The sequence below is a fragment of the Doryrhamphus excisus genome, linkage group LG13, assembly GCF_037039965.1.
Source record: "Doryrhamphus excisus strain RoL-2023G ecotype Guam linkage group LG13, RoL_Dexc_Guam_v1.1, whole genome shotgun sequence".
In the NCBI taxonomy this organism is placed as follows: Eukaryota; Metazoa; Chordata; class Actinopteri; order Syngnathiformes; family Syngnathidae; genus Doryrhamphus; species Doryrhamphus excisus.
The window spans coordinates 17,734,940-17,807,028 of NC_136369.1; the positions used below are offsets into that span (position 1 = coordinate 17,734,940).

At 38.3% G+C, this 72,089-nt stretch overlaps 1 protein-coding gene across 3 annotated transcripts; it reads right to left on the minus strand.

The window, feature by feature from the left end:
• Positions 1-36,686: 36,686 nt before the first annotated feature.
• irx6a (iroquois homeobox 6a) lies at positions 36,687-44,316 on the minus strand. 3 transcript variants are annotated; one of them, XM_058089466.2, is made up of 7 exons: positions 44,025-44,316; positions 43,078-43,336; positions 42,569-42,678; positions 42,011-42,306; positions 39,154-39,810; positions 38,964-39,072; positions 36,687-37,124 (listed from the first exon to the last, which is right to left on the minus strand). In XM_058089466.2, the coding sequence occupies exons 1-7, from the start codon at positions 44,036-44,038 to the stop codon at positions 37,121-37,123; spliced, it is 1,449 nt and encodes a 482-aa protein (XP_057945449.2). In that variant the 5' UTR covers positions 44,039-44,316; the 3' UTR covers positions 36,687-37,120. The 3 variants fall into 3 exon arrangements, with proteins under 3 accessions (XP_057945449.2, XP_057945448.2, XP_057945447.2); XM_058089465.2 differs by having other exon boundaries at positions 43,078-43,386; XM_058089464.2 differs by lacking the exon at positions 36,687-37,124 and having other exon boundaries at positions 38,960-39,072; positions 43,078-43,386.
• Positions 44,317-72,089: the final 27,773 nt, after the last annotated feature.

The window sequence follows — 72,089 nt, forward strand, 5'->3', positions numbered from 1 at the left end:
TTAATTGTACTAATTTTACCCAAAATAAAGTCTGAGTATTATTATTATTAATAATAATTAAATAATATATAATATTTATTTAATAATTAGATATAATGTTAATAATTATTAATAATACATTAATTAGTTAATAATTAAAATATATAATATATTAATAATTAATAAGAATAATTAATAATATTATTAATAATATAAGAATAAAGGCATCACTTTATGAGGGAAAAAAATTGCAATTTTATGTTGTGTATATATCAGAAGAATAAAGATGGAATCTTATGAGTAAAAACATAATAATAATATTCATAATTGTAAGGCCAAAGTCATATTATTCCAAAAATTTGCTATTCTGATACTGATGTAAATTAATCAGACTATTTAAAAATAAAAAAAATTATTCATATAGGTATAAATTATTTATTTAAATAAAATAAAATTAAAATAAAAAAATTATAAATACAGGCATAAATTATTTATTTTTAAATAGTCTCAGTATCAGAATAATCAGACTATTTAAAAATAATAAATGTATAAATTTTTTATTTTTAAATAGTCTGATTAATTTACATTAGCATCAGAATAAAGTCTAAATAATTGTGAAAAAAGAAAACAAGAATCAGTCAAAATATTTCATAACAGTAATCCAATTAAATATCTGAATTCTCTCATAATTCTATGATTCTATTTAATACCCCCCCCTACAGCAGTCCAAATATAGGGCATGGAATAAATGGCGTCCTCATGTTGCCAGGTAGTGCAATCCATCATATCTCCATAAAGTGACGGCAAGATTATGCTGAGAGAGATTGTCTTCAATTCAAATGTCATCAATCTATTTAAATATGACTTTTTTTAAGCTACGCAACAGTACAGTAGACTTCAAATGGGCAATCTTTGCACAATGTCGCCGCTAAACTTCCCTAAAAGGGAGCATGACAGCCGTGTCGTTCCCTATTTGAGGCCTCCGAGTGACGGCGATGCACAAACAACCTGCAGAGGAAGTCACACATCCACACTGCGTCACTCGGGGGGGGGAACAAAGGCAGTGGAAAAAAAAGGGATTTGTGATCGCGGCTCTGTGGCATCGTGGAACAAAAGCTCAATGATTTATCTCCATCTATTTTTCAGTTTTGATTCTTTGAAGCGGAGAACAGCTGCCACCTCGCTACCTGGGGAGGGCGGCATCACTGCGAGGAGAGCCTGTCCTCGTATTTAGATGAATGCTCGGGTGGGCGGGGAGGGGGATCGTGTCCTGAGGCGATGTGGTGCAGGGTCCCCGTCCCCCCCCAGCTTGAAGAAGTGCGTGATGAGACGTTTTGGGGAACATGGATGCATTTTGTCGGAGAAGAAAAGGGTAGAGGCTTCACGGTAACTCATTAAAATGAACAATAACACTAACTCTGCATGCTGGGTCATTATGTGGGGGAGTGTTTTATAGTTCATACAGAGCAGGGATTCATAACCCTTCATATGTCCTCCAATATGGCCTCAAATAGTGCTCAACTGCAGAGAGTAACAGGCAAATATTTGAGAGGAGGCCTTGATACCAGAATCTCCAAAGTCAAACACGAATGTTGACTTCATATTTAATACAGAGCCAGCATTCCATTTCCTCAAATTTCTATTTACTCAACTGCAGAGAGCAAGAGGCATTTCGGCATCATCGTTATTATTATTTAGACATTTATTCCTAATAAGTACAAGATTTATGATAAATGTATATGCATATATCAATAAGTAAAATTTTCCTGTTCTATGGTTATCATCACATTGTATTTTTTTTTTGCTAAAAAATTACACAAATATATCAACTAAATAAGTTACATTTTCCCGTTCTATGGTTATCATCACATTTTATTTTTTGCTAAAAAAAATTACACAAATATACATATATCAACTCAATATCTCAATCACATTTTCCTGTTCTATGGTTATCATCACATTTCATTTTTTTGCTAAAAAAATTACATAAATATACATATATCAACTCAATAAGTAAAATTTTCCTGTTCTATGGTTATCACATTTTTTTTGCTAAAAAATATTACACAAATATACATATATCAACTCTGTCAGTTACATTTTTCCTATTCTATGGTTATCGTCACAATTTATTTTTGCAAAAAAAAATTACATAAATATACATATATCACACAATAAGTTATATTTTCCTGTTCTATAGTTATCATCACATTTTATTTTTTGCTAAAAAAATTGCATAAATATACATATATCAACTCAATAAGTTACATTTTCCTGTTCTATGGTTATCATCACATTTTATTTTTTGCAAAAAAAACACATAAATATACATATATCAATTCAATAAGTTAAATTTTCCTGTTCTATGGTTATCATCACATTAAATTTTTTGCTAAAGAAAAATTACACAAATATACATATATCAACTCAATAAGTAAAATTTTCCTGTTCTATGGTTATCATCACATTTTATTGTTTGCTAAAAAAATTACATAAATATACATATATCAACTTTATAAGTTACATTTTTCCTGTTCTGTGGTTATCATCACATTTTATTTTTTGCTAAAAAAATTACACAAATATACATAAACTTAATAAGTTACACTTTCCTGTTCTATGGTTATCATCACATTTAATTTTTTGCTTAAAAATATATACACAAATTCTAAACGGTAGCAAGACGGGTCAGCTATTTGAGGAAATATGGCAATTCCCTCTATTTTTCTTTCCATCTTTTTGCCATTTGATTGTGTCATTTCCAGCTGTAAGTAAACACAACATTTACTTTAACGCAACAGTTTTGGCTTGACTGTAAATTATAATTCACGTCCAAAAACCACTTGGAGATGTCACTGTTGAATACTTGTAATAAACATCCTTTTGTTCATCGCATAACGACGTGCGAGCTTTAAGCTACAGCGAGGAGCTTCCTCCTGAGGTTTAGCCTACTTTACTTCCTCCCTCTGACAGAAATGGGTTGTCTCCAATCTGCCAGGCATGGCTTCATTAAAGAAAATAAACAATGAATAAAGTCAACAAACAAAAAAAAAAAACAAGCAAGACGCCCGCCCATTCGCACACCCACCCTTCCGTAAAATGTGTCACATGCCAGGCAATCTGTAAGGACGCAACCTGGGGGAGGTTCATCGTCTGCCAGGAAGTCTGATGGAGGAAGATGGACTTTGGAAGGGTCTTCAGCGTTTCTTTTTAATGCTCACTCGCCTCTCTACATCTTCCTGTGCAATGGTGAAGGCTTTTTGAAGCAGGTTCCTAAAAGCAGCAGGGGGGTCCTGTTATATATAAAGGATCTTCAACTAGTGTTTTTGCACTAAGTGCTTAAAAACAGCGGCACACTCTTGTCAAGTAGAGGATCTTTGAGTGTGTCTGAAGCAGGTTCCTAAAAGCAGCAGGGGGGTCCTGTTAAATATAAAGGATCTTTGACTAGCATTTTTGCAGTAAGTGTTTAAAAACAGCGGCACGCTCCTGTCAAGTAGAGGATCTTTGAGTGGTGTTTTTGAAGCAGGTTCCTAAAAGCAGCAGGGGGGTCCTGTTATATATAAAGGATCTTCGACTAGTGTGCAGTAAGTGCTTAAAAACAGTGATGTCAAATAGAGGATCTTTGGGTGCTGTTTTTGAAGCAGGTTTGTAACAGCACCAGAGTGGGGGTCCTGTTATATATAAAGGATCTTCGACTAGTGTTTTTGCAGTAAGTGCTTAAAAACAGCGGCACGCTCCTGTCAAGTAGAGGATCTTTGAGTGGTGTTTTTTAGGTGTTTCTGAAGCAGGTTCCTAAAAGCAGCGGGGGGGGGGGGGTCCTGTTATATATGAAGGCTCTTCGACTAATGTGCAGTAAGTGCTTAAAAACAGTGATGCACTCCTGTCAAATAGAGGATCTTTGGGTGCTGTTTTTGAAGCAGGTTCCTAAAAGCAGCAGGGGGGTCCTGTTATATATAAAGGATCTTCGACTAGTGTTTTTGCAGTAAGTGCTTAAAAACAGCGGCACGCTCCTGTCAAGTAGAGGATCTTTGAGTGGTGTTTTTTTGTGTTGTTTCTGAAGCAGGTTCCTAAAAGCAGCGGGGGGGTCCTGTTATATATGAAGGCTCTTCGACTAATGTGCAGTAAGTGCTTAAAAACAGTGATGCACTCCTGTCAAATAGAGGATCTTTGGGTGCTGTTTTTGAAGCAGGTTCCTAAAAGCAGCAGGGGGGATCCTGTTATATATAAAGGATCTTCGACTAGTGTTTTTGCAGTAAGTGCTTAAAAACAGCGGCACGCTCCTGTCAAGTAGAGGATCTTTGAGTGGTGTTTTTTTGTGTTGTTTCTGAAGCAGGTTCCTATAAGCAGCAGGGGGGGTCCTGTTATATAAAATAGAGGATCTTTGGGTGCTGTTTTTGAAGCAGGATCCTAAAAATAGCAGTGCACTCCTGTAAGTGGAGTATAGTTGAGCATAGTTTTTGAACCAGGTTCCAAAAAGCAGCAGGGGGGTCCTGTTATTTATACAGGATCTTCGACTAGTGTTTTTGCAGTTAGTGCTTAAAAACAGTGGCACGCTCCTGTCAAGTAGAGGATCTTTGAGTGGTGTTTTTTTTTGTGGTGTTTCTGAAGCAGGTTCCTAAAAGCAGCAAGGGGGGGTTCTGTTATATATAAAGGATCTTCGACTAGTGTGCAGTAAGTGCTTAAAAACAGCAATGCACTCCTGTCAACTAGAGGATCTTTGAGTGGTGTTTTTTTTGTGGTGTTTTTGAAGCAGGTTCCTAAAAGCAGCAGCGGGGGGGAGGGGGTCCTGTTATATATAAAGGATCTTCGACTAGTGTTTTTGAAGTAAGTGCTTAAAATCAGCGATGCACCCCTGTCAAATAGAGGATCTTAGGGTGCTGTTTTTGAAGCAGGTTCCTAAAAGCAGCAGGGGGGTCCTGTTATATATAAAGGATCTTCGACTAGCATTTTTGCAGTAAGTGCTTAAAATCAGCGATGCACTCCTGTCAAATAGAGGATCTTTGGGTGCTGTTTTTGAAGCAGGTTCCTAAAAGCAGCAGGGGGGGTCCTGTTATATATAAAGGATCTTCAACGAGTGTTTTTGCATTATGTCCTTAAAAACAGCAGTGCACTCCTGTCATAGAAAACAATCTCTGACAAGTAGGTCCTTAAATAGGCCCCTCTTAAGTAGGCCCCTAAATATGAGGTTTTTGGCTTTAAAAGGCCAAGTTGAACCAACAAAAGAGCAAGACTCGCACGCCTAAAAAGACGATACGACACACGAGTGTACAAGTAAACAACAGATTTTGCTTGATTTGTCCCATGTCGGACAAATGATTGACATATTTCAGACACTTTTGGGGTCCCTGTCAACAGAGCAGCATTAACCTCCAATGTGCTGAAGCTGCTTATCCTGTTGTCATCTGACCTGCTTGGAAGGTCAAAGTAAAAAAGGGGGGTGCGGGGCGGCACAGGCCTCCTAATCCTTGCTGAGCATCACTCTACCGTCACTCTCGTCATACCTCCTCAAGACAGACGGTGGAGAGGAGTTTAGGGCCTCTAATCCCCCAAAGCTTGTCTTGTTGTCCTCTCATCCTCATCAAGGCACAAGAAGATGTTGTTTTTGGAGGGAAAGGAGGAGGAGGAGAGTGGGGGGGGGTATGACTGCTATTTTTGTTGCTGGAAAGTGAAAACAGCCCAGAGGGGCCGTGTGTAAACATGGCGGCTTATAGCGTCAACAAGAGAGGCTGGAGGAAGTCAAACAAATCCACGTGTTGTTGCGAGGAGTCTGCGTCTAAACAGGTATCACAGGTGGAAGCTGTCGCATCACTGAGCATCATCAGCTATCTTCTCAACTTCCTGTCATTCTCCCCCGTAGCGAGGAAGCATTTTTTTTTTTTTTTTTTAAGTGAGAAGCAGTCTCAGTGACACGGGAATAACATCTGCTGCGTTTGTTCAAACAAACGTTCGTTTAGACGTGCGGCACCGCGCCCCCCTCAAGAGCGTCGACGCCACCTTTAAAATCCTCACGCTTTGGCTTCAATGAGAGGAAGTTGTCAGGTGAGGGATCAACTTCCTGTCACTGTCAGTCTAGCACGGCGCGGGTGGGAACTCGGCGTTCATTTGATGGCCGTTTGCGACCTCTGCCAAGGAGGAACGGTCTCAGGTTTTGTTTGCTTGACAGATTTTCACAAAAATTTGAAAATTTTGAGTTTCAAAAAGTGTAAAAAAAACATATTAAGAATCTAATGACAAATGCAAAGGTGATTGAAATTAAAGGGATTGCTTTTAACCTGCACAAATTGATAGTCCGACGTTGACACAAACAATCGGAGCTGAAATGTCATCCTCCATTCAGAACAAAGCAAAGCAACGCAGGCTCGGTTAAGAGAGAATCAAAAAGGAGGTCAGAGGGAGAAAGAGGGAGTACGTTTTTTTTTTCAAAATTCAAGGGGATCAAATGTTCTCCTCAAGAGGACGCCAACCCGCCTGGTCGGGTGGAATGAAAGCGAGCTCTGTGCCGCTTCTTAAGTCGAGCAGTGAGCGCAAGCGTGAGCGCTCAGGCCTGGAGGAGCCTTCACGTCGTCAAGGGTCAGACCCAAACAAGCAGGTACGGCGTGGAGGTAACCCCACACGGACGGGATGGAGGGCGCAAGACGTTTTTATTGTTTTTTTTTTTGGTCATGGTGGCGTTAGCATGATGGCTAAAGAGATGGCTTTGAAAGTAAATCGAGCAAAGCAGGCGATGACATTCGGGTCAAAGATTATCCCGTAGGGGTGTGTGGAACAAATTCCATTTTTTTTTTACATTTATTATATAAAATATATTTTTGTAATTTTTTTGTAACTATGTATTTATTCAGTTCAAATAAATTAGTTTGTATTTATTTATCAACTTATTCTAAAATGTGTTCATTTTAATTTGTTTGTTTTTCATTTATTTAATTTAAAATTACTATTTTTAAATGGAAATGTCCAACATTTTGTTGTACTTTTTCAATATATATATATATTTTTTTTTTAATTTTTTAATTTTTTTATTTATTTATTTTTTTAATTTTATTAACATGTGTTTGGGTGTTTTTATTTTTCAGTCTGTAACATTACACATTTACTTTTAAGATTAAAATTTTATTTTTATTATATATTAATTATATCTATTTATTTAATTAAATATTTTGTTTTTAAATTAATTGTATTTTTGTTTCACAAAATGTACTTTAAATAAAAGTATGTATCCATGTAATCTAATTAAAATTGTGTTCATGTATGTGTTTGTGTTTTTATGTATTGTATTATTTATTGATATATATATATATATATTTTCTATTTTGTAGTTCTCACATTTTAATTTAATACCATTTCATATTATTTCACTTTATTGTAGTTCATAAAATAATGTAAAAAAAAAAATCAATTGAAGCAAGGGTTTTCTGTCAGTTGATGGAACTGCAATAAAGCAATTCCCCACTCAGTAGACCAACCACAGGAGACTACACTTGCAAATAATGGTTGATAATTACAGCAGTAACAAAGCGTAATTACGTTATATTGCTTTCAACCTTTCCTCAAAGTGAAAACATGGATGAGAAATTTGGCATTGCTGGTTTGCCAAGACAAATCATATTAACACAGAACCAAAGAGCACTTTTTGGCCTCAACGCGACCGAACGGTGCCAATAAAGTTCATTAATAAGGGCTTCTAAAGGACCTCTGCTTAATGAGTGGTAATTATAAATAAGCTCCTTCTTCAGGAAAAAGCCCCCTCCGTAGCCCCGTCATGGGTGGGCTTGCAGACAACTGATCGGCAGCCTGAATGGGGAGCAGCTCGGATGACGACTTAGCTTGCAAAGTGGTGGACAAAGGGTCGTTTGTCAACATGGTTAAGCAATAAAAGACGAGAAGTATGCCGCTGATGGATGGATGGATGGAGCTCAGAAAACCTGAGAGGGATTGGATCACGTTGGAAAAAATAATAGCACTCCCAACTCGTGTGAACAAGTAAGACGAGATGATTGGAAGGCCGCGCTGCTCGTTATCGACACGTATATTCCCACCAAACCGTCCAAGTACGGTGGACCCTCTAAAGTGGGCGTAATGGAACCACAACGGTCGGAGGGACTCATGCTTCACTTTTATTTATAATTTGCTTCTCCATATCTTCACATTTTATATACATATACACACTATACTGCAAAAACAAGAGCCACTAATCAAAGATCCTCTATATGACATCAGTACTGTGCTTTTTTAAGGACTTATACTGCAAAACCACTAATCAAAGATCCTCTATATGGCAAGAAAACACTGCTGCAAATGACACCATGCAGTCAAAGATCCTCTATATGGCAGGAGTGCTGTGCTGTCTTTAATAACCCAGTCCCAAAACATCCAAGATCCTCTAGTGTTTTTTTTTTCAGACCTGTTGCAAAAAGAGATCCTCTATGAAGACAGAAGACTGATGTTATTTTGAAGGACCCACTACAGAAAAGCTATAGTCAAAGATCCTCAACATGACAGGAGCGCTCTGGTGTTTTTAAGTCGCCACTGCAAATATATTAGACAAAGATCCTCTATATTACAGGAAAACTGCTATTTTTAAACGGGCTATTGCAAAAACCACTAATCAAAGATCCACTATATGGCAAGAAAACACTGCTGCAAATGACACCATGCAGTCAAAGATCCTCTATATGGCAGAAGTGCTGTGCTGTTTTTAATAACCAAGTGCCAAAACACCCAAGATCCTCTAGTGTTTTTTTTTCAGACCTGTTGCAAAAAGAGATCCTCTATTAAGACAGAAGGGCTGTGCTATTTTGAAGGACCCACTACAGAAAAGCTATAGTCAAAGATCCTCTACATGACAGGAGCACTCTGGTGTTTTTAAGTCGCCACTGCAAATATATTAGACTAAGATCCTCTATATTACAGGAAAACTGCTATTTTGCAAAAAATGCTGGCCAAAGATGCTCTATAAAAACAGGAGAGCTGTGCCGTTTGCTGTTTGTAATAACCTCCAAAGATCCTCTCTGAAGATTTGTATTTTAAAGACCAAGCTACAAAAAAAGTGAAAAACCACCAATCAGAGATTCTGCACTTTTTAAGTACCTACTGCTAAAAACAGTCAAAGATCCTCTATGATGAGAACGCTTAGCTTTTTTACAGGATCTACTACAAAAACACCAAAGATCCTCTCTCAAAAATTGTTCTGACTGGTGTACAACTTCGGCGTCACCGTCCAAGCGTCGCGAGAGCATGAAGTCGCTGAGATCACACAGAAAGTATTTCCTGACATGTGTTGATGCCCGTTGCTCTGTGCTAGTTTGTGTTTGGGGAAATGAAAAGCGCTCTTATGCTGGTGCCAGTCACACATGCCCGGCACCGACAACCCACCCTGGACGCCCCTCAGCCTCCCAGCGCCCCCGATGACACGAGAGGCAACATGAACAGGCAAAAGTGTGTCAGCGGAGCCACGTAGTAATGAGAATGAGGCTGTTACGAGGTACGAGGTACATTATTTAAAAAAAACAAAAAAAAACAAAAAAAAAACTTCAACTGTATTATGGAAAGCAGGAAGTGAACAAATGTAACAGTTACTGATTGTAAAAGTACCAGATGGAGGGGTAGGTGTCATGCATTCAATTGTAATCTGATGCATGTTCAAATGAAATACAACCTAATCTAATTCATTCAATTCAGTTGAACATAGGGTAAGTTTCAGGAAAATATCAGTTCCTAACTAAAACCGTCGTTTTATATGGTTAACAAAGTGTGTGATATTTCCTGCTGTTGTCTAGCACATTGTGTCCATTTATTTCCCTTTTCAATAAAAAGGGCCTCCAGAGGCGAGGCCACTGCACACAGACAGACCGACACCAGAGACCTCGGGCCGTCTGTGAGGGTCCGCTCATTAATTAGGCCGGGGAATTCCACCGGCCCACGTTCTTTCATTTTGAGGGGGAGCGAAAGTAGCAGATGGACACTGGTTGGGGTGTCGAGGTACAAGAGGGAAACCCAAAAAAAAAAAAAATGGACAGAGCAGGGACAGATAGACAAACAATTACACTGCTGTCAAAGTTGTCACGAAAGAGCAGCCAATCCTGTACAACCTAATAAGATTCAGAGCTAAAGCCTGTAAAATGTTATCAAACCACTACAAAACTGCATTTGTGTGCTTCTCCGGAATACAAAAAAAAAGGGGGGCATAATCTGCTGTGAAGCTCGTCCAGGCTGCGTTTGACCCATAAATACGTCGTTTTGCAGCAAATCCTCTCTCGCAGTAAAAGTCAAAAAGTGAGCTTAAGAAAAAGAAAGCCAGGAATGAATACAGTTAATGTTGTTTTTTCACCTCTCATATGTTGCTTGATTTGATTTCCTGTTATTGTTATTTCACGTCGGCATGGGAACGGCCGTCACAAGAAGCTGACGACTGGATGTTTACCACAACTGACCGTTGATCAGTTGAAGAAAAATAGACCTTAGTGCTCCTCTCACTGCTCTAAATGATGCTTAGCCAGGTATTTTATAGTTAATGGAGAGTTGTATTAGACAGTAGCAGTAAAAGACAGGACTGATATACAGTAATCCCTCATTTATCACACTTAATGGGCTTCACACCCAACTGTGATGACTGAATTTCCACAATATAGGATTCCTTATTTAAAAATTAAAATATTTTCGAACATAGAAAACCTGTTTAGGACCTCCTAAATAGAGTTTTTAACATTATTAGAGCTCTGTACACATGAAGTAGTACCCCTATAGTCACCTTTTATAGTCGCATTACCCAATACAGCAGACATAATGACAGTAAATAAACTATTTAATACATAAATAAAGCATTATTAATAAACACACATGTCAGAACTGACATGGTTCATTGTTCCTTTTTTATGTCCAGTGTCTGTTGTCCCATCGATATAAAATAATTGACAACTAGTGACTCGTTTACAGTACTAAATATCACTTCTGTGTATCTTCTGAATGCCTAATAGTTGTATTTTAGTTAATTTAGCCATTTTTATGAAAGGAAATGCAGAGTTTAGGGAAAAATACTTAACATTTGCTTTAAAAATAGACATTATTCAACCCCGATTTGAGGATATTTTTTTTGAAACGCCAGAATAAAGCTGCAAAATTATAAGAGCAAAGAATTTAGCACCAAAATTGAATTGCCAATTCCTCAGCAAATCTGCCCCAGCTACACAAGGTCTCGTGTAAATCGGTCCTATGCAAGCCAAACAAATCAAGCAAGCAACCAATGGGGAGTCACAACCTCTTCAAAGTTCACTCCAGTCCTCTAGAGGGGGGTCATGCATATCAGGAAGTGGTTGACAGCTGGCCAAGAATTATTAATAATTAAGAATAATTAATATAATTTAGTTATGTAGAAAAGTGGTTAAATATTGATTTCAATAACTGGTCATTTCGGATCCAATTATGGAAATTTTTTGTAATAAAATTTTTTTAAAAATAATATAATTTAATTCTATTAAATAAACATTTAATAAAATATGATCCGTTGCCATCACATTAGACTTTAGAATTAAAAAATAGAATTGTCAAAATAGATTTTTTGAATTTGATGAATCTTTTTCTGCATTTTCATTCTAATCCTACTATGCAAAGTTGCTCGTTCCACATTTTCACAGAAGTGGCCAACAAGACAAAAAAAAAAGATGCTCCAGAGATACCAGTCAGAGGCGAGTGCAATGAAGCCTTGAAGTGCAAGAAATAATTCCAATTTCCATTCCGAACAGATAAACAAGAGGCGACCGATCAGCGGAAGCATCACAAAACAGGACTTATACTACAACCAGCAAGACTGAAAGATTTCCGGGTGAGAGAAATGGTGTATGAGCAAAGAGATTGAAGTAGACGGAGAGAAAGTGGATAAAAGTCATGATGGTTGGATAGCTGAAAAACCACCACGGTAGTGAGAGAGGAAAAAAGTGTCGGGTGATTGGCCCGACTCTGGAAGCCCTGACTACTGCCTGACAGCGTGATGATGCTGCGACCATACGGCTCGTCTCCTGCGCTAACAGGCCAGCTGCACTGGAAAGAGGGCTGAGGGGGTTTGAGTGGTGGTGGATGTCCCTGGGCCTGACATCTTGACACGGGCGCCACGTTGACAAATAGCTGGAGTTTACACCTCCTGCTACACTGTCTGCTTCCCTCGTCGAATGCAGAAAGTGAAGTGGGCGAAGGTGGGGGCTGACAGATCTGCTGTCAGGGTTGGGGGTTAGAAGGGTGGGCGGCCTGGGGGTGGGGCGGTTGGCATTGGCCTTTGTCGTTGTAACAATCAGTCTCAGTTTGTGGGGCACACAAGTGGAGTTATGAGGAGCCAATAGAAACTATTTGGGACAAGGCTGGTGCTTTCAAAAGTACAAAACTGGAAGGTGATTGGATGAAGTGTGTCAGATGATCCATCCATCCATAATTTGAACATGGCTGGGTACCACTGGGGCTTTATTGATTAATCCCTCTCGCCCGCATAACCTCCAGCTCACATTGAGGCATCCCCAGTGTGCCCAAGCTCTCGGCAGAACGCACGCTGTAATTAATGCCCATCCCGCCAAACGTAGCGTCATGACGGCTCACAACTTATAGATTAGTCGGGCTCAACTGTGGAGGCCCCCTGTACCTAAAAAAATGTTTTAAACATATTTGGCTTTCACTTTGGTGTTTGTTCACTCCGTTTTTTTGTGAATATATCAGTTTTGAGCTGTATTGTTCAACAAATCAAAAAAGTTCCTCCCATTTGGTGTGGAAGTGGTAAGTTTTTGCTCACTAGCAGGCCGTCTCTTGTGCCTCTGCGGTGACCCCGTAGCCTGTGCATTAGCAATGCGGTATAAGCCAACAATAATAGTAACGTAAAGGTGATTGTTTGTCTAAATGTGCCATGTGATTGGCTGGCGACCAGTCCAGGGTGTACCACCGCCTCTCGCCCGAAGACAGCTGGGATAGGCTCCAGCACTCCCCGCGACTCTTGTGAGGATAAGCGGTAGAAAATGAATGAAAGGTGATCTAGGGGTGTTATTTCATGTAACCAATAATAAATTTGCTTTAATTTAGTTTAATTTAATTTGCCATTGCTTTAATGTATTGTACATATTTACGTATTTATATTTGTAATTTTATATAACGTTGTTCTTATTTTCAGCACAAAGTGCTTTTGCTCTTTATTCAGGCTGTAAATAAAAATTTGTTCTTAAATAAAGGTAAAAAAAAATCGGTTTTCAATGCTCTCACTATGAAAATATTCAATTTGTTAATATTGAAATTCACTTATTGCGGCTGGGTCCGGAACCAATAAACCACGATCAATGAAAGCCGACTGAATAGCCAACCCATTTTGGTTTGGAATATTTTCATTATGTCATGGAAAATGTTACAAAAGTTGTCCAATCAAGTCCTTACTTTACACCTATGTTCGTTACAGTGCAGCCTGTGGTCACATGGCAAAAATACCACTTACCAAAGGTCCGAGACCCATCTCTCAAGTGAAGTCGACCCATTAGTTTGTATGGGGTTTGAATGAACCGAACAAAGAGAACCTTTTAACCGAACCAAATACGACAATTCTGAACATACTCTTAATCCGTTTCTCAAGCGGGCGCTGCCCCCCCACACCACACCACACCACACCACCACCCCCTCGGGTGACAGATAAGCGACAATATGTTTGACTTTCTCCCCATGAGTCCTTCCTTGATGCTCGGAATGAAAGAAGAGGAGGGGTTTTGTTGAAATATTTATAGGTCAGGGTTGACTGCTTAAATTGAATATCTATGCCGATCTCATCCGCCTGTTTAACTTGCACCCGGGCAAATATGTTTCCTAGGTGATAACCTTTTATGTACCAGTGCTGACTTCATTGAAATGCATAGAGATAAAAATGTGTCACACTCGGCTCACACTCGATTATTCAAAATGATAATTAACCCCCACCTGTAGCTGCCGTGCATTCAGTAGTCAATCACTTTCTGCTGTTAAGATAGAGAGAAGGGGGGGGAATAATGTCATTTACATTACAAACCGCTGGTGAATGTCAAGTACCCCGGGCCAGCCATTTGTGTGCAGAAGAATGAGCGGGAGAAAAAATAAAATATATAGGGCCAATTATGATTTCCAATCTTTTAAATAATTTAAACGCTGTTGATGTGTGAATTACTGCGAGGCAGCAACCCTTTCTAACAAATGACTCCATGTTAATCTTCATATATAATTTTTTATTTGTCCGCTATAATGGCTTCTAGTGGCATGCTGTCAAAGGTTGATAAATTGACAAGCGCTATCATCGACAACGCTGGGATGTTTTTGGATTTTTTTTTTTTTGTCCCTCTCGTGCTGATAAATGGATGCATATTCGTCAATAAACATGCACAAAATGCATTCAATCATTTTGTATTCTTGTATTATTGCGAGAAACGCCATGCGAATGCAGTGTATTTCCCATTAAACCGCAGACAACAAAGCAAATATGTTGATGGATGGATGCATACTCTCGCCTTTCACACAGATATTCGACAAAACTGAGAGCTGGAACAGTAAATCCAGCATTTACAGTGGTGTGAAATGTGTTTGCCCCCTCCCTGATTTTTTTGCATGCTTGTCACTCATTCAGATCATCAAACACATAAATAAATATTAGTCAATGACAACACAACTCAACAAAAATGTTATAAAGCCAGTTCTAAAGCTGTGGGACTCCAGCAAACCACAGCGAGAGCCATTATCCACAAATGGCAAAAACTTGGAACGGTGCTGAACCCTCCCAACAATGGCAGGTCAACTAAAATTAAGCCAAATGAGGTCACAAAAGACTCCACAACAACTCTACAAGAACTGTAGGCCTCCCTTGCCTCAGTTAAGGTCAATTTATAATGTTTTATGTAATATTTTACTAATTTATTCATTCATTCATTCATTTTCTACTGCTTATCCTCACAAGGGTCGTGGGGCTGCTGGAGCCTATCCCAGCTGTATTCGGGCGAGAGGCGGGGTACACCCTGTACTGGTCGCCAGCCAATCACAGGGCACATATAGTCAAACAACCATTCACACTCACATTCATACCTATGGACAATTTGGAGTCGCCGATTAACCTAGCATGTTTTTGGAATGTGGGAGGAAACACGGGGAGAACATGCAAACTCCACACAGAGATGGCAGAGGGTGGAATTGAACTCGGGTCTCCTAGCTGTGAGGCCTGTGCGCTAACCACTCAACCGCTGTGCAGCCCGTAATATTTTACTGCTTTAACTAATTTAATTACTTTATAGTAAAACTAAATAAAACTCTAAAAAAGTAAAACTACTCATTATTCAAAAACACAGTGGTCTTTTTATACTACTGCTGGATATGAACTGAGAAGACATTTTACACGGGTGGTGTGGTTTTGGAGGTCCCACCGTAGCACAGTCTTGGATAAACGCACACAGGCAAGGCGTCATCACGTACACTCAGGGTATTTCCCGCCACAGCGTCGCATCTCGAGGAACACATCCCGCAGTCGAGCCTCCATTTGCATAACTCTGCGAATTAAAGCAAGTGTTTGTTTAAAGTCAGGGAAAGGCTCTATAATTAGCAGTGTTTAATTATGGAAATGGCTTGCCGAGGAGAATTTCAAACACGCTCCCTTTCCCTGGATCATTAGTCATGGGGGCCAGGATGAAAAAAAAAAAATAAAATAATGAAATGCTCTGAGCAATGAAGGCTTCATATTTCAAGCTTATAGCTGCTAAAAGGCTGTACTCACAAAATCAATTTTATGAAAGTCGGCGCAGCACTAAAGGGAGTTCCATGCAACTAAGCAATTTTGAAATAACGTCAGCGTGATTCATGGACGCTAACAAGACTTTACTCTCCTTGCCTGGGACATTATCCTTCTAAGCTCTGATCAAAGGTCAAACTCTGGTTTAAAAAAAAAAACAGCTTCTGTTTAGCATAACTCGATTTTTAAAAAGGCGGCACTTTGAGTGGATAAGTAGTCCTCGGATTAACAGTTCCCGAATCCAGCCTTCACCTCATCGGAGCAGCATTACAATAATGTCCTGACCTTGACCTGTAACACGCGCTGTAAACACACACATATGCTAACCATCCTGGAAGCTATAAATTCTTTAAAAGAAGGATATAAACGACACATGCACGTGAGACTCGCTAATCACGTCTTTGCTGTCTTTTTTGCGGTGCGTCCTAGAAGCTGGGAGGTCACGTATAAAAAAGCAGCTGCACCGCCGGGACGGCTGGCCCCAGCCGCTCCTTCACAGGGGATTCCCATTAGGCAGATTGATTGTTTCCTCTCCTCTCTCGCGCTTTGATTCATGTCTTCCATCGCGCCTCTAATGAGCCATCAGCCGTATGGCAGCGCTCAGGGCATCTGTGCATCGACCCCCGCTACTGTACGCCGCTAATGGGGGAAGCGGCGTACCACGTAGTGTCAACACACAGCGGGAAATACCGCTTGGGGGTTTTGGGCAGTTTTTTGGCAGGTTCACCTTTATTGTCCCCAGAAATAAAGGTACATTTCAAGTCATTGCTTGTAAAATTATATAAAATAGTGATGGTCAATTGATTCAACAGAAAATGGTATGGATCCAACTTTGCTGTGATTGGAAACTTGGTGAATCCGAATTCGTAACGAACTTGTCTGACAGAAAAAGAGTCAGATGATTCAGTGCTGCATCAAACAACCATTCACACTCACATTCGTACCTATGAACAATTTCGAGTCACCAATTAACCTAGCATGCACGCTCTTGGAAGGCGGAGAGAACATGCAAACGCCACACAGAGATGCTCAAACTCCTTTATATCATGTTTCTAGGATTCGGAAAACCATAATCGAGATACAGTTCGTAATTCCCAATCCTGAGTAGACATAGCTAAGCTACCTAAACTCGTAAAGTATCACTTTATCAACTTTTAAGTGTAATGTAAAAAATTAAATCTATCAAATTTTCTCGTGAAATGTGAACTAATTGGGCTGCACGGCGGTTGAGTGGTTAGCGTGCAGACCTCACAGCAAGGAGACCAGAGTTCAATTGTCAGAACACTGTCAGATGTTCTCCCCGTGCATGCGTGGGTTTTCTCCGGGTACTCCGGTTTCCTCCCACATTCCAAAAACATGCTAGGTTAATTGGCGACTCCAAATTGTCCATAGGTATGAATGTGAGTGTGAATGGTTGTTTGTCTATATGTGCCCTGTGATTGGCTGGCCACCAGTCCAGGCTGTACCCCGTCTCTCGTCCCAAGACAGCTGGGATAGGCTCCAGCACTCCCCACACCCCCTGCAGTAGAAAATGAATGAATGAATGAGTTCTCCTCCTATTTTGTGTGGAAGTGGTAACTTTTTGGCTTCTTATTTTGTCTTTCCCCACCCTCGGCCATCTCTGTGTGGAGTTTGCATGTTCTCCCCGTGCATGCGTGGGTTTTTTTCCGGGTACTCCGGTTTCCTCCCACATTCCAAAAACATGCTAGGTTAATTGACAACTCCAAATTGTCCATAGGTATGAATGTGAGTGTGAATGGTTGTTTGTCTATATGTGCCCTGTGATTGGCTGGCCACCAGTCCAGGGTGTACTCCGCCTCTCGCTCGAAGACATCTGGGATAGGCTCCAGCAGTGAATGAATGTGAACTAATTCAACAAAAGTGGCATAGGTAAGGCTAATTTAAAAATGATTTTTTTGAATCACAAAAAAAAACATTTTTAACCCTGCGATGATTAATCCATTGCTAAAAAGTTATCATGCAAGCGAGTGAAACTCCGTCTGCATCAGATATTGATTCACATCGATGGTTTTGGAACAATTCCTTCAAGATCTTTTTCCGCCTTTGGAATATTTGTAAAAAGGCTCCATGGCAAATCATTCAGTGTGTTTGAAGATGCCGTATAATCATTTTTTGAAGCGTCTTTCAGTGCAAACGGAGGTAACACGGACTAAGAAATAGGAAAATGTTCCATCTGCGACGTTATCAAAGCATTTACTATTCACTGGACGGAGCGTAAAATGTTATTAGTCCGACTGAAAGAGTGGGAAGAGTTGAACTTGTCTAGACAGACGGTTTAGTTTTGAAAGTAGCTTTTACTTTTTAATCTGTGTATGAACATACCTTCTGAACTTTTTGAAATACTAAAATGATTGATAGACGGATGTTTTTGCATTAAGGGTCAAAGGGTAATGACTCAAAATTCCCCACAGATGCCGCTGTCGTGGGAAAACTTTTCAGTCATTACTTTTTTCCCAGTATAGTTTTCAGTTTTTCATATTCAATATAGTAGCAGTAGTTAAATTGTGTATAACAATATTCTAATAATAATAATAATTTGCTACAATTTCAAAACGATGACGTCACCGTCTCGTCACGTCACGTGACCAGAAGTGAGCTATGCCGACAAGCTAACATAATATCCGAATATTTTGAGTGTCATGACTCACCGCAGTCAACATTCTCCCGGTATTTTCTTGTCTTATACTTCCAAAAATACTCCCGAAATGCAATTCCACTCTGTCGTAAATTGAGACTAGCCTTGAAATGCTGAATACGACGAAATTAAGCGTACCCGGTCATTCTTCTTCTATTGTTCGGTGTGTCACGTGGTTCCGTCTACATATCAGTTCACAGCGCCACCTGTAGGTGTGCTGGGTGTATTACATCATTTTAATTCTGTTATCCGCTCCCGTCTGGATGCATATGGATCCGGCACAGTAGCCACGTATACATGGACCCAAATATTCCAATTCCATTCGAGTTATTTGCTTTCCGAAAAGAAAAGTGCCAATCCGAATGAATATATAATCATATATTCCTTTCCCCAATCCGATTGAGGTATATTTGTCAGACTGCGTTCTTTTTTGTGGTGTTTTTCTTCTTTCTTATTTTGTTTTATTAGCGGTTGGTAAGCAGTTTACGTGTGCATTAGCGCCATCTGTGGAACAGAATCTAAACCCTTCTATACACCATTTACAAGTCCAGTTTTATTAAAAAAAGAAAATATATATCTATATAAAACATGTGCCGAGTTTAATTATAAAATATTAGCAAGATTGATCTTTATCTTTTCCTGTTCCCGGGTGCGTTCTTTCAGCGAATGCTGAGATATGACGTACCACGCAGTTCGAAATGTTCTTTGATTTAAAAAAATGGAGGCGAGCAATCGGCACTGAAGTTTGTTTTTGATTGAAAATAAATTTCAAGACTGGACATACGAAAAACTGGCAATACGGAGTTATTCCAACAAGTGAAAGAAAAATTTGAGGAAGTCGGTATCGCGTGATGTTTACGTTTTACTGTGCATGCCCCATTGACTATTCTGGTTGATTATACGTATAGCGGCACATTGGAATGATTGGAATATTCCTTTCCATGTATACCATTGCTTTCGGAAAGGTCATTCGGAAGGAGAAAAACTCCTCATGTAAACATGGCTAATGTGGACGTGACTTTTTTTTCGAAATTCTTTTCAAAATCAATCTAAATACTGGAGACCCTTGTTGTGCGCCATTGTTTTTGTTGGTTAGCATGCATCCTACAGACTAATATAATCAATAGTAGTCAGTTAAATTGGAAGAAAGAGTGCGAACTTAACAGCACTTTCATATATAACAGATGCATTGCATGTAAAGCCTCAACTTGCCCCCTTCACCTCAAAAACAGACACTTTCTCTGCTTTGTGCCACTGCACCCTCAGCATGCCTTGCACACCTGACTGTATGTGAGGAGAACTGTCTGTAGAGGTCACTGCAGTTCCATGGGTGACACAGGAGGAGCAACACTTCCTGCCAAAGCATCACCTGATGGTAGGGACATCACAGCTACACTGAGACAAACCCAGCTCAGAGGCTGCAGATTAAAATCCCCATGAATCTGTGTTGGATGCTAATAGCAGTGATTTCACACTGCTCGTGAACATGCTGCAAATCTCTGCGGATGCACGAGGTGTTAAATGAAATGTGTCCAAGTCTATCATGTGGACGGTGTTGTTTTATTTACACCGCAGAGGTTAAACAAAAAGTCAAAGCACACAAAATATGAAAAAAAAGTGTTATTATGAAGGGAAACTTGCTTTTCTTACACTCAATTCCATTATGCACGGTTATTTAAGAAAACGTTAGTGTTTGTGTAGTGGTGGTGGGTTCTGTGTCCGCTTTGCCAAGTTTAAAATTAGTAACAAATTTAATATGTGCTGCGTTGGCAGCCGTTGCACAATGTGCCCACAGTTCACCATGGAGAGGTTTCCTGATATAGACAAGTATTTTTAAAAGATGGGTCACAGATGCCTATAATGTTGACAACCATGAGGCTAACACATGCGGCGGTGTCATTTTAGGTCATGTTAATAAATTAGTGTATGTTATGGGTAAAAATATGGAGTGTGGTCTTCTTCCTGCCTTGTAAAAGAAAGAAAGTATCTGTTTTCACTATAAGTCAATCTTCCTGTAATTCATTTAAAGGCGGTCAAATTGCAAAATAATATACAGGGAGCATTTTAAACAAAGCTACAGCACAAAACACAATGTGATTTTATCATTTTATTCATCTTATCATCTTCTATTGCCATTACAGCAATGCTGATATGATTAAATTTTAAAATATACTATTTATTATTAATAATATGCAATATAATCGCACATTTTTTAAGTAAATAAAAAATAAAACCTCTTTGCACATGAGTGTTCTATTGAGTTTAAACAACGATTTCTCATTTCATGAGTAAACTTTTGTCTTTACTAATATTAAAAAGATGTACAGTATATTCTCTGGATGTGACCACAGTATGAAGCACTGACTGTTTATATATAATATTCTTTAGGGTTATATGTATATTTCTTAAAAATAAAATTATTTTAATGGATTTATAGAGACGATCATGTGATTCATATTATTTTTTTAACACACCAGTTGCGTGCAAAAACTCCCCAAATTAATTTAAAAAATGGCTTTGTAATGTACTTTGGCCTCTGACCAGCAGAGGGAGGTCATTGATTTACACTCTACTATTTCTTTCCTTGTGTGTCTCCATTATGAGTGATACCCACAGTTATTATATTTGGATGCAAGCACTGTGGGCTTTTTGAAGGATCATTTATTACCGGGAGGAGCTATGAGGCCAGATTCCTGCAGGAACAGGTCACTGTGGAAAGAGGTGGGGGTTAGATCTGATTAAAAGTGACTTCACTCCAGGGTCGTAAATACAGGATGTGTCAGTGTCTTTCTTCTCCCGGTGGGCTTACAGTGGTACGTAGTGGGAATAAGATGGCCAATAAAAAAGGGGTGTAATGATAATACGCTATTATTTGACACAAGGACAAATAATAGAGGCTTGTGTTTTTATGAGCGTTTCAACTGTGTGGCCCTTAACCGTTTACTTTGCTGTTCTACAATATGGAGCATGCTGGGACTGCCCTCGCCACTATACTAACATTTTTAGCTTTTATGGAGTACCACCCTACTCTGATGCACATTTATTCTGTTTACAATATTTTTCACATTCGCATTTCAAAAACCCAACTTGATTTACAGGCTTTGCCGCACGTTGTAAAGTTTGTGTTTGGGTATTTTAGCCATTGTGAGGTCATCATTTGGTACGCTGAGTTGCTCCACCGCTACAATCCATTCCAGAGGGGGTAGTCAAAGCAGGATTTATGTAATCCACACTTTTATTGTTTGTTCTTAAACCTGACTGAACATTAGATTCCTTCAATGAGGCGAATTTTGTAGGAAATGTTATGATGTCATTATAATCATCACGTTTTATTCAGCGCAATCAAAGAAAATCTCAAGTGTTTTCAAGTTTTCAGACTAAAATCCGAGTCACCAAAGTCATTGATGTCAAGTCCAAGTCTTTGATGACATTGTCAAGTCGAGTCCAAAGTCATTAAAATTGAGACTCGACTCCACACATCCGGTTATGACTCAAATAATGTAAAAAAAAAATGACACAAATTCAATTTTCTCAAGCATCCTGTGATTCCCAACCACTGTAAACCAACTGTGGAGTGACTTGGTTCCGAAATTATTACTTATTTATTACATATAATGTATCTGCTTTCATCTACAGTAGAGGGGTCCAAAGTGTGGCCATTTTAGCCATTGTGAGGTCATCATTTGGTACGCTGAGATGCCTTCAATGAGGCCAATTTTGTAGGAAATGTTATGATGTCATGATAACCATCACGTTAGTTGATTACTAGGAATGGAGACACGTTTTACTCAGAACATTCACTGAAAATCAAAAGTGTTTTCAAGTCGTCAGACTAAAATCCGAGTCACCAAAGTCATTGATGACATTGTCAAGTCGAGTCCAAAGTCATTAAAATTGAGACTTGGCTCCACACATCCGGTTATGACTCAAATAATGCAAAAAAAAAAAAATGACACAAATTCAATTTCCTCAAGCATCCTGTGATTATGGTTATGATTATGACTCAAATAATTTTATTCATTGAAAATATTTTTCTCTTGCTAGCTGGGAATCTGCAACTCCAACCACTTCTGCTGAATTCTCCTTTAAACCGACTAAACTTGTCCTGGGAGCCATTGTCGTAAACAGTTTGTCGTAAACAGAGTTCAGAGCTGGGGGTAAAACAGGCTTGAAGCATATATGGGCATGCCCATATGAGGAACTCTTTAAGGGTCGCATTGAAAACTCTGAAACCGAGCATTCACACCCATCCCAAACTTATTTCAGGGCTCATTTCCAAATGTATTAATTAACATGAGAATACAATATTTATCGATCAGAAAAGTGGAAAAAGCATAACGGGTCCCCTTTAATTTTTTTCCACATGCGAGTATTTTTGTTCGCCGCTGATGTAGTGCATTCCAAAAATCCGGCTGTATTGTTCCCACATGCGTCCTCGACGAGTAACAGTAAGCAAAGATGGACCAAGTGTGGAGACTCCATTAAAGTCAGCCACCGTTTGACTCACAAGGCCCAAAACGATGCAGAAAAGCGTTGTTGACACCACACTGTTCCACCCTCAGCCTGCTGTGAGCGTTTTCTCCTGCCTGCGGTGATGACGCCAGCCAGTGAAACTAATGCAGCGGGAGTAGCGGGTGTCCAGGTGGCGGAGTGCATGCACTTCATTAGGAGTGCCACTGCGATTCATTTTGGAACAGGAGGAGTGGGGGGGGGGGAAAAAAAAATCTCTGCATCCATCAAATGTTGCACCCCTGTTGGCACATGCTTGGGAAATTGGAGACATAAATTGGAGACAATTGCGGCACTTTTGCTGTCTTTGGGCCAAATGGACTAGTCAGCAGGTTCTCACCTATCATGACTATGACGACAATAAAGGCATTGTAACTGTTTATTTTGCAGTTCATTTCAAAGTGTCAATCATAATACATTTTATTCAATGACAATTTTTGTAGCAAATAATATTAATAGTGGCCTCTATGGGTTGTGCTGATCATTAGAAACGCTCAGTGATTTTAGTCAGTTAGTTTCCCGTGCCCCATTTTGCTTGATGGTTGCCATGTTTTTCAACCAATATCTGTCAAATTTTACAAACATATTAATATTAATATTAATATTAATATTAATATTAATATTAATATTAATATTAATATTAATATTAATATTAATATTAATATTAATATTAATATTAATATTAATATTAATATTAATATTAATATTAATATTAATATTAATATTAATATTTTTAATATTAAAAAATATTAATATTTTTTGCCGTGTGGGGCAGCATAGGACATAGGTCATGTAATTTTATTTTATTTTTTTACAGACAGAAATATTTTTTTTTAATAATTATAGACCAGAACTACAAATTCTAGTGTCTTCTAAAAAATCTGTTTGTGACCTCAAGCTAAAAATCATACAATCACACAAAAAACACCCCTGAAAGTCCACCTCTGAATGGATTAAAAAAAAAAAACAAATGAAGACTTTGAAGTGGCCTAGTCAATGTCCTGATCTGAATCCTACTGATATGCTGTTGCGTGACCATTTGGCTGAATTACAACAATTCTGCAAAATGAGTAGGCCCAAATTCCTCCATAGCTCTGTAAGATTCTCATTGCAAGTCATCACAAATGCTTGATTGCAGTTGTTACTGCTAAGGTTGGCCCTACCACATTTTTTCAAACAGGGCAGAAAAATTTTGCATTAAAAAAAATTGCATTTAATACAGAGTAGCTATTCATTTGTTGTGGTAGAGGTCCTGAAAACTAATAGTATTAGTATAATTATATGGACTGAAAATTTATATTTCAGATGTACAAATGTTACCAGCATCCAAAAAGGTCAGTCGATGCCGTAGTAGAACGGGCAAGAAAAACAGAAGGAGCGAGTGAGATTAAAAATGAGATGTGTGTGGGGGGGGGGGGGGATTATCACGAGGCATTAAAATGACACAGAAGATTATGTTGATGCTGCTGACGCCATCCTCAGAGGTCAGCAAGCAGAAAAAAAGGACAAACAGAACAGAACAAACAAGATAACAACCGTAGGATTGCAGCCAGTTTAACACTACAGTGCTACAAGTGGCAGTATGGTTTGTTTTTATGTTTTTGGGTTCGGGTTCGACTGTGTGAGAAGAGGCCGCCTCTACCTGTTTGGTTACCTCCACCAAGGAGTTCAAATATGTACAACAACTATTGCATTATCACTTACAGGAGGGTTATTTGTTTCCTGGATATGAAGGATCTTTGACTTGCCTTTTTGCAGTAGGTCCCAAAAATGTGCGGAGGATCTTTGACTGGTGTTTTTCCTAGGAGTTTCTTAGAAAAAGCAAAGTATATTGGAAATTGTTGCATAGATCTTTAAAAAACAGCACAGCATTCCTCTCATGTAGAAGATCTTTGACATGTGTTTTTGAAGTAAGTGTCATATAGAGGCTCTTTGACTAGCATTTTTGCAGTGGCTCCTGAAAAACTGCTCAGCATTCTTGTCATATTGTTTTAAAAAAACGCATAAAACTTCTGTTATGGAGAGGATCTTTGACGAGTGTTTTTGCATTATGTCTTGACAAAAAGCAGAGCTCCTGTCATATAGGGGATCTTTGACTAGCATTTTTACAGTAGGTCCTTAAAACAGCAGAGCATTCCTGTGATAGAGAGGATCTTTGACTAATGTTTTAAAAACCGCCAAGAATGTCTGTCATGGAGAGGATCTTTAACTAGTTTTTTTGGGAGGGTGATGGGCAGTAGGACCTGAACAACAGCAAAGTACTTTGATAATATACAGGATCTTTGACCCGTGTGTCTTCTAGACCAAACAGCACTCATGTAGAAGATCTTTGACATGTGTTTTTGAAGTAAGTGTTTACAAACAGGAGATTTTTGCAGTTGGCTCCTGAAAAACAGCTCAGCATTCTTGTCATATAGATGATCTTTGACAAGCTTTTTTAAAAAAAAACGCATAAACTTCTGTTATGGAGAGGATCTTTGATGAGTGTTTTTGCATTAAGTCTTGACAAACAGCAGAGCTCCTGTCATATAGGGGATCTTTGACTAGCATTTTTACAGTAGGTCCTTAAAAACAGCAGAGCATTCCTGTGATAGAGAGGATCTTTGACTAATGTTTTAAAAACGGCCAAGAATGTCCGTCATAGAGAGGATCTTTGACTTGCCATTTTGGGGTAGGTGCTTAAAACAGCAGAGTGCCACTATCATAGAGGATCTTTAACTAGTTTTTTTTTTTGAGGGGGGGGGGGGGGTGATGGGCAGTAGGACCTGAGCAACAGCAAAGTACTTCGATAATATACAGGATCTTTGACTCGTGTGTCTTCTAGACAAAACAGCACAGCATTCCTCTCATGTAGAAGATCTTTGACATGTGTTTTTATAAGTAAAAACAGCAAGAGCATTCCTGTGATAGAGAGGATCTTTGACTAATGTTTTAAAAACCGCCAAGAATGTCTGTCATGGAGAGGATCTTTGACTTGCCATTTTGGGGTAGGTGCTTAAAACAGCAGAGTGCCACTATCATAGAGGATCTTTAACTAGTTTTTTTGGGAGGGTGATGGGCAGTAGGACCTGAACAATAACAAAGCACTTTTATGATATACAGGATCTTTGACTTGTGTCACCATAACAGTCCTGTCTTGTAGAGGATCTTTGGCTTGTGTTTTGCCTTTTTGCAGTAGGTCCTTAAAACAGCAGTGTGTTCCCATCATGCGGGGGATCTTTGACTTACTTTACGCAATAGTTTCTTAAAAACAGCCGAACACTCCTGTAATTGTAATGATCTTTCACAAGTGTTTTTGGAGTAGGTTCTTCAAAACACCAACCTTTCTGTTTTATAGAGGATCTTTGACTTGCCTTTTCAATAAGTGCTGTCAAATAGGGGCTCTTTGACCAGTTTTTCGGACAGTAAGTCGTCAAAAACAGCAAAAGACTCTTGGTAGCTAAAGGATCTTTGATAAGCGGCATAGAAAATCGATGGATAGATGGGGGGGATTCCTTTTAGCAGTAGGTGGTTGAAACAGCAGTGTTCTCCAATGGGGATCTTTGACTTGTAATTTTACTGTAATTTACTGTAATTTTAATGATCTCTGACTAGTGTTTTGGGAGTTGCCTCTTAAAAACAGCAAAGCACTCCTGTTTATAAAGGATCTTTGACTGTGCGGTGTTGGAATAATTATGTGGAATTGCTGTGTCGTACAGAGTAGGGTGATGGAAAAGCATATTTCGGGGCATTTCCACTGGTTTGTAAAGCATCTTTTGACCTCTTCATGAAGCCCTCAGGAAATGTTACATAAAGTTCTTTAAAAAACTAAATCAGGCATCTATATTTCTCAAAGTGAAGTCTTGACTATGAATCCTGTTAGAAGCTGCGGGGGGAAACAAACCATATTTTCATAAACTTAAAATGATCTGAGTTCTGTTGACTCCAGCAGAAGTCGCCGCGCGTCTCCGAGCCGCCGCCTGTGTGTGTTTTCTGAGAAAACACGGCAATCCAAACTCAGCAGCATCCCCCGGAGGACTATTTGCAGTCCTTCCAGCTAGTTACACAGTTCGAGATCGAGCACGGAAAATGACCTCTCACTGCATTTCGCCGGCAATTTGCAGAATAAGCTAGCTTTATAAACAATAACAGACAGAAACGGCTGGGAAAAGGTCAGGGCGGGAGATTGGTAGAGGACCGTGTCATCCGCAGGAACAATTAAATCAACGAAGGAGTAATTTAGCCACACACGGGAGCACTGGCTTTACATGTAGCCGGTGTTCCGATAAAGCTGACTAATTAGACTTAAATCTTTATTTGTAATTTTTTTATTGTAATTGTGTTATTATTATTATTATTAAAGTTGTTTTCTCTTTCGTTATTTGGAATCGCCCAAAAAATGTAACATCCCATTCAAGTTTTATTGTATTTTGGCTTGACAAGTAGCAAATGTTCTGGAAACTGCTGTTACAGATATCAACATAAGAGCCTTTAACATATATATATTTTATATATATATTATATATATATATATATATATATATACTATATATTTTACACCAGGGGTCTCAAACTCAATTTACTTGGGGGCCACTGGAGCTAGGGTCTGGGCAAGACTGTGCCGCATCAGCTTTCCCCCCCCCAAAAAAACCCAAAAAAGGCATTTATTAAAAACAGAAAAATGAATAAACTTGGCTTTGGTTTCGATTTTCTACAAGAAAAGCTCTGAGAACATTCCACTGTTCTCAAATATCTTACTTTTTATTTTTCTACACAAAATAAAATGAAAAATAAATAAACAAATCAAGAATAAAGAAAATCAATCAATCAGTAATAAATAAATAAATATAATAATAATAATAATAAAAGGGCAAATAATAAAAACTTAAGAAACCACATATAGTTGGTGGGTGGACAAATTATTTTTTTCAGATTAAAATGAACAAAGCATTATTAGAGCCCTGTAGACATGACAAAACACGACTATAGTCACATTTATACTCTTTTTATTTACAACATATTGCGCAACTGCAGGGTCTTGAGACACATGCTAACTCGCAAACTAGAGAGCTAGCGACCTAAACGGTAGCCTTCAAGTTATTTCCTTTAAACTTAAATAGCCAAAAACTTACCACTTCCACACGGATAGGGAGGATAACTATTAACAGTTATTTAACCTTTAACATGAACATTAATCAAACGTAATAATTTTTTTCTGGGTACATGATACCATACAGCATCCATATCAAACTTGCGCGGGCCGCACTAACATTAAACTTTCATATCAAGGCGGGGGCCTCAAACTAGTGTCCTGCGGGCCACATTTGGCCCGCGGGCCGCGTGTTTGAGACCCCTGTTTTGCACATGAAATACTTTGGAAAGAACAATCGGGCCGTATTTAAACACTTGGCGGGCCGGATGTAGCCCCCGAGCCGTAGTTTGCCCACCCTTGCTTTAACACTTGCGTCCCACCACTTTGTCACATAATCCGTACTGGTGATGGGGGTCAGACAGCAGGTCCAAAGGACAGCGGCACCCCACAGGGCATGCGAGGACCGAGCTCTAAACGCGAAACAAGGCCCTGGGAAAAACGGCGGCAACAAGCAGCGTTCATTTGCGCCACGCTCAATTAGCATCACGTTGGAGCGCGGATCAGAGCACGGCGTCGATTTGGCAGACGGAGGCCTGGATGTTTTGGGACACGAAGAGCAGGTCAAAGACGGGCTAGAGAAGGAGGCGCAGGGGTTGCGGACGCCCGCATAAAGCCATCTTTTCATTCCTTCCGGTGGACGTTCCAACGAGCTCTTAATTGTCTTTGACAAAACTCATTAGCGGGGACCTTGTAGCGACATCGCCGATCAGGAATTCCATGGAGGGAAACATGCACCCAAACAATATGGCGTGGTCAGTGCATTGATAAAATGTAATGAAGTGTGTTTATTGTCCCCCTGCTCTGAACCCCGAGCCGGCCAGCGTGGGACACATCAAATGGCACCTCCATGCTGCCTCCTTTGTCTGCCTCCAGGCCAAATGATTGTTTGTGTTCTTGTTCTTGTTGTTGTTGTTGTTACCATGCTTCCTATTTAGACCCGAGAGGCCGGCCCGCTGTCGTGTCACAATAACTCAGATTCTTTTTTACAAGGCAGCCACCAGCTCATTAAGCCTCAATCAGCGCTGATGGATGCTGGTGACAGCACTTTGTCAGAAGTTAAGCCGTCGTGGACATGAACGATGAAGGAGCGCACAGTGAAAAAACGCTCTTTGTCGGACTTCTCCGACCCTTTTGTGACCCTGATGCTCAGAGGAGCAACGCAAATGAGGAGCTTTGATCGTTTGCTTTGTGTTCCCACATTACGCTCAGACTCGGCGGATGGATTTCACATCGAGACCTCACGTTCAGTGCGTCCCTAAATAAAGCAAGTTAGAAAGAAATTTAGTTTATTCATATACATTAATTCAATATACATTAAAAAGTTTATGTATTTTTTCTATTAAATAAAATATATAATCACATTACAAATAAATTCAGGCATTATGATGTACAAAATAAAATCGAATAAATTAAAATAAATTATTAGGAGCATTATTATATTAATTCTAAATGGGATTTCTAAAATAAATATTATATACTTTAATTAAAATGTTCAAACTAAACATATTTTAATTAAATGTTTAAGTCATGTAAAAATATATATAAATAAAAGAAAATCATAAAGGACACGCACCATCAAATACAAATAGACAAATACATTTCTGGGGATCACAATAGATGAAAATATGAGCTGGAAACCTCATATTACAAATATACAACATAAGGTGGCCTGAAATATTTTTATATATTATTAAAAAAAAACAAAAAAAAACTTAAACTGTATTATGGAAAGCAGGAAGTGAAAATTAAAATTAAAATTAAAATTAAAATTAAAATTAAAATTAAAATTAAAATTAAAATTAAAATTAAAATTAAAATTAAAATTAAAATTAAAATTAAAATTAAAATTAAAATTAAAATTAAAATTAAAATGACTAAATAACTTAAATTATATTAGGAAAGCAGGAAGTGAACAAATGTAACAGTTACTGATTGTAAAAGTACCAGATGGAGGGGTAGGATTTAATAAGCTTTGCTTCTTCCTACTCCTTTCGGACATGTGGAACTGTGAGCTGATTATGTGATGCATTCAATTGTAATTTGATGCATGTTCAAATGAAATAAAACCATTACCATTACCATAAAACCTTTATTAAGGACTCATAAAATATGTTTTACCATGCAACAGCTGGTGATTAGATCCTCAATGCAGAGATCACAAAAAACAAGATGTATATAAACGTGTTTAATACACAAGCTGTATTTAATACATGGTATAAAAATAAAATTACCAGGTGAAGCCACGCTAAACTAGAGAACAAAAGGAAAATAATTTAACAAAAAAAAACAAACAAACAACTAAACAAGAATGCAAGAATACCAAAAGTAGCGACTGGAGTAAGGCAACAATCTGGCAACAGGTGAGACTTGAAAAGGTCAAGCAGTGAAATACTCGAGTAGTAAATGAGTAGAGTGTTTCAAACCTGACTCGAATAACAAGAATAATTGTGATTAGCGGCAGGCAGAGGGCCGCCTCACTGGAAAAGATCAACGAGGTGACCTCAGCATGATGGGAGGCCACCATCACAATTCATAACGGATTTTCATTTTGTTTGTTTAAATATTCATATTTATCCTCCATTGTGCTTTGTTTTGAGTTTTATTTTTGTTTGCATATTTGTGCCCCATTCTCAGATTATCACAAATCTGTTTTGGATTATGCTGGTGGGAGGGGCAAGAGGTGGGGCTGTCTTATTGACAGCATTCATTCTCCCCCCCCCCCTTCCCAGTGAAAAATGTAATTTAGTCAGATGAAGTGTATTAGGGAGATTTGGTGAAGACTACGTGAATGAACTACCATTATTATTATTATTATTATTATTGGCAAACATGGAAGTTTACCACAGATTTCATGTCTGACCTCAGATTAGACATGTCGCACAAACAAAGCCTCCCCGCCACTGCCCCCCCCCCCCATCTCTATATTCTGTTTAAGATATCTTAAAGTTTTGTCTTTATAAAGACATCATACGGAATCTGTGATAGAAGGGTGTTAAGAAGATAAAACATCTTCAAAGGCAGGAGGCCTTAAGGTTTATGGAACAAAAAAATCAAGTAGTAGACCCAAAAACTTGTCCCCGGTCTTGGGTCCTTCAAGACACAGGATGGTCCTGGGTCCAAATGAAGGCTATTACCGGTGTAGCGTGTAGTCCTAAAACCATCAGACGGCATCTGTGATAGAAGGGTGTTAAGAAGATAAAACATCTTCAAAGGCAGGAGGCCTTGAGGTTTATGGAACAAAAAATCAAGTGGTAGACCCAAAAAAACTCTCCCTGGTCGTGGGTCCTTCAAGACACAGGATGGTCCTGGGTCCAAATAAAGGCTATTACTGGGCCTTGAGGTTTATAAAACAAAAAGTCAAGTAGTAGACCCAAAAAATTGTCCCCAGTCGTGGGTCCTTCAAGACACAGGATGGTCCTGGGTCCAAATGAAGGCTATTACCGGTGTAGTGTGTAGTCCTAAAACCATCATACAGCATCTGTGATAGGAGGGTGTTAAGAAGATAAAACATCTTCAAAGGCAGGAGGCCTTGAGGTTTATGGAACAAAAAGTCAAGTGGTAGACCCAAAAAAACTCTCCCTGGTCGTGGGTCCTTCAAGACACAGGATGGTCCTGGGTCCAAATAAAGGCTATTACTGGGCCTTGAGGTTTATAAAACAAAAAGTCAAGTAGTAGACCCAAAAAATTGTCCCCAGTCGTGGGTCCTTCAAGACACAGGATGGTCCTGGGTCCAAATGAAGGCTATTACCGGTGTAGTGTGTAGTCCTAAAACCATCATACAGCATCTGTGATAGGAGGGTGTTAAGAAGATAAAACATCTTCAAAGGCAGGAGGCCTTGAGGTTTATGGAACAAAAAGTCAAGTGGTAGACCCAAAAAAACTGTCCCTGGTCGTGGGTCCTTCAAGACACAGGATGGTCCTGGGTCCAAATGAAGGCTATTACCAGTGTAGCATGTAGTCCTAAAACCATCATACGGCATCTGTGATAGAAAGGTGTTAAGAAGATAAAACATCTTCAAAGGCAGGAGGACTTGAGGTTTATGGAACAAAAAATCAAGTAATAGCCCCCCAAAAATTGTCCCTGGTCGTGGGTCCTTCAAGACACAGGATGGTCCTGGGTCCAACCAAATGAAGGCTTTTACCGGTGTAGCGTGCCGTCCTAAAACCATCAGACGGCATCTGTGATAGAAGGGTGTTAAGAAGATAAACCATCTTCAAAGGCAGGAGGCCTTAAGGTTTATGGAACAAAAAGTCAAGGAGTAGACCCAAAAAAACTGTCCCTGGTCGTGGGTCCTTCAAGACACAGGATGGTCCTGGGTCCAAATAAAGGCTATTACTGGGCCTTGAGGTTTATAAAACAAAAAGTCAAGTAGTAGACCCAAAAAATTGTCCCCAGTCGTGGGTCCTTCAAGACACAGGATGGTCCTGGGTCCAAATGAAGGCTATTACCGGTGTAGTGTGTAGTCCTAAAACCATCATACAGCATCTGTGATAGGAGGGTGTTAAGAAGATAAAACATCTTCAAAGGCAGGAGGCCTTGAGGTTTATGGAACAAAAAGTCAAGTGGTAGACCCAAAAAAACTGTCCCTGTTTCGTGGGTCCTTCAAGACACAGGATGGTCCTGGGTCCAAATGAAGGCTATTACCGGTGTAGCAATAAGTCCTAAAACCATCATACGGCATCTGTGATAGAAGGGTGTTAAGAAGATAAAACATCTTCAAAGGCAGGAGGCCTTAAGGTTTATGGAACAAAAAGTCAAGGAGTAGACCCAAAAAAACTGTCCCTGGTCGTGGGTCCTTCAAGACACAGGATGGCCCTGGGTCCAAATAAAGGCTATTACTGGGCCTTGAGGTTTATAAAACAAAAAGTCAAGTAGTAGACTCAAAAAATTGTCCCCGGTCGTAGGTCCTTCAAAACACAGGATGGTCCTGGGTCCAAATGAAGGCTATTACGGGTATAGCGTGCAGTCTTAAAACCATCATACGCAATCTGTGATAGAAGGGTGTTAAGAAGATAAAACATCTTCAAAAGCGGAGGCCTTGAGGTTTATGGAACAAAAAATCAAGTGGTAGACCCAAAAAAACTGTCCCTGGTCGTGGGTCCTTCAAGACACAGGATGGTCCTGGGTCCAAATAAAGGCTATTACTGGGCCTTGAGGTTTATAAAACAAAAAGTCAAGTAGTAGACCCAAAAAATTGTCCCCAGTCGTGGGTCCTTCAAGACACAGGATGGTCCTGGGTCCAAATGAAGGCTATTACCGGTGTAGTGTGTAGTCCTAAAACCATCATACAGCATCTGTGATAGGAGGGTGTTAAGAAGATAAAACATCTTCAAAGGCAGGAGGCCTTGAGGTTTATGGAACAAAAAGTCAAGTGGTAGACCCAAAAAAACTGTCCCTGGTCGTGGGTCCTTCAAGACACAGGATGGTCCTGGGTCCAAATGAAGGCTATTACCAGTGTAGCATGTAGTCCTAAAACCATCATACGGCATCTGTGATAGAAGGGTGTTAAGAAGATAAAACATCTTCAAAGGCAGGAGGCCTTGAGGTTTATGGAACAAAAAATCAAGTAGTAGACCCAAAAAATTGTCCCTGGTCGTGGGTCCTTCAAGACACAGGATGGCCCTGGGTCCAAATGAAGGCTATTACCGGTGTACCATGTAGTCCTAAAACCATCATACGGAATCTGTGATAGAAGGGTGTTAAGAAGATAAAACATCTTCAAAGACAGGAGGCCTTGACGTTTATGGAACCAAAAATCAAGTAGTAGACCCAAAAAATTGTCCCTGGTCTTGGGTCCTTCAAGACACAGGATGGCCCTGGGTCCAGATGAAGGCTATTACTGGGCCTTGAGGTTTATAAAACAAAAAGTCAAGTAGTAGACCCAAAAAATTGTCCTCGGTCTTGGGTCCTTCAAAACACAGGATGGTCCTGGGTCCAAATAAAGGCTATTACCGGTGTAGCGTGCAGTCCTAAAACCATCAGACTATCTGTGATAGAAGGGTACTAAGAAGAAAAAACATCTTCGAAGGCAATGCAAAAAAATTTGGAATCTGCACAAGAACACCAAACATGGAACCCTGCTAAGTGGGACAAAGTTTAATTTTCCGATGAGAACACAAATGGAACCTCGACGGTCCTGATCCCTTCCAATCTTACTACCATGACAAGGAAATCCCACCTGAGATGTTTTCCACACGGCACCATCATGATCCGGGGTGCGTTTTCCTTCAATGGAACAATGGAGCTTCAGGTTGTGCAGGGGCGTCAAACGGCAAATGGTTATGTGGTCTGAAGGCCCTCATCTTGCTTCTCGATTGACGTTAAAGCCACATTCCAAAGCGTTGTCCACATCAGAAGGTTCCACTCTCTTAACATTTCACTGAATTCTAATTTGAATCACATGTAAACAAGCATTTCTTTTGTTGGGTCTTGCCTTCATCAGCTGGTTATTAGGTCTCGGATGAACACAAGTGGGGGGGAATAGAGTAGAATCATTCCAAGTAAGCCCATAATATAAATATAAAAGCCCACAGCCTCATTCTCATCTGTTTTCCCCAGGATTTAACAGATTCCGCCAAGGACACCCAGGATGACCACAGCACCTTTAAATTGACTGGATTTAACGCAAGGCTAATCCTCGCAACTTGAACCTGGAATGACATTTAGGTGGGGATTTTCTTCCTGTCCGAATGTAGGAGAGTGAATATGTCCGTGTGGTATCTGTACATCATTTATCATCAAAATATAAACCTAAGTATACGTCAAGAACGTAAGAACTATTCCCATTGTTTCAAGTATGCTAACGATTTTTTTTCAATGTGCTCTAATCACAACATTTGGAAAGGAAATACAGTAGAACCTCGACAGTACATTTTCCCACCAAAGTGTGTTCCCTCTGGATTTGGGAATGAGGTCCTACCCCAAGTGGAAGAGTTTAAGTATCTCAGGGCCTTGTTCACGAGTAAGGAAAGTTGGGAGCGTGAGGTCAACAGACGGATCGGCGCAAATCGGTGAAAAGAGAACTGAGTCGGAAGGCAAAGCTCTCAATTTACGGTTCGATCTATGTTCCTACCCTCACCGATGGTCATGAACTTTGGGTCATGACCAAAAGAATGAGATCGCGTATCCAGGCGACTGAAATGAGTTTCCTCCATTGGGTAGCTGGACTCACTCTAAGAGTTAGCGTGAGGAGCTCAGTCATCCGGGTGGAACTCAGAGTAGAGCCGCTTCTCCTTCACGTTGAGAGGAGGTGGCTTGGGTATCTACGTAGTCCGGATGCCTCCTGGACGCCTCCCTGGTGAGGTGTTCCGCGCATGTTCCGGGCATGCCCAGCCAGGGAAAAGACCCCAGCTGGCTTGGGAACGCCTTGGTGTCCTCACGGTGGACCTGGATGAGGTGAGCTGGGACCGGGAAGTCTGGGCTTCCCTACTGAGACTGCTGACCCTGATAAGCGGAGGAAAATGGATGGATGGACTTACGCTGTTTACCTGTACATCGTACCCTCAAACGTCCTCATCTTGGATAAATATTCCAGTATTTTCACAAAGACAGTCCTCAATTTTGGACAGGACTACAGTGTCAAAATTTGCACCCGGACGCATTAAGTACTCACAGTATACTGACGGTTTTTGGATTTGATTCAAGACAGAGTTCTTGACCGATGACCAATAGTCATTCATTCAAATCAGTCTTAATTTTACGCTTGTAAGTAGGGATAGGTACCGGATTTGTTACTTTTATAGTTACCAACCAAATTCCGTCAAAGCCTTGCATTTTTTTTATATTTATATTCTTATTCCTTATTCCCTCTCTCTCCAGGTTATTGGGTAATCAGGTCAAAAACCGCCACCAGGGTGGGGGGTTCGGGGTGGGGGGTGGGGGGACCTTGGGAGCATAAAAACCCCAGCCTGATCACACATCGAGGAGAGAGACTGATGGACAGAGATTGGTCTTGGTTGAAGCCTATGTTATAGACTTAGGGTTCGGGTTATGGTTAGGGTTTAGGGTTTAGGGTTTAGGGTTTAGGGTTTAGGGTTTAGGGTTTAGGGTTTAGGGTTTAGGGTTTAGGGTTTAGGGTTTAGGGTTTAGGGTTTAGGGTTGGGGTCAATAAATGTGAGACCATAGTGGCTAACAACTTGACATTGGAACAGATTATTACTATTCCCATCAAAAATCCCAACAAACGGAGTTCAACCACCCTGCTGGATTTGAACTGTGATCAATCTTCCTCTGTACAAAGATGAAAAAGTTTTCAGATTGTCGTCATCCTTTTAGTAATCAACTTAGCCTGCATAGTTAGTCGCGACGAGACGAGCTGTACGCAAACGAGACAAATCAAAGCAACTTTGATGGACCGTGTGAATGGTTTGATGCAACAAATGACCTTTTAATGAACACAATGCCAAGTTAGTGCAGCACCCAGGGGACACGCCATCATTCAAGCATGTGTTCCGGCGTCCCGGCTACAAAGCGTTCCACGCCGCTAGCGATTAGACAGTGTCAGCCGCAGAGACCACGACGCCTTTCTTCTGCAACTTGTGGATTTGGCTCACGCGCGTCAAAGTCGAGACAATCAACTTTGATCAACTCTACATCCTCCAGTGTTTGAATGCACGCCCCCTCAGGTCTTTAAATAGCCATGACACAGAAAAAAGTCTTGGAAAAAAAACATGTATTTTTAGAAAAAGAAGGGAAAATAAATCACATCTGTTCACATTTTTTTAACACAATAACACTCTGCAAACATCATTGAACTTAATAAACAACCATTTTTTGTCTTTTTTTATAAGACAAATGACACAAATCCACAACAATTCACATTATTTAACAGAACACTGAAAGGAGACACAAACTAAAACACGCTTAAACATTTACACAATAAATAAATAAATAAACAACACGCGATTGCCACATACAAAATTGTCATGTTTGATTTTTGCATAAAGTCTTCAACACCGTATATTAAAAAAAAAAGGTTGTGCAAAATATTCCACAGTTTGACAGCCCCCCGCTGTAAGTGTCCCGCTGAGACCTGTGCGTCCATTAGTGCATAATTATCATCCCGCTTCGTTATTGGCGTACAGCATCCATTCACCTGAAAAGACATGAATGATATGTCGTTAAAAGTGTTTCATAATGTAATATTATTGGATGTTTTCACATGTGGAATATACGTATGACTGGCTAAAGAATAATCAACATCTTATTCTACAACACACAATTGTAAACAGTCCCCAATGTTATATTTGTAAATAGTTTAAAAAAAAGTTATTTTGTGTTGTTTAGAAAAGCTAACAATTCATGTCAAAGCAAAAGTTATGCCTGAAATGTATCTTTTATTTTAGTTGGGAACTGATATTTTCCTGAAACTGACCTATGTTCTGATTACTAAAAAAAAGAAAAAGGTAGAAGCTAACTTTTTATTTCATTTTTTCACCCAACTTCCCTTCTCATGCAAAAAAGGACGTATAAATACGTTATTTGGATCGGGTATTTGGGTTTATAAAAGCATATAAATACGTCTTTGGTATTGAGTGAGGTAAATGTATTTTTTATTTTAGTTGGGAACTGATATTTTCCTGAAACTGACCTACATATGTTCCTGATTACTAAAGAAAAGAAAAAGGTAGAAACTAACTATTTTTCATTTTTTTCACCTAATTTCACTTCTCAAGCAAAAGTTATGCTTGAAATGTATCTTTTATTTTAGTTGGGAACTGATATTTTCCTGAAACTGACCTATGTTCTGATTACTAAAGAACAGAAAAAGTAAAAACTAACTTTATTTTTTTCCACCTAATTTCACTTCTCAAGCAAATGTTATGCTTGAAATGTATCTTTTATTTTAGTTGGGAACTGATATTTTCCTGAAACAAAAGAAAAGACGTATAAATACGTTGTTTGGATCCTGTGTTTGGGTTTATAAAAGCATATAAATAAAAGCATATAAATACGTCTTTGGTATTGTGTAAGTGTGAAAGCAAAAGTTATGCTTGAAATGTATTTTTTATTATAGTTGGGAACTGATATTTTCCTGAAACTGACCTATGTTCTGATTACTAAAGAAAAGAAAAAGGTAGAAACTAACATTTTTTTTCTTTTATTCACCTAATTTGACTTCTCATGCAAAAAAAAAAGATGTATATATACATTGTTTGGATCGGGTGTTTGGGTTTATAAAAGCATATAAATACGTCTTTGGTATTGAGTGAGGTAAGTATGAAAGCAAAAGTTATGCTTGAAATGTATTTTTTATTTTAGTTGGGAACTGATATTTTCCTGAAACTGACCTATGTTCTGATTACTAAAGAACAGAAAAAGTAGAAACTAACTTTATTTTTTCTTTTTTTCACCTAATTTCCCTTCTCAAGCAAAAGTTATGCTTGAAATGTATCTTTTATTTTAGTTGGGAACTGATATTTTCCTGAAACTGACCTATGTTCTGATTACTAAAGAACAGAAAAAGTCAAAACAAACTTTATTTTTTCTTTTTTTTCCACCTAATTTCACTTCTCAAGCAAAAGTTATGCTTGAAATGTATCTTTTATTTTAGTTGGGAGCTGATATTTTCCTGAAACTGACCTATGTTCTGATTACTGAAGAAAAGAAAAAGGTAGAAACTAACATTTTTTTTCACCTAATTTCACTTCTCATGCAAAAGAAAAGACGTATAAATCCGTTGGTAAGGTAAGTACACTAAAGTGTGAAAGCAAAAGTTATGCTTAAAATGTGTCTTGTATTTTAGTTGGGAACTGATATTTTCCTGAAACTGACCCATGTTCTGATTACTAAAGAAAAATAAAGGTAGAAACTAACTTTATTTTCCTTTTTTCACCTAATTTCACTATATATAAAAACATATAAATACGTCTTTGGTATCGGGTGAGGTAAGTAAGCTAAAGTGTGAGTCTTCTGTCATTTGTGTGTGCTTCACCTCTTCATCACGGGCCTGAATGCAGTGACCTTGTCATCCTGCAGGGTCGCACAGGCATCACTGAGGTCTGATGTTTGTGATGTCTCTGCTGCTTTGCCGTTCGAAAATCCTACACAGCCCAAAAAAACAAACACAATCTGAGACCGTCCAAACATGTACTGTACATGTCCTGTGGAGTAGTACTACATACCTTCAGTAGTGGCGTACTGGCATGTGTCAGGGAGTGCAGCATAGGACGGACAGTGCAGTTGGAGGCCCTTGTGATTGTAGCTGCTGGGGCCGTAAACTTTGGAGTGCAAAGAGGGGCCCTCAGGGAAGGGACTCACAGCATTTGGGACGCTGCTAGCATCCTGGAGGCCTCTCATGAGCCCGCATTGTCCGCTGGGAGCACCGGGAGCGCCGGACAACCTCTGGAGCTGGCAGTCCCCGCTGGAGTTCCCGGTCCTCAGCTCGGCTGCGTGCTGGGGGCTCAGGATGACGCCAGAAGCTGCCGTTCGTGCCAGAGACCAAATCCTTGGCTTGTCCGACACCTCGAAGTGAGACAGCGCCAAATTTCCTGTCGTCGGAGTCGTCTTGGGTGGATCCAGGAAGTCGGATGGAAGAGGTGGGAGGCTGGGTTTGATGGCGCAGGGGAACGTGTGGTGGAAGCTGTTGGACACATTCAGGTGAAGCTCAGACGAGCAGTCTCTCTTTGGGGGCGAGCCAGGTAGCGCCACGACTCTATGGAGGTCTTGCTGGTCCGAGACCACCTTTTCACATTCGCTATCCAGCTTGTCACAATCGTCCTCGTCCATGTCGTCCAAATCGCTCAGGTGCAAGTCCTTTTCGTCCTTGCAGTCGCTAGAATCTAGAAGACAAGAAGGCAAGCGTGAGTTCAAACTTCAAACTTAAAATTAGCCAGGGTTCGTGGGGATGACGCAAAATGTTGGTATTAGGTAGAAGATTTTGAAATTCTTTTATCTTTTATTTTAGTTGGGAACTGATATTTTCCTGAAACTGACCTATGATGTGATTACTAAAGAAAAGAAAAAGGTAGAAAGTTAGTGGGGTACTTCTAGTTCATGAGTGGTGACATACAACTCGACAGATAGCACATCTAAAGTGAGAAAGCAAAAGTTATGCTTGAAATGTATCTATTATTTTAGTTGGGAACTGATATTTTCCTGAAACTGACCTATGATGTGATTACCAAAGAAAAGAAAAAGGTAGAAACTAACTTTTTTTTTTCTTTTTTTCACCTAATTTCACTTCTCATGCAAAAAAAAATACGTATAAAGATGTTGTTTGGATTGTGTATTTGTGTTTATAAAAGCATATACATAAATACCCGAATCAAAGTAAGTAGGGTACTTCTAGTTCATGAGTGATGACGTACAACTCAACAGATAGCACATCTAAAATGTGACAGCAAAAGTTATGCTTGAAATGTATCTTTTATTTTAGTTGGGAACTGATATTTTCCTGAAACTGACCTATGATATGATTACTAAATAAAAGAAAAAGGTAGAAACTAACTTTTTTTTTCTTTTTTTCACCTAATTTCACTTCTCATGCAATAAAAAGACGTATAAATATGTTGTTTGGATCGGGTATTTGTGTTTATAAAAGCATATAAATACCCGAATAAAAGTAAGTAGGGTACTTCTAGTTCATGAGTGATGACGTACAACTCGACAGATAGCACATCTAAAATGTGACAGCAAAAGTTATGCTTGAAATGTATCTTTTATTTTAGTTGGGAACTGATATTTTCCTGAAACTGACCTATGATGTGATTACTAAAGAAAAGAAAAAGGTAGAAACTAACTTTTTTTCCTTTTTTTCACCTAATTTCACTTCACATGCAAAAAAAGATGTATCAATACGTTGTTTGGATCGGGTATTTGTGTTTATAAAAGCATATACATAAATACCCGAATCAAAGTAAGTAGGGTACTTCTAGTTCATGAGTGATGACGTACAACTCGACAGATAGCACATCTAAAATGTGACAGCAAAAGTTATGCTTGAAATGTATCTTTTATTTTAGTTGGGAACTGATATTTTCCTGAAACTGACCTATGATGTGATTACTAAATAAAAGAAAAAGGTAGAAACTAATTTTTTTTTCTTTTTTTCACCTAATTTCACTTCTCATGCAATAAAAAGACGTATAAATATGTTGTTTGGATCGGGTATTTGTGTTTATAAAAGCATATAAATACCCGAATAAAAGTAAGTGGGGTACTTCTAGTTCATGAGTGGTGACGTACAACTCGACAGATAGCACATCTAAAGTGTGAAAGCAAAAGTTATGCTTGAAATGTATCTTTTATTTTAGTTGGGAACTGATATTTTCCTGAAACTGACCTATGATGTGATTACTAATGAAAAGAAAAAGGTAGAAACAAACTTTTTTTTTCTTTTTTCAACCTAATTACACTTCTCATGCAAATAAAGACGTATAAATACGTTGTTTGGATTGGGTATTTGTGTTTATAAAAGCATATAAATACCCGAATAAAAGTAAGTAGGGTACTTCTAGTTCATGAGTGGTGACGTACAACTTGACAGATAGCACATCTAAAGTGTGAAAGCAAAAGTTATGCTTGAAATGTATCTTTCATTTTAGTTGGGAACTGATATTTTCCTGAAACTGACCTATGATGTGATTACTAAAGAAAAGAAAAAGGTAGAAACTAACTTTTTTTTTTCCTTTTTTCTCCTAATTTCACTTCTCATGCAAAAAAAGACATATAAATAAATTTTTTGGATCGGGTATTTGTGTTTATAAAAACATGTAAATACCCGAATAAAAGCAAGTAGAGTACTTCTAGTTCATGAGTGGTGACGTACAACTCGACAGATAGCACATCTAAAATGTGACAGCAAAAGTTATGCTTGAAATGTATGTGTTATTTTAGTTGGGAACTGATATTTTCCTGAAACTGACCTATGATGTGATTAGTAAAGAAAAGAAAAAGGTAGAAACTAACTTTTTTTTTCTTTTTTTCACCTAATTTCACTCCTCTAATTTCATGATACCATCTATGTTATGAAGGACGAACCTTTGGTGAGACAATCCTGGTCGCTCTTGCTGATTTCATCCTTCCTGTCGTCGTTGGCCTTGTTCTTTGGCGACCACGTCATCTTGTTCTCCTTCTTGAGTCTCCTCCGGGCGTTGGCGAACCAGGTGGACACCTGGGTGAGAGTCATCTTGGTGATGATAGCCAGCATGATCTTCTCGCCCTTGGTGGGGTACGGATTCTTGCGGTGCTCGTACAGCCACGTTTTCAAAGTGCTGGTAGTTTCTCGAGTGGCGTTCTTTCGTCTGGCCGTGCTGTTGAAGTCCACCGTCCCGTATCTGAAACCAGGAGGGGGTGACATTAAGCGGCGGTACATCACAGAACATCCTGTCTGACCCTGCTTTGGCTCTAATGTTTGAAATCGATATATACACCTAAAAACGCAGCCAGGTATCAGAGTCTAAAGACCCTGACCTTTGACACGAATGCGGCACACTAATGAAAAGTGGAAGAGATTTTTCTTTTTTGGCACGTAAAGCTCGCCTGAGCTTAAATTACACAAAGTGGACAAAAAAAAAAAAAATGGAGTGTAGATCTCACCTGTCATATTGATACTGGCCCAGGGAGGGGTCATAGGGGTAGTATGCTGCGGTTTGAGTGATGCCCGAGTGTAAAGTGCCCGTGCTCTCCTTCATGTCGTATTGCGGATTCTGTCAGGGGATTAAAAAATAAAACAATGTAATTTGTCTTTAATTTTTTTCTGGTTCACTTGCACATACACTTCCGTTTTTTATACTTATTTGGAACATTACATAAAAAAAATCCCTATAAATAAATAATAATGTAGCTTGTACATAACCTTAATTTATGATTAACTTTTAAATTAAATATATTTAAAAAAAGTGACCGGTACCATGCTGCACCCATATAATTATTAATTAAATTTTGTGAAATTAATTAATTTATTATTTTTAGTAATTAATTTTATTTATCAATGGATTTATATGCAATATGTTTGATAAGTCCACCCCCACAAACAGTCAAATATACTCTCATATATACCCCCCCCCCCCTTTTGAGTGCATGCAACGAGGCAGAAGTGAGCCCACCAGAGATGAGTAGATAGCCGCTGACGGGTCTGTTCCATAGGGGAAGTAGTTGGCGTAGTTCTGGCTGGCTGCAGCCGCCGCCGCGTAGGGGGAACCGTACACGCCCAGAGCCGCGTTGAGCTCCGAGCGACTCCCCGTCAAGAGCCGGTTCTCGTAGGGCGGGCAGCAAAAGGATGCGGCGGCGGCTGCTGCTGCCGCTGCTGCCGCCGCAGCGGTGCTCGTGTTCTGGGATCCCGTGGTGGACCCGTCCGGTACCGACCTGGAAATCGAATCGCAGCAAGTCGTACTGGGGTTTGCCGACACGAAAAACTGCACACAGAGAGAACGAATGGTGGACATTTTAAATGCAACTTGAAACCTTAGAGCAGATACTGGATGCAAGTTAGTTTCGATCTTTTAAAGAATCATTTAAATTCTTTTAAACAAGGTAAGTCGCTTTTTGTAATAAATACTTGAATGTGACAAAGTTTACTTTGTGAGTAAATAAACTCCTCGTTTGTTTCTGGACACAATTATTATATTTCCAACCAATCATTTATAATATATTTAGTCAATAATCACTAACTTTTACCTTGTATATGTCAATAAATGCACTTTTTGAGTTTAAAAACGTATTTAACATTAAATAAAGAACTCAAACTTTCATGACAACTTTCTCCACCCTGTCAAAACGAGTGTTGTGATGGTGCGTAATTACGCACAGTGCGCAATAGGTGACATTCATCACTTTTGTCACTGAGAAAAAAAAAAACTGCAGCGTTCATTCATAATTCAGTGTTGTTGGACATGGGGTGCGTGTATGTCAATATTTGGCACGACAACAAAAGCATCCCGCAAAGAGGGAGGAACAGACAATATTAAAATAAAATAAAAAAAATCAAATAAGATGACAAGTATTGACTGAAGTCAAATAAAGTTATAAAAATGAAATTAAAAAAGTATCTTACCTGTGAGGTTGCATTATAAGGGTATCCAAATTGGGAGAAAGACATCTCGCCTTCTTTTGTAACCATCAGCAATATTCCTCCTCAAGCCTTGGATAGATCGATTGCTTCCCCCCCAAAAAAAATATTCCACTTCAAATCCACGGGCATGCACGCATTTCCACACGCACGGCCTTTCTTTTTTTTTTTTTTTTTTTTTTTCTTCACCCCCTCTTCTCTTAATAATACATGACTTTCGCCCCATATAGGAGGGAAGACTTTAAGACTGGCATCAGCTGCAGATTGTTTTATATGAATGAATAATCCTCTCCCCCCCCACCCCCACCCCACCAAACCCCTTCTCAGGATCTGAAATTAAGCGTCATTAAAAATAGAGAAAAAAAAAAATAACAAAAATGTTGTTGTGCAGGGAGGCTTAAAGGATAAGGTAAGACTTGCAAGATATGGACTGTGTGCTTGTGCTGTTATTTGTGCCTCTATAGTTCTTTAGCATTCATCCATGCAAGGGGAGCGGTGTGACGTCACTGTAATCCCTGAATTGCACCGTGCTACCAGAAATGGGATAAAGTTTTTTTTTTTTTTTGCCAATCACGTCCAATACACTCTTTAAGTTGCATGTATAATGTATAATGTATTATTTGATGAATTTAATTCATAAAAAATATTTTTTCCACTGTTTTTTGCCTCTCAGTTCACTTATAATAATAAAAGTGATGTTTCTATCCATTATATAGAGAAAAAGGCGACCCCCCCACCCCAACATGAATGCTTAGTTTTATTTGGCAGGTCAATATAGAGCAGTGATTGATGCATCCCTGGAGACCCACTTGACCATTAGGCTCCTGTGTAGGTAATTGTATCAATTAACAAATGGCTCCACGCCCCATGTTTAACCAACAGAGTGAAAATATGCCTTAGAGGTGAGATCTGAAAAAAAAACAAAAACCGCTAATTAAATATTAGTGCGGATGAGTGGGGCGGTGAGAACTGTATTTTAATTGAATGGTGCTAACTTGAGTGAAAGAAGGAAAAAAAGGCTTTATTGAATAAGCAACCTGTTGCCACCATTTCCATTGTTTCCCTATGTGAGTATTTTTCAAAAAATGTGCCCTGATTCTTTACTGCCAGGTCAAGACTGATGTGGCTCTTTCCCAAACCTCCTTCATATAGTGATACACCTGCAGTTTCAGTCTCTCTCTTCGGGGGGCGCTGAAGAGTCACGTCTTAAAGGGAATGAAAAAAAAGAGATCTCCAGTCAGATAAGAACATGGGACACATTATTAGGTACACCCGAACAATCAAGGGGCTCTACCGTTTTGACGTTGTAGTGATCGCAATGCTAATTTTTGATTGACAGTGTCAGATAACTGCTAATTTAATAAAATGTTCATTATTTTGATTGTAGTTTGCAATGGTGTACAAGATGCAATGCATCAAAATGAGAGTTGTGTATATTATGCACTTTTAAACTTGGTCTAATTGTGTTGGATTTTATTAGATGTTCATCTAAGAGCTGGTATAGTATTTTAGAACACGTAATCAAACTCAAAAGCGACAAATCATGGAAATATAGTAGATTTCCTGCATGGTGTTCCTCATATTATTGTGTGCAATATCTTTGTGCAATATTACATCGGCGATTACGCGGCCAGAGAAGGTTGCAGCAAGATCTCCAGTCAGATAAGAACATGGGACACATTATTAGGTACACCCGAACAATCAAGGGGCTCTACCGCTTTGACGGGGTAGTGATCCCAATGCTAATTTTTGATTGACAGTGTCAGATAACTGCTGATTTAATAAAATGTTCATTATTTTGATTGTAGTTTGCAATGGTGTACAGCTGCAATGCATCAAAATGAGTGTTGTGATTTATTGTGCACTTTTAAACTTAATATAATATAAAATAATTGTGTTGGATTTTATTAGATGTGCATCTAAGAGCTGGTATAGTATTTTAGAACACGTATTCAAACTCAAAAGCGACAAATCATGGAAATATAGTAGATTTCATTGCATGGTGTTCCTGATATTATTGTGTGATTATCACAGTCTGTAAAAACCTTCATCAAAAAGGTAAGCAGCACCATAGTGGATTAGCAAGTTTATGATGAAACAAATCACATGACACCAAGTAATAAGCCCAATATGAAAGAAATGTCCTTTCTGTCTTTCTTTGTGCAATATTACATCGGCGATTACGCGGCCAGAGAAGGTTGCAGCAACCAAAATGTAATTGCTCGCTGGTGGTCGATGCAATTCTACAAGGGCATACACGATGGCCCAAGTGCATATGGACAGACTCATGCATAATGCATGTCCAGCAGTCATCTCCCTGAATCTGGCCCAAATGAACACTTAATTGTAATGGGGAGACTTACCGCTGTGCCCTTCCCCTCGACATGTAGTAGCGTCGCAATCTTCACAATGACACAACTCCTTTTTACTACTGTGTTTACTCTTGATAACTTAATCATCACAATAGAGCACGCTGGCTCCGTCATTGAAGGGAGTGGATGTTGAGGTTATGTTAGAACAGGGGTCTCAAACACGCGGCCCGCGGGCCAAATGTGGCCCGCAGGACACTAGTTTGAGGCCCCCACCTTCATATGAAAGTTTAATGTTAGTTTGATATGGATGCTGTATGGTATCATGTACCCGGAACAAATTATTACGTTTGATTAATGTTCATGTTAAAGGTTAAATAACTGTTAATAGTTATCCTCCCTATCCGTGTGGAAGTGGTAAGTTTTTGGCTATTTAAGTTTAAAGGAAATAACTTGAAGGCTACCGTTTAGGTCGCTAGCTCTCTAAGTTTGCGAGTTAGCATGTGTCTCAAGACCCTGCAGTTGCGCAATATGTTGTAAATAAAAAGAGTATAAATGTGACTATAGTCGTGTTTTGTCATGTCTACAGGGCTCTAATAATGCTTTGTTCATTTTAATCTGAAAAAATAATTTCGCTATCCAGCAACTATATGTGGTTTCTTAAGTTTTTTATTATTTGCTGTTTTATTATTATTATTATTATATTTATTTATTACTGATTGATTGATTTTCTTTATTCTTGATTTGTTTATTTATTTATCATCTTATTTTGTGTAGACAAAATAAGATATTTGACAACAGTGGAATGTTTTATCAGAGCTTTTCTTGTAGAAAATCGGAACCAAAGCAAAGTTTATTCATTTTTTTTGGAAAACCTGATGCGGCCCAGTCTCACCCAGACCCTAGCTCCAGTGGCCCCCAGGTAAATTGAGTTTGAGACCCCTGTGTTAGAACAATGCATGACTCTCCAAACTGGTATTACTGATATTGGTATTTAGGTATTTGGGGTCATGGGGGCCCTCCACTTCCTTTTTTTAAAATACATTTTTACAAAACTTATTCAATCCAGGCCATTTTTCAAAACTGTCCCTCTCGGAATCGACCATTTTTGATGATTTTGACAGATTTTTCAAGGCAGAACATTGAGTTCTTGCGCTGTATAGACATGGAATATACCAAAATAAAGATTAGACTCTTAGTAACTAGCAGTAGAAGAAGAAAAAAAAGCATAACTTTAAACTTTCACTTTAGCACAAATTTAGTTATATATACACTTAAGGGGGCTGCACGGTGGTCGAGTGGTTAACGCGCGGGCCACACAGCTAGTAGACCCAAGTTCGATTCCACACTCAGCCATCTCTGTGTGGAGTTTGCATGTTATCCCCGTGCATGCGGGGGTTTTCTCCGGTTTCCTCCCACATTCCAAAAACATGCTAGGTTAATTGCCGACTCCAAATTGTCCATAGGTATGAATGTGGTATGTATGAATGCGATTGGCTGACGACCAGTCCAGGGTGTACCCCGCCTCTTACCCCGAAGACAGCTGGGATAGACTCCAGCCTGCGATTCTCATGAAGATAAGTGGTCGAAAATCAATGAATGAAATGCTGCACCGAGTTCCCACTCTATATGGCAATGACATATTTATATTCATATACAGGATATTCTCTATTATTTAAGCAGCCCTTTGAGGGTTGCTCTCAATGAAAATGAGTTTGACACCCATGACTTACACTATCAGTCTTGTTCAAGAAGTACAGGCTACTGTTCAATCTGATCTTGTGCTAACTAATGAAGCTGAGTGATGCCCACATCTTTCATTAAAAGCATCCCAGTCAGGGAAAGGAAATACTGGAAAGGTTAAGTCAACACTCAATACCCCCCCCCCTCTATACCCCCTATTTAATACATTTCCTATGCTGACTTAATGAACCACACCAAGCCTTTTTGGGCTTTTTCATCAAATAGAAGGGGAGGCGCGTATGAAATGATAATAAGCACACATGGAGAAGGAAGGAGAAAGCGGAAAAGGAAGGCATGAGGCGAGGAGCACCTATACCTGGGGGGGTGTGATCTCATTACAGCCTAAATTGCTATGTGCCAATAAATCCAAAAAGGCTTTCGTCCGGTGGAATTATTACACATCCCGCCCACATACACACTGCTGACTGGTGAAGATTAGCACTAAATTAGCCAAAACATAAAAAAAGTCATAAATATTCGAAAGTTAATGCTAAAACAAATAATCCTGTGAGTAATTACATCACACAAAAGTTAATGGTAATGGTTATATTTCATTTGAACATGCATCAGATTACAATTGAATGCATCACATAATCAGTTCACAGTTCCACATGTCCGAAAGGAGTAGGAAGAAGCAAAGCTTATTAAATCCTACCCCTCCATCTGGTACTTTTACAATCAGTAACTGTTACATTTGTCCACTTCCTGCTTTCTTAATATAATTTAAGTTATTTTAATTTTAATTTTAATTTTAATTTTAATTTTAATTTTAATTTTAATTTTAATTTTAATTTTAATTTTAATTTTAATTTTAATTTTAATTTTAATTTTAATTTTAATTTTAATTTTAATTTTAATTTTAATTTTTCTGAAATGCTATGTCTTTTTAACGTTGTTCTAGCATATAAGTGTTTCAAATTTAGTTTTTCCCTGAGATATTTTAATTTTAATTTTAATTTTAATTTTAATTTTAATTTTAATTTTAATTTTAATTTTAATTTTAATTTTAATTTTAATTTTAATTTTAATTTTAATTTTGTCACACTCAGCCTAGCCCTCATTTTGATTATATCACCTTGTACTTCAGTACGGGACAAAAATTACAAAATTAAAAAAAAAAAAAAACCGGACAAAAAAAACCTCAAGCTGTATTATGGAAAGCAGGAAGTGAACAAAAATTATAAAACAAAACAAAAGTGATTAAAATTAAAATTAAAATTAAAATTAAAATTAAAATTAAAATTAAAATTAAAATTAAAATTAAAATTAAAATTAAAATTAAAATTAAAATTAAAATTAAAATTAAAATTTCCTGCTTTCCATAATACAGTTTAAGGTTTTTTTTGTCTGTTTTTTTTAATTTATTTTTTAATTTTGTAATTTTCGTCCCGTACTGAAGTACAAGGTGATATCATCAAAATGAGGGCTAGGCTGAGTATGACATCATTATGACCGTCTTCATAAATCAACGTGAAAGCGAAGCGAGAAAGCGAACGACTGTGTCTGTCTACAAGTCACTTGCTTTGATGCGATCCCGTATCGTCATTTGGACTTTTCTGTTTAAACAAATCAGCGCCTGAGTGAAGAGGCATAATTCGTGTTTCATTTGTAGTCCTGTCATTGTGATGGCTTGTAGTCTCATGTTTAACTCAAACAAACCCTAGGCACTTTTTGTGTTGGGAGCCGTGCATCCCAGAGGCCCCCGGGGGCTCTTGGGAGAAGGTGAGAGAAGAGACAAACACACAAGGAGAGGGGATGGGAGGGAGAAGATGGGGGGGGGGGGCACCGGTATGCGTTGTTTGTGTGGCAGAGTCCCCTTCAGGCTCTACTGGAAAAGCTATCATCAGTGGTGGTGTCAGGGATTTGTATCTTGTCTCACTCTCTCACACACACACACACACACATTCAGGGACTCCAGGAAATAACTGCTCAGTGAGAGTTTCAGAAGGATGAAATGGTGTCTACCCCCCCCGACCCCCCACCCCCATAGAGTGTCTATATGGACTTGGAGATGATCACTTGCTGACTTTTATCACAGGGCCTTAGGGTCCTTTGTCTTGTTGTGGCTTGTATCTATTTCGGTGCTGTGGTGGCCTTGCATACACTACACACACTGTATATGTCACTGCCTGCACAATAACACCCCGGACTTGAATACCGTGAAGTGTGTTTGGAGGAATGGTATCCAGGCTACATTCTTTTGTGTACGCGAGGTCGACGCTGACAAACTGAAAGGATGGCGCCTGCAGCGGGAACGTGCAGCATGTTCAACAGGCATCTCCAGTCGGATGATTTGGAAAAGAATAACACAATAATGTGTTGAAAATCATAGATTCTTGTTGCAAAGCAAACTAATAATAACTAATAATAGGCTGCACGGTGGTCTAGTGGTTAGCGCGCAGACCTCACAGCTAGGAGACCAGGGTTCAATTCCACCCTTGTGTGGAGTTTGCATGTTCTCCCGGTGCAAGCGTGGGTTTTCTCCGGGTACTCCGGTTTCCTCCCACATTCCAAAAACATGCTAGGTTAATTAGCGACTCCAAATTGTCCATAGGTATGAATGTGAGTGTGAATGGTTGTTTGTCTATATGTGCCCTGTGATTGGCTGGCCACCAGTCCAGAGTGTACCCCACCTCTTGCCTGAAAACAGCTGGGATAGGCTCCAGCACCCCGTGCGACCCTCGTGAGCATAAGCGGTAGAAAATGAATGAATGAATAAATATATTTTTTTGTACAAAGCAACTGCACGTTGCTCAAGTGGTTAGCGCACATGCCTCGCAACTAGGTGACCCGAGTTCAATTCCACCCTCTGGGACTCCGGTTTCCTCCCACATTCCAAAAACATGCTAGGTTAATTAGCGACTCCAAATTGTCCATAGGTATGAATGTGAGTGTGAATGGTTGTTTGTCTATATGTGCCCTGTGATTGGCTGGCCACCAGTCCAGGGCGTACCCCGCCTCTCGCCCGTAGACAGCTGGGAAAAGCGGTAGAAAATGAATGAATAACTAATAATAATCTACCTTTTTTCCATTTTTTTTTTTAGTAATCAGCAATAGAACCTAGTTAAGTTTCACAAAAAAAATGTGTTCCCGACTAAAAATGGGAGAAAAGCAACTTTTTGTGAAGATACACCTCAAACATAACTTTGCTTTTGTGACAGCTCAAATATCAATATATAATAAAAACACCAAAAAATTATTTTTTTAATACATAAAAATAACAATTTATTTACAAATATAACACCATAAACTATTTACATATTTCCAGTGATGGGAATAATGGCGTTTAAAAATTTGTTACTTTTTTCAGTAATGGTTAATCTAACTAATTACTTTTATCATTACCATTTTTGACAACCTCGTTACTGCACGTTACTGAAGCCGCCTAAAAATATATCACCGACTTCATCAGAGAACTTGAGCGGGCGGGTATTTAGAGCACATAAGCAATGAGGATAGGCTAAGGTTTAGTAAAATTGCGTCTTCGGCCAATCAGAGAACTTGAGTGGGCGGGTTTTTAGAGCACGTCCAAACAGCGTTTGCTAAATGGAAGTACAGACTACTTTACCTCGTTGATGTCAAAGGTAAAATATACATTATGTCCCGGAAAAAAAAAACTTTGTCCACATCTTGTGTGATCAATTTCCCTACAATGCGTAACCTTCTGCACGCTACACTCCTCCACGTTCTTCATATTCCTCCTTCCATTGGACGTATACATTTGGGATTCAGGCTTTTTGGATTATGAAAACGTATAAATATGCCATTGGTATTGAAAGAGTTAATCTGTGTTAATCGTGGCTTAGCAGGTAGAGCAGTTAGTCCAGAAAAGGTTGCTAGTTTGAGTCCCTGGGCACGTCCAGTGCCGCCCACAAATGTGAATGTTTGGCCGTTGGCACGACTTGGCAGCCATGTTTCCCTGATTCTACCCCAGTGCAGCTGTGGATACAGATGTACCTTACCACCACCAGTGTGTGACTGTGGAGTGAATGAACTGTGAAGCATTATGGGTATCTTAAAAAAGGCGCTATCCAAATTGAATCCATTATTATAACGTAAATTGAAGCGTTGTCACATGATGTGCTGACATCATAATTTTGTATGCATATTTTTTTTTCCAAAATGTTGGTCAACTTCCTGAGTCACTCACATAATAGAATTCTCACATACATACGTTCAACCAGAAGTGGTGAATATGATGAAAGGTGAGTTAAAAAAAAAAAAAAAAAACAGCTTCTGCTGTGGACTTGGGATGCAGCACACAAGGGCGGAAAAGGCCAAGTCCCAGCTGGTCTTGGTTCAGTCGTGTTTACTGGAGAGCGGTGCCAATACAAATAACCCTGCTTGATGTTTGCTTGCATAAATTGTTTTGAAAGGCTTCACTAAAAGTTTTTTGGGGGTGGATTACGGAGGGGAAGCAAAAAGGAGGGGGTAACCGTGGCGGAATAATCCTCACCGAGTTGACAGTGAGATGTTTTTCCTAAAGAAAGGATTGTTTTGGATTTTTTTTTTTTTTTTTGCTCTCGGCTCCATGCATGTGTTGCAGGGAATTTGGGCAATGTGCTTGCTTTTTGTGCGTGCCTTTCTTCTTTCAGTGTGGCGTCGATTTCAATATCATCAATATAACATTTAACACATGCTCAAAGATTCTTGGAAAGTTCAGAAGCTTCATGTTTGTCCGATGTTGTTGGTTAAGGCAATAGTAAAAGAACGAGTAAGCAAATATGAGTTGTGAGCTTGATAATGTTTGACACAATAAATCAATAAAATATGCTCCTGGCATGTAGTCTTTTGTTTTGAAAGCACACTACCATTCTGCAAATAAAAGAGCAAGGGATTTGAAATAATTGCCGTAAATTCCTGTGTATAAAAGCAGCTACTTTTTTCTTAAACTTTGAACCCTGCGGCTTATTTCAGCAGTGCAACTAATTTATGTCGAAATTTTTTGAAAAATTTAAATTAAAATAAAAAATAATAATTACTAAAAATAATTTTTTTTTTGTACATCAGCGGTCACAAACTCAATTTACCTGGGGGCCACTGGAGCTAGAATCTGGGCAAAGCTGAGCCGCATCAGGTTTTCCAAAAAAAAAAAAAAAAAATTATTAAAAATATAAAAAATATACAAACTTTTTCAGTGCTTTGGTTCTAATTTTCTACAATAAAAGCTCTGATAAAACATTCCACTGTTCTCAAATATCTTAATTTTTATTTTTCTGAACAAATCAAGAATAAAGAAAATCAATCAATCAGTAATAAATAAATATAATAATAATAATAATAAAACAGCAAATAATAAAAACTTAAGAAACCACATATTGTTGGTGGGTAGACAAATTATTTTTTTCAGATTAAAATGAACAAAGCATTATTAGAGCCCTGTAGACATGACAAAACACGACTATAGTCACATTTATACTCTTTTTATTTACAACATATTGCGCAACTGCAGGGTCTTGAGACACATGCTAACTCGCAAACTAGAGAGCTAGCGACCTAAACGGTAGCCTTCAAGTTATTTCCTTTAAACTTAAATAGCCAAAAACTTACCACTTCCACACGGATAGGGAGGATAACTATTAACAGTTATTTAACCTTTAACATGAACATTAATCAAACGTAATAATTTTTTCTGGGTACATGATACCATACAGCATCCATATCAAACTTGCGCGGGCCGCACTAACATTAAACTTTCATATCAAGGCGGGGGCCTCAAACTAGTGTCCTGCGGGCCACATTTGGCCCGCGGGCCGCGTGTTTGAGACCCCTGATGTACATTATTTCTAGGCTTTCTCTGGCCACTAATACAAATTTTACATTATTTTAATTACTGTATGTAAAATGATAAAAAAATAATTACAAAATAATTAATAAATTAATGATACACATAGATTTTAGTTCCAATCTTTCAGGGGTTCCAATCTGGCTTCCATGCTGTAACCCCATTTTGCATCTATGTGTGTTATTTACAGAAGTAGCAACTTTTTATAGCGGTATGCGGGTTTGTATGTATGTCAAAATTTTTAGACCGTGAAATCTCCTCTACTTCAGAACTACTACTAATTGTTTCAATAAATTCACCACACAGCAACCTAATACTCAAAAGGTGTATATCCAAATATAGTAATGAGCTTAAAACAAACAAAAAAAAAAATACAGCATTGTGTCTGAGCAATGCATTCATTGGATTGCTGCAGTGATATCAGCTTCCCTTTGAGTTCTGGGTCCATTGGCCAAGTGGACAGAGGTAGCATTGCAGCACCAGTTTCTGTGTTTTCTATGCTCTTCCAATGGAATGGTTTTGTCAAATGTTTTTTTTGTGTTTATAAATTTCTGTGGTACAACCTCTTGAGTTTTTTCATAGCTCATAATTGGCTAGAATAGAACAGAACGTACATGCACAGGAAGTCGTTTTCTGCATGCATGTCGAATCAAATACTTTGGCTGTGTTGGTATCACAAAGGAAGTCTGATCTGAAAAAAAATAAAGCTTTCTCAGCAAGAACATGTGCCAATAAACACAACAACCCAGATAGTGTAAGTGTGTCTGGTCTATACATACTTGGCAATGAGATGACTGGCCAGGGGGGGTCATCTGGGACTGCGGTATAGGGCCGAGCACTGAGGCTAAAGTCTTGTAGCCCCCAGTCCTCCCTCAGGGTGCGGGAGTCTTTGCCGCGGGCTTATCACTTCACATACATTGTCATTTCCTACCGTCTCTTTCCCTGCTAGTCCTTGGTCACAAACTCTTCCTTCCTCCGTACTCCATCACTCTGAGGCGCCTCCTCCAGCTGTCGTCACACAGGTCCCGAGACTTTCCTACAGGAAGGAGAGGTCGGTGTTGAGAGTGAAAAGCTGATAGGAGCGAGGCTGATAGGAGAGTGCTACACTGTCAAATGACACGAGGCAGTCCTCTTTGACCCCGGACTCTTTGGGAACAGAACACCCAGGTGCAAATACTGAAAGGGGGGCATGTCAAGAGGAGCACCTATGTCACGACCTCACGCTTCAAACATCATCAGCTTTAAAGACTTTTATGTAACATTCGCAAGATACCTCTAATTAGGGCAACTACATTTCCCATAATAACATTAATAACAGAAGCCAAGGTGCTAAGCTCTTAGTTTGTTTGTGTTCCAAATAACTTGGAAATTTCTGAATGGATTTGGATGTAATTTTCAAGAATGATCAGAAATGGGATATAGGAGAACGGATAACATTTTGGGGTTGATCCAGATCACCGTCTGGATCCAGGAATATTTTTTTAAACATTACAAGATGGGACAATTTTTGACATTTGTGCATAAAACAACGCAAAAAATTGTTGTAGCATTTGGAAAAAAAACTACAGGCCAAGTTTCCAATAGGTTCTACAAAATATCAATAAAAAAAATAATTTAAAAAAATGTAGGATTATTATTTTGGTTTGAATCACAGTATGGGTGAAAAATAATAATAATAATGATAAATAATAAAAATAATAAAAAAGAATAATTACTAAAAATAAAATTATGTTTATTTTTCATGTACATTATTTCTAGGATTTCTCTGGTCACTAATAAATTTTTTACATTATTTTAATTACTGTATGTAAAATGATAAAAAAACATTTACAAAATAATTAATACATTAATGATACACATAGATTTTTTGATGTGCATTAGTTCCAGACTTTTAGGGGTTTGAATTTGTTTTCCATGCTGTAACCCCAAGAATGATCAGAAATGGGATATAGGAGAACGGATAACATTTTGGGGTTGATCCAGATCACCGTCTGGATCCAGGAATATTTTTTTAAACATTACAAGATGGGACAATTTTTGACATTTGTGCATGAAACAACGCAAAAAATTGTTGTAGCATTTGGAAAAAAAACTACAGGCCAAGTTTCCAATAGGTTCTACAAAATATCAATAAAAAAAATAATTTAAAAAAATGTAGGATTATTATTTTGGTTTGAATCACAGTATGGGTGAAAAATAATAATAATAATGATAAATAATAAAAATAATAAAAAAGAATAATTACTAAAAATAAAATTACGTTTATATTTAATGTACATTATTTCTAGGATTTCTCTGGTCACTAATAAATTTTTTACATTATTTTAGTTATTGTATGTAAAATGATAAAAAAACATTTACAAAATAATTAATACATTAATGATACACATAGATTTTTTGATGTGCATTAGTTCCAGGCTTTTAGGGGTTCGAATTTGTTTTCCATGCTGTAACCCCAAGAATGATCAGAAATGGGATATAGGAGGAACGGATAACATTTTGGGGTTGATCCAGATCACCGTCTGGGTCCAGGAATTTTTTTTAAAAATTACAAAATGGGACCATTTTTGACATTTGTGCATAAAACACAGCAAAAAAAGGTCATAGCACTTGAAAAAAAACTACAGGCTACAGTTTCCAATAGGTTCTACAAAATATCAATGAAAAAAATGATTTAAAAAAATGTAGGATTATTATTTTGGTTTGAATCACAGTATGGGTGAAAAATAATAATAATAATAATAAATAATAAAAATAATAATAAAAGAATAATTACTAAAAATAAAATTAAGTTTATTTTTCATGTACATTATTTCTAGGATTTCTCTGGTCACTAATACAATTTTTACATTATTTTAATTACTGTATGTAAAATGATAAAAAAAAATTACTAAATAATTTTTTGATGTGCATTAGTTTCAGGCTTTTAGGGGTTCAAATTTGTTTTCCATGCTGTAACCCCATTTTGCATCTCAGGTTATGTGTGTTATTTACAGAAATAGCAACTTTTTATAGCGGCATGCAGGTTTGTATGATGTAAAAGGAATTATGTAATACACAATCGCAAGTCAAGGTGTCAGTCTGCTCATTCTCTTGGAAAGTAAGGCCTCCGGTGGCGTGTGTGCAGTGGTGACAAAATATGACCTTGTGACCTCATTACTATGCAGAACCAGCGGTGAGAAGAGGAGCGGCGTTGCATTCCCAGTCCACTTCCTCCCAGCGTCCGTACATGACGGAGGGGTTGGGAAGGCACGTTGTTTGTAGACCGCTGACCGCTTCCTCCTGGGAGATAGGCGGCCTCTGCTTTCTGTCAGTTTGTCCTCAATGGCGGAGTTGGTGGGAATGCCCCCCTCATCCACCCCACTGGAGACGCAGCTCATCCTCTGCTGTCGTCTCCCATAATATTCCATGTCTTTCCCCTTCAGACCTCTCTCATCTCTTCTGGCCTGTCGGTCGATAGCTTTAATTGGCCCACTCAGTCACAGGTACATTGATTGCAGTCACTAATAAAAGGGCTATTGATTGGTACTTTGTATAACAGCGTTCCATGCAAGTAAGAGCTGCCCTCTAATACTATCCTGACAGCAACCTTTTCCTGTTTGCCCGTCTTCTGATGTCATAAATCATGTCGCTCGATTTTTTCCCTTCACATTCACACGAGGCTCTTGAGAGAATTTGCAGTTCCTTGTTTAACTTCCATGCAGATGGGAAGGATGTTTGTTTTGTAGCAACAAATAGCATCGTCTCAATTTACAATTAGGTACACAAAAATACAGTCGTTACTGAGGAACTAGCAAGGAACTAATGACTGAGGCACACACATTTTGAGTAGTGACTGAGGAACTAGTAAAGAACTCTGGAACTGATGAGTAGAGTAGTAACTGTGAAGGCACATGCATGTTCCTGAGGAACTATGATCAAAGCATACACATTTTGAGTAGTTACTGGAAAAACTAATAAGAATTATGAGGAACTAATGAGCAGTTAATGAGGAACAATCAGTTTAGAGTAGTTACTGAGAAACTAATAAATAACTAAGGAACTGATGAGTAGAGTAGTAACTTGGGAATGAAGGCACATACATTTAGAGTTGTTCCTGAGGAATTAATGATCAAAACATACACATTTTGAGTAGTTACTGAAAAACTAATAAGAATTATGAGGAACTAATAAGCAGTTAATGAGTAGTTACGTTTAGAGTAGTTAATAAAGAACTAATGAGGAACTAATGAGTAGATTAGTTACTGAGGAACAAAGGTACATGAATTTAGAGTAGTGACTGATCAACTACTGAAGAACTAATGAGGACCTAATGAGTAGAGTGGTTAAAATTAAAATTAAAGAATTGTGAGGAACTAATGAGCAGTTAATGAGGAACAATCATTTTAGAGTAGTTACTGAGAGACTAATAAAGAACTAATGAGGAACTAATGACTGAGGCAACCACATTTTGAGTAGTTACTGAGGTACTGATAAGGAACTGATGAGTAGAGTAGTAACTGGGGAAGGCACATACGTACATATAGAGTTGTTCCTGAGGAATTAATGATCAAAACATACACATTATGAGTAGTTACTGAAAAACTAATAAGAATTATAAGGAACTAATAAGCAGTTAATGAGTAGTTACGTTTAGCGCAGGTAATAAAGAACTAATGAGGAACTAATGAGTAGATTAGTTACTGAGGAACAAAGGTACATAAATTTAGAGTAGTGACTGATCAACTACTGAAGAACTAATGAGGACCTAATGAGTGGAGTAGTTACTGATGTCCGAATGCACACACATTTAGAGTAGTTACTGAGGAACTGTAATGATGAACTAATGAAGAAGTCATAACCGAGGCACATAATGTTGAGTAGTTACTAAACTAATGGAGAACTCACGAATAGTTACTGAGGAACAAAGTCACATACATTTAGAGTAGTTACTGAGGAACTAATAAAGAACTAATGAGAAACTAATTAGTAGAGTAGTTACTGATGTACAAAGGCACATACATTTAGAGTAGTTACTGATGAACTGTAATGAAGAACTAATGAGGAACTCATAACTGAGGCACATAATATTGAGTAGTTACTAAACTGACTGAGAACTAATTAATAGTTTCTGAGGAATGAAGGCAAATATACATTTAGAGTAGTTACTGAGGAACTAATAAAGAACTATTGAGGAACTAGTGTCTAAGGCACATACTGTCCACGAGGAACTAATGAGTAGAGTAGTTATTAAGGAACAAAGGGACATCAGTTAAAGTAGTTACTGAGGAACTAATGTCTAAGACAAAAAATAGAGTAGTTACTGAGGAACTAATGACTAAGACAAAAAACAGAGTAGTTACTGAGGAACTAATGACTAAGACAAAAAATAGAGTAGTTACTGAGGAACTAACGACTAAGACAAAAAATAGAGTAGTTACTGAGGAACTAATGACTAAGACAAAAAATAGAGTAGTTACTGAGGAACTAATGACTAAGACAAAAAATAGAGTAGTTACTGAGGAACTAACGACTAAGACAAAAAATAGAGTAGTTACTGAGGAACTAACGACTAAGGCAAAAAATAGAGTAGTTACTGAGGAACTAACGACTAAGACAAAAAATAGAGTAGTTACTGAGGAACTAATGACTAAGACAAAAAATAGAGTAGTTACTGAGGAACTAATGACTAAGACAAAAAATAGAGTAGTTACTGAGGAACTAATGACTAAGACAAAAATAGAGTAGTTACTGAGTAGCTACTGACAAACTAATAAAGAACGAATGAATAGTTACTGAGTTACTTACTTTAGAGTAGTTACCGAGGAAGTGTATACCATAACATTATTTATCATGCCACATGGGGACAATACATAATCTTGAAAATGTTATTCCTATGATATCAGGCTATAATATTCAGTATTTGGCATAAATCTGCGAAAAGACGTGTGACAGGAAACAGACTTTAAGAGACTCCGTCTTCTATTTGTTATTCCTAATTGAGCTGCGTTGAATCTTAAGTGAGTCGACGGCAGGTGTCAGGGGGCCGTCAGAGGGAGCGAGGGGGGGGTAAGATGCTGAAAAGTGGAAATGGGTTCTAAGTACTTCCATGAAAGATTTAATTATCCCTATTAAATATTCACTGATCAATGGAATTTGTTTTAGCCGATCAATAGGTGGCGAGGCTGGAGAAGGACAACGTGCATAAAGGTAGTATTTGCATTTCAAAGCAGGCGGTGTGACGTGGCCCCATTGGAAATCCATATCATTTTGTTAGGCTGTATTTCATATTTAGCTGTTTTATCCCCTTATCACTGACTGCTATTGATTCTTCTCCCTTTATTTACTGCCTGGAAACTGCCTTTTGTGACCACCACGTACGTATATGTAGCTCTGCAAGGATCATATGAGACGTGGATGACAAGGATTCAACCCGACTGTAGTTGTGGAGATGCTTCCTTGCAAACATTTGGACAAGACTTGCTATCCTGGACTGGAAAACTTCTGCTGACATGGTCTTCATGCCGCTATTTTTAAATTATCTCAAATTTATTTTTGTGAATTACTTATTTTCCTTCATGTTTACCTGTGTGAGAGAGAACTCAGTCAGGATGCATTCATGGTCTCACACAAAGTTGTATTTTTTAAAACTCATTACAAAGATGTGCATTTTCCCCGCTCCGGTGTACAAAAATATTCACGCATTGCAAAAGGAGCCACAACAAAAAGGCTGAATAACCACATGCGGCTCTGGTGCCGCAGGTTGCTGACCCCTGGGCTAATTCAAGAGTTAAATGTTAAGATTAACAAAGTGCTGTAATACAATTGACGAGGTGACACTTTTAGACAAATGCTACCTAAACCAGCTTCTACTGTACCTAAAAAGCGCAACACTATCTAAATGCAAACTTACTCACGGTGCAACAAAACGCAAACACAACACATCCACAGCACATTAACACATCAAATCAATGCTACGTGGGTGATAAACATCAGCTAGCGTTCAACTTAATACGTAAGGTAAACTTATTTACGGGTTCCGCAAGGTATGCTGGATCCAGTCCAGTGGCAACAACGTGAGCTGTGAACAGTAATTGATGACCTCCTCAACATATTCTGCAGTCAAAATGCAGTAAACATCAGGTAGCGTTCAACTTAATACGTAAGGTAAACTTATTCACAGGTTCCGCAAGGTATGCTGGGTCCAGTACAGTGGCAACAACGTGAGCTGTGAACAGTAATTGATGACCTCCTCAACATATTCTGCAGTCAAAATGCAATAAACATCAGCTAATACGTAAGGTAAACTTATTTACAGGTTCCGCAGGGTATGCTGGGTCCAGTACAGTGGCAACAACAATGTGAGCTGTGAACAGTAATTGATGACCTCCTCAACATATTCTGCAGTCAAAATGCAATAAACATCAGGTAGCGTTCAACTTAATACGTAAGGTAAACTTATTTACAGGTTCCGCAAGGTATGCTGGGTCCAGTCCAGTGGCAACAACAATGTGAGCTGTGAACGGTAATTAATGACCTCCTCAACATATCCTGCAGTCAAAATGCAATAAACATCAGCTAGCGTTCAACTTAATACGTAAGGTAAACTTATTTACAGGTTCCGCAGGGTATGCTGGGTCCAGTCCAGTGGCAACAACAATGTGAGCTGTGAACGGTAATTAATGACCTCCTCAACATATCCTGCAGTCAAAATGCAATAAACATCAGCTAGCGTTCAACTCAATACGTAAGGTAAACTTATTTACAGGTTCCGCAAGGTATGCTGGGTCCAGTACAGTGGCAACAACGTGAGCTGTGAACAGTAATTGATGACCTCCTCAACATATTCTGCAGTCAAAATGCAATAAACATCAGCTAGCGTTCAACTCAATACGTAAGGTAAACTTATTTACAGGTTCCGCAGGGTATGCTGGGTCCAGTACAGTGGCAACAACAATGTGAGCTGTGAACAGTAATTGATGACCTCCTCAACATATTCTGCAGTCAAAATGCAATAAACATCAGCTAATACGTAAGGTAAACTTATTTACAGGTTTCGCAGGGTATGCTGGGTCCAGTACAGTGGCAACAACAATGTGAGCTGTGAACAGTAATTAATGACCTCCTCAACATATCCTGCAGTCAAAATGCAATAAACATCAGCTAGCGTTCAACTTAATACGTAAGGTAAACTTATTTACAGGTTCCACAAGGTATGCTGGGTCCAGTACAGTGGCAACAACGTGAGCTGTGAACAGTAATTGATGACCTCCTCAACATATTCTGCAGTCAAAATGCAATAAACATCAGCTAATACGTAAGGTAAACTTATTTACAGGTTCCGCAAGGTATGCTGGGTCCAGTACAGTGGCAACAATGTGAGCTGTGAACAGTAATTAATGACCTCCTCAACATACTATATTTGCAGTCAAAATGAAGTCAAAACAGCAAAATGATGTGAGGGAAAGCAGCACGGCTCAAGATTACAAGACATATATCCAATATATACTATTTATACTGGTTGCATTGGGATATCTCCCAATTCATCAAAGTGTCCGAGTGTGGTCACGCGATGCTCTGAAAACGGTCAAAAAGAATCCGCCTTGAAGTAGAAAACAGGTGGCACTCTATTTGGCTACTCAGTACAGCCTCCATTTGCCGGCCTGTCCATTTATCAAAGCAGTCCTGAGCCAGGAGAGCACAGGGGTCATTGGAGTTAACCTTCAGCGGTCCGATGGCTGCGTGACGCATCATCAGTGCCATCAGGATACATGAGCGCAACACTGCGGCGCAGCTGGGAGGAAGGAAGTTCTGCACGAGGTAAATGTGTGTGTCTATAGCTGCAAATCTGTGGGTGTAAGTGTGCAATAACATATATTGTATATCATATCAAATGTAAGATTTGGTACGCATGAACAGTCTAATCAGCTCTAGACTTTTTTTATGAATGTTGCATTAGACACATGTATACCCAATGAAGTATCAAGCTAATGTACTCAGCGTGGTTGTATGGTGCATTAGTAGTTTTTCGTGTGCTTTTCCGGGTTTTCTTAAATGTAATAGTAATGGTAATGGTAATGATAATGGTTTTATTTCATTTGAACATGCATCAGATTACAATTGAATGCATCACATAATCAGTTCACAGTTCCACATGTCCAAAAGGAGTAGGAAGAAGCAAAGCTTATTAAATCCTACCCCTCCATCTGGGACTTTTATAATCAGTAACTGTTACATTTGTTCACTTCCTGCTTTCCTAATATAATTTAAGTTATTTATTTAATTTTTTTAATTAATAATTTTAATTTTAATTTTAATTTTAATTTTAATTTTAATTTTAATTTTAATTTTAATTTTAATTTTAATTTTAATTTTAATTTTAATTTTAATTTTAATTCTCCTCTCTTGTAGAGAAGTATTGGATGACATTTTTAGGTAATTGGTTATTTTTAACTGTTAGCTGTTTGAAGATTAACTATATCAACAAGATTAAGTATTTGTAATTTTAAAAATACGGAGTTAGTATGTTCTATGAAGGCGGCATTATGAATTATCCTTACTGACCTTTTTTGCAGTACATTTAACAAGTGAAGATTGCTTTTATATTTATTACCACATATTTCCACACAATAAGCTTTAAGTTTAAGCTTTAAGAGTTAAATTCATATTCTATGCATTTGTTTTCCATGCTAAAATGAATTAAATAAAGAAACTATACAGTATTAGTCATAAAACAATTTTATGAAGTATATCCTATATGTAATATTAAACATGCTAACATGTTCACTTGGACTATTTTAATTGTTCCCTGTTGTATCTTTAATCCGGCTGGGAATCAATACAGCTTTTACTCCTGGTAGATATCGTGCATTGACGTTTCCATGTTTTTTTAATGTTTCTGTCCGTTTCCTTAAAACGACACGGCACCGGAGGTCATCTGATTGCATCTGTTTTTTTTTTATTCGAGCAAAGTGCACTCAAATTAAAGACATAAATTTAAGTGTGTCTTGAACAAAACCATTAAGACTTAGGGAAATATGTTATTGACTGTTTTTTTTTTCCACAAAGGAAAGCTTAATTAAATTGTGATATTGTAATCCGGTTATCAGCGTTAAAACCCAGGATAAAGGAGCTAAATAGACCTTATCACGTTAAAGGAAAACTGCTTTTTTTTTGGGGGGGGGGGCACAATCTTGATGTGAGATGCGGACACAGACATCTTTGGCTTTTCTCTGCGTTCTAAAGCTATACAAACAGATAAAAAGAGATACAAATTGTTTCAATGCTGTGCCGCACGCCGAGTCATTGAGGAAACGGTAACTCTTGCTGTGGTAGGAGCCACAATAATACAATATACAATAATAATACAATACAACAATAATAATAATAATAATAATAATAATAATAAGAAGAAGAAGAAGAAGAAGAAATAATGATAATAATAATGATAATAATAATAATAATAATAATAATAATAATAATAATAATAATAATAATAATAATAATAATAATAATAATAATAATAATAATACAATAATAATAATACAATAATAATAATAATAATAATAATAATAATAATAATAATAATAATAATATCATAATAATAATATCATAATAATAATTCTCAATTAATAACTCCATTTTGTTGTCATACTGAGCTGTGATTAACGCTGTTTTCCCACACAATCATGCATTTATGAGAAAATCCAGAAGATGCCCAGTGGGATACATTGTGGTTATTGTGTTTTTCTTTGCACTGCTCACCCTTTACCATTTTCGCCGTCTCATTGGCTATTGATTGATGGTCTGTCCTTACTAGTCCTATCCGTCTCCCTCTGTCCATCAGTCTCATTGCGTTTCGCTCAGGCATCCTCCCAGACAGCCCGTGAGCCCCAGAGTCACATTTCAGGGATGGCTGCTACTTAAAGGCCCATAATCTGCTCGCCGAACGGCTGCAGTGTCCTTAGCGTAAAGCAAATGATTCACTTTAAGGACTCCTGCTGCTGTGGGACCTGGGGGGGCCCAGTGGCTGGTGCCGTTAACGTTAGCGCACGCAGCGCCGCGCGTGCCGTCATTATTTATTTAACCCGTTAAGTGTTTAAAGTGGAAAGGGTCCACTGGGACGCGGCGCGGTTGATGAAATTATTCCACACACATATATATATATATATATATATATATGGTTAAATCCTTTAGGGAGATGAGCAAGGGAACAGAGAAACATGGAGACTTCCTCTTTCTCCGTTTCTAAACGCAAGGTCACACACCTCAGGAATTCCTTGTGAGTCATCTGACAAGAATATTATGACAGCGTTGGCATGTTTGAGGCTTCACGCAAACCACCTCGACACAGAATATCGACACGGAATTCATTAAGCCAAAGTTGACCGCTATTCACTTTTCAGCGTTTGTGTCGCCATGTTTTTTGTTGCATCTTTTTTTCTGTTTTTTCATGTTTTGAGATGATGCTTCATCATGTGCATGTTGAGGAAAAAAGGTCATTAATAAGTAAAAGTGTGCATGTTGGTCCTCCCATAGCATGTAATAACACCATTACTGATCCAAAGGGGAGCTAGCAGGAATTCAGGGGAATCATTCGTCAACTGTTGTGCACGTAGCTATTTGCACTTAAATACTAGTAAGACACATGTATACCTAATGAAGTATCAAGCTAATGTACTGAGCATGGTTGCACGGTGCATTAGTAGTTTTTCGTGTGTTTTTCTGGGTTTTCTCACACATCCTCCCACATTCTGGCAATGCTAGGCATGTTAGGTTAACTTAAATGTAATGGTAATGGTAATGGTAATGGTAATGGTTTTATTTCATTTGAACATGCATCAGATTACAATTGAGTGCATCCCATAATCATCTCACAGTTCCACATGTCCAAAAGGAGTAGGAAGAAGCAAAGCTTATTAAATCCTACCCCTTCATCTGGTACTTTTACAATCACTAACTGTTACATTTGTTCACTTCCTGCTTTTTTAATATGGTTTAATTTTAATTTTAATTTTAATTTTAATTTTAATTTTAATTTTAATTTTAATTTTAATTTTAATTTTAATTTTAATTTTAATTTTAATTTTAATTTTAATTTTAATTTTAATTTTAATTTTAATTTCTCACAGTTACAATCAGTAACTGTTACATTTGTTCACTTCCTGCTTTCCTAATATAATTTAAGTTATTTATTTAAATTTTTTTAATTAATAATTCATACATTTTAATTTTAATTTTAATTTTAATTTTAATTTTAATTTTAATTTTAATTTTAATTTTAATTTTAATTTTAATTTTAATTTCTCAGTTACAATCAGTAACTGTTACATTTGTTCACTTCCTGCTTTCCTAATATAATTTAAGTTATTTTTTATTTTTTAAATTAATAATTAATACTTTTTAATTTTAATTTTAATTTTAATTTCTCTGAAATGCATGGCTTTTTAACGTAGTGCTAGCATATAAGTGTTTCAAATGTAGTTCTTCCCTGAGATCATATTTCTCCTTTTAATTTTAATTTGTCTAGTAAGACAAAGAAGTGTTTGAAGTGTTTGACTTCTGAGGGTCAGCTCCAACATACTGACAGTGGCTACATACTAAACGTACACACTCGGAAAATGTAAAGTAAAACATGAGAATGTAAACATTAATGTATTGTTGAGATGATTACCCAAATGCAATTAAAACATGTTTTAATGAAGATCCTATGAACAGAAAAACAACAATGACCCAACAATGGAAAGAGCGCACACCTGAACTAAATAGACAGAGTGACAATTAGATGCAGGTGTGGAAGATACCAAAGCAGGAAAACGGAAACAAGGCAAGACAGGAAGTGGATACCAAAATAAGAGCATAAGCGAGGAAACTAAGTGAACTGTCACAGGGGCTAACTCCGGCAACGTGACAGGTAGGTTTGCAATCTCTTTCAAAGTTGCGACATCAAATTTGCCATCCGTACTCGGCTGCACGGCGGTTGAGTGGTTAGCGTGCAGCCTAAAAGCTATGTAAGAGTTAGCATGTTTGCATGTACCGTCGGAATGTTATGTTATCATATTTTCTTTGTTTGTCACGTAACATTACTTCTCCGACAAAACACCCAACTCACGAGACGAGACGAAGCACAAGATTGGGACCATAGAACAACATGAACGGTGGACGGGCGGTTAGCGTGCAGCCTCACAGCTCGGAGACCCGAGTTCAATTCCATCCTCGGCCATCTCTGTGTGGAGTTTGCATGTGGGTTTTCTCCGGGTACTCCGTTTTCCTCCCACATTCCAAAAACATGCTAGGTTATTTGGCGACTCCAAATTGTCCATAGGTATGAATGTGAGTGTGAATGGTTGTTTGTCTATATGTGCCCTGTGATTGGCTGGCCACCACTCCAGGGTGGGAGAGAAAAAAAAACTGTATTAAGTATGAGATTTACAGGACGATAGAAATAAAGAACTTTATAATTGTAGTGAAGTTTCAAGAATAATTTGTCCACAATGACATGAAAAGTATCTGCACGGTGGTTGAGTGGTTAGCGATCAGGCCACGCAGCTAAGAAACCCGAGTTCGATTCCACCCCCGGAGCCCCTAGAGGAGTTTGCATGTTCTCCCTGTGCATGCGTGGGTTTTTGTCCGGGTACTCCGGTTTCCTCCCACATTCCAAAAACATGCTAGGTTAATTGGCGACTCCAAATTGCTGCACGGTGGAAGAGTGGTTAAATGGAGGAGAACCATGTTCGATTCCACCTCAATTCCGTGCCTGGGTTTTTTCCAGGTACTCCGGCTTCATTCCAAAAACATGCTAGGTTAATTGGTGACTACAAATTGTCCATAGGTATGAATGTGAGTGTGAATGGTTGTTTGTCTATAGTATGCTAAACCATCACCAAGATGGTCTGCATCAGTAAAATCATCTCCGATTGTTGACGCCTGAACACATCTTGGAGCACTACTTGAAATTGGGAGCATACAAGTGATATAAATAAAGATATTCACTGAGATATATAAAGACAGGATTTGGCTTTTCACTCGATTATTTAAACGGTAGGCAACGGCAAACACAGGCCGAGTGAAGGATGAAGTCCGAGAGCAAGAAGGGGGAGACAAAACAGATTGAATGGTTAATGAAATGGGTACCTCCAGGCCTGAATAAATTCTCTGGTCTGGCGATCCCTCAGGATGCCGGCCTCCCAGGGAGATTAATGACCACTGGGCCGTGGTATAATGAAGTAGTTTGCCTTGGCAATGTGCTATGCGAATTCATCACGACATCCACAAGTGGGCTGGCTGAGCGCAACATCTTTATAAATCCCTCTCGCTCTTCACTCCCGCAGCTTCTGATTTATGGTTCCGCCAGCTACCCCTCTGCCACAAATGGTTTGGCCCTTTCATCACCGAGACCCCACCTGGGCTGACCATCCGTACTATCCTCATTCAGGGTAATGGTAATGGTTTTATTTCATTTGAACATGAATCAGATTACAATTGAATGCATCACATAATCAGTTCACAGTTCCACATGTCCAAAAGGAGTAGGAAGAAGCTTATTAAATCCTACCCCTCCATCTGGTACTTTTACAATCAGTAACTGTTACATTTGTTCACTTCCTGCGTTCCTAATATAGTTTAAGTTTTTTTTGTTGTTGGTGTTGTTTTTTTTTTTTTGTCCCGTACTGAAGTACGAGGTGATATGATCATACAATGACATAATGGGTACCATAGTAACTGTCAATATAGTGGTATGTATAGCACATCATGACTGGTTCAAGACTAATTTTAATTTTAATTTTAATTTTAATTTTAATTTTAATTAATTTTAATTTTAATTTTAATTTTAATTTTAATTTTAATTTTAATTTTAATTTTAATTTTAATTTTAATTTTAATTTTAATTTTAATTTTAATTTTAATTTTAATTTTAATTCTACCCCTCCATCTGGTACTTTTACAATCAGTAACTGTTACATTTGTTCACTTCCTGCATTCCTAATATAGTTTAAGGGGTTTTTGTTGTTGTTGTTGTTGTTTTTTATTTTTTGGAGGTGATATCATGACTGGCACATCATGACTGGTTCAAGACTCACACTCTTGTGTGGAAAAGTGGTAGTAATTTTAATTTTAATTTTAATTTTAATTTTAATTTTAATTTTAATTTTAATTTTAATTTTAATTTTAATTTTAATTTTAATTTTAATTTTAATTTTAATTTTAATTTTAATTTTAATTTTAATTTCTCTGAAATGCTATGGCTTTTTAATGTTGTTCTAGCATGTAAGTGTTTCAAATTTTTCCCTGAGATTGTTGTTTTTTTGTCCCGTACCGAAGTACGAGGTGATATGACGGTACAATGACATAGGGTGTGCAATAAAATGATGGATCTAATCTAATACCATGGAATTGCACATTTACAGTTAGAAGATGCTGACTTTCGAACATGCTTTAAGCATTATATCCCGCCCTCTTCCTGTTAATTTGCATTAATTCGATACAATGGCGGTTATTTGCTTTTGCAGCTCACGCTATGAGTTCCATTTTCACATCCCGAACATACGGGTACCGCATCATCGCACATGAAGGGCATGCTTATGTGCATGATTTTAATCCTGTTTACCTCTCGATGCTAATGACGCTTGCATATCTCCAGTTAATAGCGCTGTCTTAAATACATTCCCAATGAAGAGAAAAAAAAAAAAAAAAAACGTAGGCATTTGTTCCGGGGCTGTGCCCCATGTCGCCGTGCCATTCATTGCCATTGCGTTAATGGCCGAGGACTGATGAGCCGCTGTGTTTCACAACTCGTAAAGCCTGCCTCTGTGATAAACGGAGCTCCATATGGAATAGCGGCAAAGGAAATTAGAGGCGAACAATAAAGCATATTGAAGGATATTTAGATTAAGAAGCATTTAATTGGGCTCTGGCCTAATGCAGTTGAGCTGTGTTTCGCCGATTGTTCTCACTTACTCACGCTAAACGACTTTTCTCTCATTGCAGACTAAAGCTTATTAATAAGCTCAATGCATCAAAATAACATGTATAGAAATGTATGATACTTGATTTTTTACCTCAAAGGTTTTACTTGGCAGTTCTTTCTTTCAAAGACAGCTTATCGCAATCTTCTTTTTTTTTCGGCGAATGCATGGATGAGTAGCGTAATTGTACAGTTGACATCGGCTTAGACAACATCAGCTCCTTAGTCCCCGGATAATCCCGACACAGTGATAACAATAATGGAGCAAAAGAATGGAAAGATTTTGTGTCAACGAAAGAAGATATCCGGTTTAATTTGCAATTAGCTGCAGAGGTCAAAGGCTCCATTTGCCTTCTGAAGGTTATTCTGTTATTTATTTTTTACCCCCTCCCTTCTTCCTCTTTCCCCTCTCAGTCGTCAACCTCTCATTTAGATCACGACCTTGTTGTGAGGTGTTAATTGTGTGTATTAGTGTGTGTTTGTGGCAAAAGAATGGCTTATATTTACCCTTTTGATTGCTTGACAGTTTTGGAGAAGAGCGCTAGGGGTATTTGTGTGCGTACACGTCTGTTTGCCGACGACTAGACGTGTAATTTATTTCATAGAAGCTAGGAGGGTTACGACCCCGGACCCTCAAACGCCCCCGCCCCATCTGCCCGCCATCAGACAGCTCCGTGTGGTCCCACGGGGGCGGTCTCTGAAGTAGCCCTCTTTGCTGGTTTGTGTGTAGAAAAGCAGACCTGGTCCTTTTTTTTTTTTTTTTTTACGTGTGTTACCGGATTATTTATTTATACTTTTTTATTTTTTTTTGCATGTTTGTCACCACCACTTTTCCACACAAGAGTGTGAGTCTTGAACCAGTCATGATGTGCTATACATACCACTATATTGACAGTTACTATGGTAGCCATTATGTCATTGGATGGTCTTATCACCTCGTACTTCGGTACGGGACAAAAAATTTAAAAAATTAAAAATAAAAAAAAACATAACAACAAAAAAAAACCCTTAAACTATATTAGGAACGCAGGAAGTGAACAAATGTAACAGTTACTGATTGTAAAAGTACCAGATGGAAGGGTAGGATTTAATAAACTTTGCTTCTTCCTACTCCTTTTGGACATGTGGAACTGGGAACTGATTATGGGATGCACTCAATTGTAATCTGATGTATGTTCAAATGAAATAAAACCATTACCATTACCACACCACTGTAAATGAATACTTCAGTGTCAATCACAACTAAACGTTATTATCTTTCTAAAGGCAGAACTGCTTTATTGTATATGATTAGACCAGTGGTACTCAGTTAAAATTAAAATTAAAATTAAAATTAAAATTAAAATTAAAATTAAAATTAAAATTAAAATTAAAATTAAAATTAAAATTAAAATTAAAATTAAAATTAAAATTAAAATTTAAAAAAAATAACTTAAATTATATTAGGAAAGCAGGAAGTGAACAAATGTAACAGTTACTGATTGTAGAAGTACCAGATGGACCCCAGACCCTCAAACGCCCCCGCCCCATCTGCCCGCCATCAGACAGCCCCGGTCTCTGAAGTAACCCTCCTTGCTGGTTTGTGTGAAAAGCAGACCTCGTCTTTTTTTTTTTTTTTTTTTTTTACGTGTGTGTGTTTTACATGGCCTTATGTGAGAGTCTGTGCAGGTATTGATCCCGCGGCTCGTCCTCAGTCCTTCCCATAATGAAGTGGAACTACATCTCCATTACGAGCCGCCCCGCCATTGGCTGCAGCTAATATGTAATTAGCTGGCGTGCCATGAGCCTGTCACTATTGATTTCACTATCCAGATTACTTGTTACAAAAGAATAGAGCTGTCTGCGGCATAATTGAACAAGTTAACTCCTTGTCTCATAAAATGGAGGCCTGTATTGATTGTAAAAGGGGAGAGGAGAGAAAGCGAGGAGTGTTGATCTGCGAGGAGGTGCTGATGCGGTCTTTTTTTTTTTTTTTCTCTCACCCTCCTCGCCACCGTGGTGTCATCCTGACAGTGTTGGATGGAGACATTTCCTGCTGAGTTGCAGGATGTCGTACCCCTGAATGAGCCGTGTTGTCCATCAACTCAACATTACAAAACACAAGTCTTGTTTTGTCACTTTTTCCATTTCATTTGCTTGTATTTGTCTTTTTAATATTTTTTTTTATGGAGCCTTTATGGAGTGACACAATCTGTTACCGCATTGAACGATTCAGCATCTGAATCGTTCAAATATAGAATACATTTTTTCATTCAAGTGTGTAATTTCAG

Excerpts from the sequence above, each read along its gene's own strand:
- irx6a (XM_058089465.2), bottom strand. The coding sequence starts at position 44,090 with ATGGTTACAAAAGAAGGCGAGATGTCTTTCTCCCAATTTGGATACCCT. Across the intron at positions 43,387-44,024 it reads CTTATAATGCAACCTCACAG|TTTTTCGTGTCGGCAAACCC; the intron begins GTAAGATACTTT and ends CTCTGTGTGCAG. Across the intron at positions 39,073-39,153 it reads CCAGTACGCCACTACTGAAG|GATTTTCGAACGGCAAAGCA; the intron begins GTATGTAGTACT and ends TGGGCTGTGTAG.